Here is a 69,249-nt window from a genome sequence, read left to right as displayed (position 1 = left end):
TTTCTGTGTGAGAGAAAGGCTGTAAACGATTCAGTGTGTGAGTGTGAACTGAATCATGAACCGGTTTTTTTTAAAGCCGTTTGACCAAGAATGATCGGATCTGGCATTGCTAGCTCTGAATCTAAACATCTCATAAATTTCCAAAATATTATCAAGAAAAAATGATTGTCAGGTACGGCACTTTCAGAGAAGGATTTATCAACTATATTTAGGCAAACCTGTTGTTTTTATTTTAACCGTGCGGTGGCGCCATATACTCTTTAATCGACAAACGGAGGCCTGATGAATCAGTGCCCTTCACAATATCCATACTGACTGGCCTACTTCTCACGTCTGATATACATTACAGTGGATTTTTTGTGTGTAAATTTTGTATTGCCTTTATAATGTGTCACATCTTTTTTTTACAGTCACTGGTCAGTACAATACCCCCAGTTGTCTTCTTAACACTAAAATGATGTCTGTTGTGCACACAGTCCAAGAGACCATTAAATGGCTTTGGGAAAACAGATTTAGGCCTTTGTTAAAACACAAGTATTATGATAATACTGATGAAAGAACAGCTATGGCAGTGTCTGACCTGAGTTGACTTTCTCCTTAGAGTTGTTGTTATTCTAGCTGCCAATTCATCATTTATTAACATGTTTCTTTCTTGCCCCATGTGGCGGAGAGACAATGAAATATTGATTTCCTCTGGTTTAGGCTGGCAGTAAAGATAGAGTTCTCGTTTTTTATGTAAGCATTTTGGATTGTCATTTCTAAGACTCCCACTAGCCAACATTAATACAGGCAGTGAGGTGTTCAGCTTATGTTAAAGGGATATTCAACCAGAAATAAAAAATATGTCATTACTAACCCTCAAGTTGTTCCAAACCTATATGAGTTTTTTTGTTTTGCTGAACACAAAAGAAGATATTTTGAAGAATGTCGGCATTTAAACAGTTACGGTAGCCATTGACTTCCATATTATTTTAGTTTTTCCTACTATGGAAGTCAATGGAGCCCATCAACTGTCTGGTTACCAACATTCTTCAAAATATCTTTCTTTGTGTTCAGCAGAAGAAAGAAATTCATACAGGTTTGGAACAACTTGAGGGTGAGTAAATGATGACAGAATCTTTTTTTGTTTGTTTTTTGGATGAACTATCCCTTTAACATCTATTTTGAAAAAAAAAATGCTATGAGGAATCTTACATCTGCCTCCCACTATATGACCTTGGCAATTGTTTAACCTTACAGTTTCAAGCCAGCATTCTTTTTATTGCCTTTATGCATTCTTCTATCAAAAACACCAATCAGAAAATTCAACATAAAAAAATGCCTTGAATTATGCTATGATTAAGATTTTTACAAAACCAACATTATCTTATTATTCTGCAAAATGTAGGCATCGAAATGCACTGTCACTGTGAATGTGGTTATTGGTGTTACATTATGCGTTAAAGGAGAACACAACTTACGCAATACGGCAACAGAGAAAACTACATTTTAAGTTTCAGTTGTGTCACAAAGGCCCTACAGTTTGAAACAAAGCCCAAATTTAGTCATTATTTTTTTATAATAATTATATTTATATTATATATTATATATATATTTTCTTTGAAAGAAAAATGTCATGCCTTAAAAATAGCTTGAATTACACCCTTGCTTGATTCAGTATACAGAGTTTTATGAATATGTAAATTAGCCCCGCCTCCACTCACTAGCTTCACCAGCTCAGAGATTCACTCGTTTGCGATCACACGTTGACTTGATTGGTTACAAGTTTGTGCCGTCACAAACACCAGCGTCTTTTGGTTCACTGCAGTTTAAAGAGAAAATACTCAGCAATGGTGTTGACTTGTGAATTTGCACATGGTTTGTCTTAAAGCATATTAAAAACACCACATAGACATATAAACAACATTAAAAGCTTGATTAAAATAAAAATCATTGACCTTACCAATATAGTAGGCTACATAAAATGTCAACAATATTACCCACAATTATAAGGTTTAATCTAGACACTTAATCTAGGCATTATTTATGTGTACTGTACTTGCTTTTATCTCTATTTTTAACCAGTAATTCAAAATGTGTGTCCTTTTCCAGTTCTTAAATTGAATTGAAGAGAATCAGGCACCTGTAATCTGGGGCCAGTAGATTTCACAGCGCCATTAATAAATCAGCGTCTGGAATTCAGTGTCGTCTTTTTGCGTCATTGGCTCACAGTTACTGGGCTCGTTTGACAGGAGAACGGGCCACGAGTGGAGAGAAAGGAACTGGATAGCCAATACTATAGCCATCTCAAGTGCAGGAGGCCGGGATCAGATTCATCGGCACAACCGTAGCACGTTTTCGTGAAGCGAGTCTTTGTCGTTTCATTCAAAAGCCACCTCTGGCCAAACTTCACATTCAATTGACCTATGGCTAAGCCACGCCCCCAAACGCAATGAGCCAATCACACTGCGCATAGCTACCCCAATACACTCGGACATTCTCTGCTTCCTCGTCCATTGAAATGCATTGCAGTTAGTCAGATTTCATTCGTTTTTATATGTTTTTTCTTGTCATTTTAAGTTTAAAATGGTCAAACGGTGTGCATGGGGTACACGCAACTCCGACACTAGGTATCCCGAGAAGCTGGTCGACGGTGTGTATTTTTTACCCTTTCCCAAAGCCACATCTCAACCGAAATAAGTGTCTGGATTAAGTTATGCAGTAGACGACAACACCAACTAAATGTGGATTAATTAAACAAGGTTGTCTACATCTTTTCTAAGATAAGTCAACAAAGTATTTGAACTTTATCTTTAACATCTCTAAAGTAATGTTAGCCTAACATTAGAAAACGTTAACGTTAGCTTCTAGCTGCGTTGTACATCATGTCACTTAGCTTCATTAATGTATCTGTAAATAACCGAGATAACATGTATGTTAGCAATGTTGTGCTGAATGATTCATCTAAATACTGTTGCACCAAACTAACGGAGAGGTACTCTTGATAAAGATGGTAAAAAGGCTTGTCCTGGAAACGTATGCAACTTAGACCTGTACATATTTATTTTTGATCATGAAGCATTAATCACATATTGAAGCACAACATTGTAGACAACTTTCTACCAAAATATAATCTATGTAATCCTTCTGTCTCCAAAAATCATCAATTGCCTCCTGTGAAGTGTCTCCTACTGTGACAGCTGCCATAGCGCCATAGCGCCTGTCACTGAATGTTGACTGTTTGTCCGAGTGAGTGGAGGAGGCGTGGCTTAGCCATAGGTCAATTAGGCCCATTGAGAATGCTTTCAAGCACTTAACTGTTTACAAACTGCCCTGGGGCGGCACATGTAGCGGAACCAAGAGGGTAAAACTGAGTCACCGCGGGATAAATTGCCACTTCAGCCAAAATTGCGACCATTTGAAAAGGAAGCGAAGGGACGCACGCCCGCATACCTCGACTATTTACACATATTTCTCCACAATGAGGGTGACCAATGCGTGTCCAGGAAAGATTCAGGAATTTCAAATCAGGAAAGGGCTTTTATTGCAGGCTGAAGGGGGAATTAGCTGGTGAATGGGGAGGGCTAAGCTACGTACATCGTGTCCGCGGTCAGGCTCATGTCTTTGTTTTTATCGCTGCATGAGACTGGTGTGACCGGGCCGTGTTTACCTTGGAACTGTGTCAGAACTCACTCTCCGCTTGAAACCCTTCCTCTCGATTGCATCAGAGCTATGGGAACAACATTTTCAGAGCCCGTCTGATGTATTGGCTGCTGCTCTGAAGTTCTTAGTACAAACTATCAGGGACTCGTGTAATGTTGTGTAGGCCTACATGCATTTTACCAAGAACTGTATTTTTGTCAATATTCAGATATTGACCAAAATGCCACAAATAGAAACAGCTTTGTAGCATTTTATTAGTGTGTGTCTGGATGAATTAAAATGAAATAAGCCTGGTCTTTCTGGCATATTGAAAAACTTTAAATCACAACACCTTTGACTAATGTACATGGTTTGATTTTTGCTGTAGTCATCAGTTTATGGGCGAAAGGAAAGCTGTCAGCAGACATTTAGTGCTGATGAAATCGGCCCATAACACTAAACAATGTAGTGTTTGCTCACCTGTCAAATAACAGACCTAATCTCTGCAATATGTGTCAACATCAGCTGGCCACTTGTGATAAACAGGAAAATTTGTATATTTTCCTTTCTGGAAAATAAATATTTAGTGATATAAAAAAAAAATCTGAGGAACGCTAAATTGGAGTTTTGTATTAAAGTGTGTGAGTGAATGAGTGCAGATAAAATGGTGAAGGAAGAGGATTGGTAGTGAGGAAAACAAGGAGGGTTTTCCTGCAATATACCGGAGGTTGCCGTTTCAGAACCGCAGTCCTAGGACCGTTTTATGTACTAGCCCAGAGAGCAAATGACATCTGGCCCAGTTGTGGCCCACATCTCCCACATTCTTCTAGCCCACATACCGCATGGAATGACGGTAATATGACTCAACATGAGTGTGGCTGGCAATACCATGCATATCTGGGCCAGCTATGGCACATTTGGCTCAGTTCTGGCAGTGGCAAAGGTCACATGGGCCACATGTGGCCCACACACATCAAGCTACGCACTAAAACCGGCTTGGTGTGTGGGCTAGAAATGCTGCCAGAACTGAGCCATATGTGCCATAGTTGGCCCAGATGAGGTCCGGATAGGTATGCTATCTGGGAGCAGTTTATACTATTTCAGAGCATTTACTATTCAATTGACCCTTCGCTAAGCCCCACCTCCCTAGGTACTGTTGCTACGCCTGACAAGCTTTCGCGCCTGGCACGTCTATTACAATGTATATGCACCGGTGTCAGACATTCCCAATGAGATAATTAGTAATTTTTGGCGAACATGTGAAATATCTGAGAGAGCAAGACAAAAGAGACTGCAGTATGCATTCGAGGGATATATCCACGACATAATATGCAACCGATTAGAGAATAATTTTATAAAAATTGAAGCTAAAGCCTATAAGTTAAAGTCCCAGCGCAAGTAGCAATGGTCATACGCTGACCATTCTAATGGGAACCATACAAAGTGAGGAACAGCTATGTTCGTGCACAGCAGGGTAAGTGAAATGTGAAAATAATCTAATAATTATAAATCAAACAGGTTATCCATAAATCTTGTGGAATAACACTAACACCGGGAGAGCCGCGATCGGATTGGGTTAAAGTTACTCAGTCAGGGGTAGTAGCCCGTCGATTAACAAAATGCTGAAATATATTTCTAATTATGTCAGTGAGCCTCCGTCTTGTCTTTAATCATCTTATTTTACGTTAAAATATATGCATATGAATAAAGAATCGTCATTATTTCCAAGCAATAGGTGTTTTTGTTAATCCTGTCGACACTTAGTTGTGAATGGGGTCTCCCACACTCTTGATCCACGCTCATCATTTCTCCCCTTGGCTTTTAGATTTTCGAGAAGGAAAATTCCACTCCCCCGACCAAATTTAGGATACCGGGCATCAGATTTGCACAATCCATACGCACAACACTTTGGCATGTTTCCCTCGCTCGAAAGCTTGCCAGACCTAGTTACGGTTTCTAAGACACGATTGGGCAGTGGCGGTTTTCGGGCGTGGCTTAGCGAAGGGTCAATTGTGTATTTGTATTTATTTTTGGGAATGCTTTAGTTTATAGTATTGAGGAATGCTTGAAATGTGAGGTTGATAAGATTGTTGTATATTTTTTTTTATCTTTATAACTGCTGTATTTCAACGAACTTCCCACCAGTCTGTTTTTTAAGTTGAACTAACAGACTCAGATGTAGGGCATTATCCCAAATGGCCCACTTCATGTGCATTTTTTTGGTTTTGAGGAGTTACAATAGCTACGGTTTGTGCATGGCACAAGCATCCCATTTGCCACCGCTATGTGCCCTCGATGTGCACTTCTGGCGAGCCCAAACTGGTGAGCTTCACAGCAGACTTCTATCTGTCAGTCAAAGAGGTATTGCGTGATGAAAGTGTGGACTTGGAGGAAGACTGCAAAGGCTTAGGTCCTGTCCCAAATGGCACCCTAATCTCTTGTTGTCTTCCTCTGAGTGCACATACGCAATGTCGCTTTGACTGTCGAGTTGAAGACATGTAACGGCCACAAAGAGGGAAGCCATGAGCACTCTTTTGAAACTCAACATGACAAATAGGACACGCTATAGCAGGGGTCTCCCACCCTGCTCCTGGACACCTACCGTCCTGCAGTTCCAACCAAAGACCCGTGAACCAGCTAATCACATTGTTCAGAGATACTTGAAAATGACAATCAGGTGTATTAGAGCAGGGTTGGGATTGAAGTCAGCTGGAAGGTAGCTCTCCAAAAGCAGAGACCCCTGCCTTGCCGTCTTGTGGACTTCATGGACATATATATGCGACAGTACTTGTGGTCTTGCGGACTTACAATGGCACATGAAGTGTGCCATTTGGGACAGGGTCTAGCTGGGCTTCATCCAGCATGTATACAGGTTAACTCAGACTTCAAGTGTCCTTGGCATTGTGCAGCCTACAACTGACACACAATGTGAATTTAATCCTTCAAATATTTGACTACTTAGACGAGGGTGTCAAATCCTACTGAAGGGCCACTATACTGCAGAGCTTAGCTTTAATCTTAATTAAACACCAGAAGCAGCTGATGAAGGTCTTCGGGAATACTAGAAACTTCCACGCAGGTGTTTTTGGGGCACAGGTTGGAGCTTCTCTGCAGTAGATTGGCCCCCCAGGAGCAAGTTAATGTCCATCCTAAGGCCAAAGTATACTTTGTGTTCCACTCTGTTATGCGGACAGTGTGTCTGAATTTTTCAGCATCAGCTCAGTCTGTTGTCTGCGCAGATACATTTTTTTTGTCCTCAAATTTAAGAGGCCACTATAGTGCACATGCATCTTCTACTAGTCAACTTTCCGTAAGGTCAAATACTGTTGTAGCAACATATTCAAGAGAATATTGCTGAGCAAGTTAAACTTTTGACTGGTGTTTAGGTATACCTGAATAGCAACACTCTTTAGAACTACTTTTGAAGTTAACTTTATCTCTCCATTGAGTTCTCAGGGTTTGTTACTGCAACACGAACTTATGTAACTGGACCACACACTTGCAATGCATTGGACTAGCATTCATGTCCGCAGTCACGTACTTGGGTGTTTTTGATTTTAGTGTGAGTGTGAAATTTGTAACTGGTGAGTCGCTTGTGCTCTGTTATCTCCTAGGAGTTAATAGATGAACTGGACCGTCATGCTCATGGACAAATGGGAAAGAGTTGCGAATCGACCAGTACATTTACCTGGCTCAGATGTACAGTTTGATGAAGGATTGGAAGTAGCATTAGGTAATGCCATTGGCATGGTCTTGAACTTGATTCTGGCAGTTCCTGGGTGCCAGTGCAGTGCATTTGAGGTACAACATGAGAGAATGTGCAGTGGTCAAACGCAAGTAGTGCAGCATTGTTGAAGATACTCACAGGGAATGTAGCAGATACACGTGAAGAGGGAATAGAGCTTGTACAGAAGGTCAGAGGAACAGACTGTATCTCCTTACGCTGTGGAGTGTGAATTAGCATGTCTGAAACCTCTGAGACCATGAGACAGAGGGCATTAAGTATCATTGAGAAAGTGGAGTTCAGGGAATCTGCTGATATATTGGAGTCAATTCAAGCAGAGTAAAGTGAAAACAGGTAGAGTAGTGGAACATTCTTGTGAAGTTAGAAGCATTGGCAAAAATTAATGTTCGACAAGCATAAGCAAATGCGTAAAAAATAGCTTTAGTAAATAAATTTGGTTTACAATTCATATTAAAGAAAACCTCTGTTTACCTTTCTAATGACCTTTACCTGACAAATTGCTTGTGATGTTCCACATTGGTAAGTAGCCTTGAAAAAATGCAACTTAACAATAAATAATTGTAAATGTCATATAAATAATGCAAAATACAGTTTTATGGCAGGTAAATTTTAATCGGCAGGCAAAGAGCTAAACATGGTCCCTGGTAGGAGGAAGAGGAAGATCACACTGTGGTATTAGGAAGAACATATCAAGATAAACAGTAAGATAATGAGACTGTAGTGTGTTGTAAACAGAAGATTGAGTGTTGAAGGACGTGAGATGATGTAAGATGAAAGTTTCAGTATGAATGTTGAAATTACCAAGAAGGTTATGTTGGTGATTTTTTTTTTCCTGTAGTTCTCCTTTTTTTCAAAACTCTGTCAGAAAGTAAAGAATGGAGTTCCACAGCATTTTCTGTTTAATGAAAATGAACCCTGCACCATGGTTCATGGTGTAAGGCCTATCTATATTTTACAATATCTGTTAATTTAGGGGCAGTTTACACAACACCGTTTTCAACTAAATACTGAAACCTTGTTATGGGTTTTGGCTGTGAATTTGCATGACAATAGCATTTTGGGGGGGCTGAAAACGCAAACTCTTAAAAACAGGATTCAAAGTGCAAAAACTTTCTTTACAAAGTGATATCACCATCTACTGGCGTGTTCGCGGGAATTTCAATGTTGTCATTTGTATGCGAAAAACTTGAACCAAAAACTTTTCAGTTACATAGTTGATGTGAAAATTTACCCTAAGCTAGCTTCTGATAATAAACAGGGTAATTTATTTTGATTACTTTAATTATAACCAAGGAATTAAACTAGGCACATGGATCATATAAACATTTAACTAAAAAAACAATGAAAAAAAACAATGCAGAAACCAAAAGGTTTCCTCACAATATTACAAAATAATAATAATAAATAAATAAAAGTTGTAGTCAAAAACTAGTTAAATGTCAGAATTAAATGGTCAAAAGGCTACTATGCATGTAATGTAACATTTGTGTTTCTTTTTAAGCAGGTTTAAATATTTAAAATGACAGAATGGTCTAACTGAGCGCATAAGAAAATTACAGCAATATATTGCTATATTGAAGCATTCTTCAGAACATACACACATAAAATGAAGAATCTGAAAGCATTTCTCAAAATGTAGCTTTTTATTGAACAAGCAAAGCAGCATATTTACACAAATGTATCTGCATCGTACAAATGTTTCATCGGTTTTGGGTATCCATCCCAGTCACTTGCTAGCAATCCTAAAGTGCATTTCACAAGGCCAAATCTTGTTCTTTTTATATATATATATATATATCTTCACATTCTAGGCATTATTCATTTTACAATTAAGTGGTTAAATGCAAGTTACTGTTCTAAAACAAAAATTCGATTCCTTCTGCTATTAGATACTTCTCAACTGATTTTATTTTGCATCAATTTCAAACTATTGTTTATAACTGATCTATGGAATTGCGTAGTGCAATACAGGATTATGAATGTAGTAACACAATCTGTGCGCTGAGAGATAAAATTCCGCTTACACGCAAAAAATTCTGTACCACCAATGGTGATAGAAAATATCTGGTTCAGCGGAAACGGATTCAAAATAATCATCAAATCAAACTTTTATTTTTAAAAGTAGCGTTTACAAGTCAAACGCAAGTTTAACACTGCTTTGGTGTGCATGCATTAGTCAACACCGTAGCATATTAGTCATACAGATTTCATTCCCGCCACTGCTGAGCCTAGTTAGGCCAAATAGTTAGCATTGATTATCAGCGGTATGACCTGATGTTGCTTCATACAGTGTAGCACTACAAATGTGCTCAGAATACACTCTAACATAGAGCATGGACACAGTGACCATGAGTGCAGCAAGCCACACCACTGAACTGTCAAAGTCAATGCACAAGGGTAGAAAAACGACAGGGGTACGTAAATGTACCCCTTAAGAACTGTATAAAAGCCCCACTCGAGATGCCACTGCAACATATTTTGCTTGGTGGTAACACGAACAGGGGGAACGCTGGCTGAAATGAATTTAAATGAGAAATGAGATGAAGACCCCTCCACCTAGAGCTTCTGCAGATGCCGTAAAGGTCTGCCATACACAAGACCTGAAAAGTGCACTTGTAGTACATAAGGAAACGTCAGTGAAGAACAGTCACATACTTGCACGAGTTCAGGATCATTCGACTTCTCTCTCTTTTTTTTTAAGGCTTTTCAACCAAGAGCGATCAAAACTAGTCAAATTTGGCAGAGTGTCAAACTTTGGGATTAAGGAAGATGTGAAGAATGGAAAAATACAGGAATACTGTAATCTGTGGAAAGAATGCAAAATCAAACAGTCCAAACTGGTTCTGCATAAAAAAAAGCCAGTTCTTGTGAAAAGTTCATCTAAAAATGAAAGTTCTGTCATCATTCACTCACCCTTGACTCGTTTTACTCAATGTAATTCCAGCCAGTATGCAGTTCTTATTTACATGAAACAACAAAACTTTCAGAAGAGATTTTCGGCAAATAAAGTTTATAGGGATAGTTCACCCAAAATTGAAAATTCTGTCATCATCTGTACTCGTCCTCATGTCAATTCAAACCTTTATGACTTCCCTTCCTCTTTGGAACACAAAAGCTGATATTTTGAATTGTTTTCTTTTTGTCCATAAGTCAATGGCATATTACTTGGACCCCACTGACTTTCATTGTATGGGCAAAAACAGTTCAGAATATCTGCTGTCATAGGTCATACAAGTTTGGAATAGTTTTCCTTTTTAGGTGAACCATCCCTCTGAAATTTTCAGAAGACTTAGAATAGAGCGCAAGTTGAAAGGACCACCATTTCATGACATGTTTCTATAAACTCACTGCATGGAAAAGATAAACATGAAGCTTCTTCAAAAGTTCTCCGTTTGCGTTTCATGGAGAAAACAACAGCATACTAGTTTAGAGTAACATGGGGTTGAGCAAATGAAGAAAACACTTGTAAGTTGGGAAATAAATGAACACTTAAAATGTCCTCAGTGAACGGAGAAATCAACAGTCTAGGAAAAGCTATTCCCTTTAAAAAGAAGTTTCTTAGAGCGAAAACAAAAGTTCGATATAGAGCTGTCACTTTGGCTGAAAAGAGAACAGTGGAATAGTGTCTTCTTTCCAACATCTGGAGATGATAGTGGACGTTGGCAATGTGCATAGGGGGCTTCTGCAGTGAGAAGATCAGGAGAGAAGGAGAACTCCCCTGATAGGTGCTTTCGCTAGGAGTTTTGCAGGAGGCGTCTATAATGGGGCATGACCTCGTGCTCTGGGAGATGCAGGTTGAACTCTAGGGCCACCAGAACAGGGAACTCGAAGGCGATCAGCTCTCGACGGTTCACCCTAAACCTCTCCTCCAGTTTCTAGGGGGAAAGAGATCAGGGGTTCTCGTTATGTAATGGCATTCGTTACGCAACATGGAAACGTCCAAAAATGCATAGTAACAAGATTTAAAGATTGCTGATTTGTCTATTTTTAATCCCAAAGGTTGTTATAAGAGACAAACAAGCAAAGTCAAGGAATGTGGAGTAAACAACATCTGTTGAGTAGCTGTAGTTGCCAAGTAAAAGAGTCAATGGGCAAAGATAAACTCACATCAATCAGGTGTTTTACTTCGTGTTTCTTCAGGTCTCCTCCGATCTTGGCCGCGAGCAGGACGCAGGCACCGGAGCAGAGTTTGCGGTTCTGTTTGTTGAGTTTCCCTTGGAGCACCAGCTTCTCGAAGTAAACGAAGGCCATGGCCACCGTGGACTCCTCATAGCCGCACTCCTGAGCTAGTTTACGGATCTCTCGCTTCAGGCTTTAACACAAAACAAAAAGCCACATTCTCATCAGTACTCAAGTTACTCAGATGTTATGTGAGATTGTAAATACTTTTACAATACTTTAGAAACTTTGATACCTTAAAAGGCTTGTCTCTCGTTACTGTACAAAAGAATAGGTAATGAATCAAAAACTATTTGCTGTAACCCTTGATATCTCCCAAATCAGGGGTCTTCAACCCTGCTCCACATCCCTGTAGAGTTTAGCTTCAACTAGGGGTGTGCGATAATGTAAAAAAATTATGAAGATTAGACGATATTTAGAGTGTGTTATTGTGCTGGTACCTTAGCAGGTTTATTAAAGTTTTTTTTATTCTTCAGGTTCTGTGCGGTGGTTAGTTTGCAGCAGTGAAAAATAAAAGTTTAAACTGATTTTTACCTTTTATCTGCTTTTTTTGGACGATATATACAATTATTTTAGAATTGAAAAGATTCTTAAAAAGTGAAACTAAAACCACCAGTAGGTGGCGGCAAGTCACTGTTAATAAGCAAATCATTGAGTCATTAATTCAACAGATTTGTTCAAACGGCTGATCATTTCAGCAACAAAGCATTTAGGCTCGTTCGACTTCATGCAGCGCTGCGCAGACCGATCGACAGCTGACTTGACAATATCATGCTTGTTATATATTGTGTACGACTTGAGACAGCGCCGAGCGATTCGAGGGCAGCCGGAGGACTCAGCCAGCGCAGCTTCTCCAGAGCGGCTGCACGAGCTCTGATGACGACACAGCTGTTCCACGATTGGCAAAATCCACCGAATGACAACAATCACGTGTGTTTTGTGTTTATTCTTTCCTTCAGGAACCTTTTAGGAACCTTGAGTTCCACTAATGCTCATAAATAGTTTTTTTTTATGACAGTAAAAGCACTCTTTGTGCGATTGCCTAACTATAGCTATAGCCTAAGAGACAATACTGTATTAAAATGCAGTAAAAGGTGCCCTTGCATTGAGTAAATCACACAGTGCACTCTCAGGGGCCATTTACACGACACCATTTTCAACTAAAAACGCACAACTTTTTGTGTGTTTTGGCCATTCATTTACACAACAAGGTGGCGTTTTTTGGGTGGCTGAAAACGTAAACTTTTGAAAACGGTCTCTGTGTAAACTAGAGATGCGCGGTTGGCGGTTATAGCCGCGGACACCCGCGGATCGGGCGGATGACGTGACGAAACAAATGTTTTAATTAAATTCGGGCGGGTGGTGGGCGGTTTCTAGTCTCGTGCCTGTCATCAGCAGCGCCTTGTATCAGCGAATGGCGGGCGGGTGCGGTTTTGAAAGTTGGTCAAAAACGTTGGTGCGGATGGATGGCGGAGGGATGATGAGTTTTGTGATGTGTTTGCGGATTAAATAATAGCCCATCCGCGCATCTCTAGTGTAAACAACGAAAACGCGAATCTCTGAAGACGATGACATAATGCACATGCGTATTACCTGTTTAGTCTATAGTGTTTCATAGCCATCTATTGGCCTGGCAGCAGAATACAGAGTTTTTAGTCGTTTTCGTGGATGCGTGTGAATGGAGATTGTTTTGACAATAGTGCCGTCTGTACGCGGAAAACTGAAATCGTTGTCATGTAAACATTCCCTAAATGCGCACGCGCAGTAGTCTAACCTAAACTGAAAGGGCTACATCATGCAGTTGTTTGGTATTTGCAAAGTGAGGGACATATTCGACAATGTCAGATTGCACATCATTAAAACAACAATCACAATAGTATAGTAGACGATAGGGCTAGGCGATATGACCAAAATCTCATATCCTAATAATGATATACATCACGATATAGCACCTTTTCTGTAAATTCAATCAATTAATAGTTTATATATATTAACCAAGTGGAAAAGAGTAAATTTCTTTTCTACATTTCAAAGTATATACTCAAATTTACTTATTCATATGTGATTATTTTTTTCCCTTTATTTAGAACTTCTGGGCAAATGTTTAAGTAGTAAACCAAATGTAAACAACGTTATTTAATCGTTCTATTAAATATTTTAATTTGGCAGTCAACCAATCACAAATTCAAATAGTATGACTGTGCAAATGTGATATTGACGGAAAGCCTATCCAACGTGTGTATGAAATGCCCAGAATGTATTTTTGAAGTTGCAGCACAAAACACCCCACAGTTAATTTATTATACCGTAACCATTTGAAAATGTCATTTTTGGGGCCTGTTTTAAAAAGAGCTGTTTTGGTGTGTCCCACCTTAAATGTAAATGAGCTGCATATCCCTGCCCTGCCTTTGGATGAGGGCTTAACTTGCATACCTATGGCAATAAACAGTCTGTAGAAGCAGAATGGCTGAGAGTGAGTGAGAGACCCGCTGTTTTGAATGGCATTCAGCCGTACATGTTTGAACCGGAATCAGACCCAGATGATGAAGAGACTCCGGTGACGGAAACACAAATGAGAATGGACCAGGACGTCTCGGAATGGTTATTTGATACATTAATGTACTTATAGAGTTGTAATCGCGTCCCCTTTGCAATTATGGATGTGCAACACACACACAGATACACACAAACTGTGATAATGTTGGCGCAATTTTTTGAAACTACAAACACAAATACTGTGATAACGTTTGCTACGTACAAACGAAATTACATTTATGCGAGGGACCTGTTGCGTCATGCGTCAGGTTGGAAATAAACTTTGCAGGACATTAGGTCCCCAGAAGGAGATTTGAAGACCTCTGCCCCAATTCATCCTACACTTCAGCTTAGCAGCCCATCAAAAGCCCAAACAAAGAGATGTTTTATAAAACAACTATCTGCTTTGTTGAAGTTTTTCTAGCAGCAATTTTTGGACGTTGTGCATTCACACTTGCAGCACGTGTAAAATGATTTAGCCTTTCGTTTGGCTTACTTCCAACCTTTCCTGAACTCTGAAAAGAATTAAGACCCGTGTTAAGGATTACATCTTGATTGAATAACTGAATTATTTCATTTCCTCACTGCTTTCCAAGGATTATCAATGCAATGTTAGAAAATAAGATTTGGTAAAGTTCCAGATATTGTAGAATATGTAGAAATGATGTAATGTTTATGTGTTTATGTATTATGTATCCAGAAATGCATTGAGTTTTAAGTTTCATTCTACACCAAAGCACTGCTGAAATATAATTATTTAAATGCTAGCAGTCATAAAAACGAGAAAATGGATTTGAATGATTTAATCATTACTGGAAATATTTATTTATTTCCGGGGCAATTTTTTTTACAATATATGGCGTGAGATGTGTTTCACTAGGTGTGTTTTCATGAGCACCTTTAGTTTAATTCAATCCTGAATAATCCCAATTGATGATTTAGCCTAAGACATGTGATTAATCAGCATCTATAAGCAGCATCTTTGAAATATGCTTTATATTTTAAGCATTTGAATTGTCACGTTGTGCATGCAAAATTAGTAAACACGAATTTGCAGTCGCGTTCGGTAACCATACACAGACAAAGAAAGTACAAATAAATCAATGTAGACATAAATACACAGAAATAAATGTGGAAATAAATAAATGTGGGAAATACAATTATACATAGGGATGGGAATTGATAAGATTTTATCAATATCAATACCACTAACGATTCTGCTTATCGATCCGATTCTTTAACGATTCTCTTATCGATTCCTGATAGCACTGTGTGGGAAAAAGTAGTCTTTTTCGGGGGGGAAAACAAGTCGTTTTAATGCTTACACTTGACTAAGCAAACTGTACTTTTTATGTAATTTCTGTAATAAATGGAATCTTATTGTAAAGTGTTACCGATTAGTTATACACCGATTAAACGTCCCGTGAGTTCAGTGTTGGAAAGATCAGTTGTTTTAACCATTCATTAAAACGAATCGGTTCAAATGAGTCATTAGTTCGCGAATTGGACGTGTCATTATCGGACGTGTGCGCGTTGTGTGATTATCCCGCCAGTTGGGACATCCCACAAGATGTGTGTCATCACAGAAAACATTTCATCACTGGATCGTTTTTTTTTCGTTTATTTGAAGTGTGATTATGTCAGCTGAATGTGCGGAAGACTTTTCAGAGAAGATAAGGCAACGTATTTTAGCACAATTCACACCCAGCGGCAATTCAGGAAAAACAAATCTCCGAATGCTCCACATAAAACTTTAGTCTCCCTACCTTACCATCGTGTCGTTTATTTTGATTAATATGTGCGAGGGAGAGAGGAAGACAGCGCTTAGTTTTGAGACGGTGAAGCCTACTTTCGCCTTGCTCCGAAGAGAGAGAGAGTGCGTGCGCGCGACCGGGGCTCTCTCTCTCTCTCTCTCTCTGCTCGATCAGTTTAACATGCGCCCTGTCACAAGCGCAGCGGTTCATCTACATTACCAGAGAGAGACAATTTTACTCACTGATCAAATAAGACTTTGCAGGACAAAGATTATCTTTGGACGCGGTGCTATGGTGCTTGATAAAGGACAAAAGGGACAGTTGTGAGTTCACGGTCTGTACATACTATGGCTGACTCAGAGCAGGAGCATCGATAAGAGGACTCGTTAACGTCGAGGGCATACAATATCGATGGATCGTAAAATTTAGAACCGGTTCTCGAGTGGAACCGGTTTTCGATTCCCATCCCTAATTATACATAATTCAATTTTTTTTTTTTTTTCTTTGTGCATTTATTTATTATTTTGGCAGACATGGCATTCCATATTTTCAATTAACTAGTAAAAAAAAATTTTTTGATCAGTTCCTGATCTCATGCAATGGTGACACGGATTTCAACTCAGCGTCAAATAAAACATTCAAGTAATTTGTAATTTATGTCAAGGCAAATTGCCGATTATTGCCTTTCATTCACTTGTTGTTGGTGTTTGGTCGCAGTTTCATTCGCTGATCTTTCATGTCGGATACGACTGACCAATATTAGTTGGTCAGTACCCTACATCTCGATATACGTTTCCTAAACGTTTTATGTTAGTATAATTGTCCAACAGGTGAAAGTAACAGCTCAGTTCTCACGTTTTGATCTATCATTTGTGCACGTCATTGCAATACTTGCCTTTAAAGGTTCAGCAAGTACAGTAGGCTGCTTTACAAGCAATCATATGAATGGTTAGACTCCATACCTTCAATAATTCGACAACTTCCTTACCTTCTGATCTTGCTCAGTGTTAGACGGATGTGAGGGAACTTCTCCTTAAAAGTCTCATTCATGTCCTTCTTGAGATCGGAGGGTTTGACATACTCAATGACTGTGGTCTGTAAAGAAGTGTGGATATTCATTGAGAGAACACACACATCACATGGGTGAAAGACACAGTTTCCACTGGGTCATTGAAGCATTTGCCCAGTTTCAAAGCATGTGGTCTGGTTTTGTTCTATAAACAATTTGCAGATTCAAGATTAGGGGTTTTCTTGAGCCAGCTCAATCCTGCTCCGAGAGATACAGTTTAATGCTTATAATCATAACATCTATACTTTAGTGAATGTTTATTGTTGTATACACTTATGAGATGATGATAATGTAAATGTTCAGGGCTAAATACTTTGTTTATACATTCTTGCTGGAAACTTTCCTTCATAGAACAATAGCGATTGTTACGAGCATTGAATAACCAATAGAAGGAAGGGAAAGGCTGTCTCCTGGACTGTTGTTGAGTTCAAGTATGTGTCTACTATTAAATGCAAAAACACAAACAGAGCTGAATAGGAAATGAACGGAGTCTTCTGTTATGTAAACCTGATAAAAATCACCTTTAGCCGCTAGCTGATATTTGAAAAAATAAATTTAAAAAAACCGATGCCAAGCAAAAATAAAATAATGAAGACGAGCAATGGCATAGCCTGCAGTGAAACTGGTGCCCATATTCATATCCAGTGTTTGGAGGAAAATAATATTTTTCAAGGTCACCAGTCTGGAATTTCTGCTAAACAAAGTTACTAATTAACAGCGAAACTAGGGATTCAAGTTCACACTGCAAATGTGCCTGTAACGGTAACCAATAAAAGAGACACTAGAAGCATGAGCTGTATTTTTGAAGTACTCCATATGAAAGAAAAATCACACATGACATCTTTATATCTAAGATGTTTCTCCTAGAGAGGAGTGAGATTAACAGATTGAGATTTTTTTGTGAACTCCTGCTTCTCACTTTTATTTTTCTTGAGAAAAAGACCCGGGGAATCTCCTGTGTTTCTAGTTTCAGAAGTGATCTCAGCTGTCTCAAACTGAGCTCAGATCTGTTAAGATAAAGGCTGTGATCAAACATCAGACATATACTAAATGCAATTATTAAATGTTTTTCTGCATAATGGCTGGCTTGTTATCCCCCCCCCCCACTGTATAATAGTGTTTCTTTACATAAAAAAAGCTTTTTAGATTATCATCTATATTATTTTTATTTTAGGAAAGAGAATCATCTAGTGCTGTCAAATCTATTAAAAAATTAATTAAAATCGCATATTTTTCTGTAAATAATCGATTAATTGCACCTAACAAAGTTTTTTTTTAATATTGTAATTTCTGCATTAATAATTTTAACTCCAAATTAAAGGGTTAGTTCACCCAAAAATGAAAATTAAGTCATTAATTACTCACCCCCATGCTGTACCAACCCCGTAAGACCTTCGTTCATCTTCGGAACACAAATTAACATATTTTTGATTAAATCTGAGAGGTGGATCACTGCTACATAGGCTGCCAGAGGGAATGAAACTTGACGGCCCAGAAAGTCATTAAAGAACATGTTTAAATATTCCATGTGCCTACAGTGGCTCAACTATAAGTTTATCAAGCGACGAGACTACTTTTTTCCCAAAAAAAACCCCATAAATAACGACTTTATTCGAATATTCCTTTTCTTCCTTGTGGGCCTGAGACGAGAGTTCAAGAGATTTCCACGACGCATGCGCGAGAACTGAGAAGAGGACGTTCTTCTTCTAATACTTCTTGTTCAGTTCTCGCGCATGCGTCGTGGAAATCGCTTGAACTCTCGTCTCAGGCCCACAAGGAAGAAAAGGAATAGTCGAATAAAGTCGTTATTTATGTTTTTTTTTTTCGGAAAAAAAGTATTCTCGTCGCTTGATAAACTTATAGTTGAGCCACTGTAGTCACATGGAATATTTAAACATGTTCTTTAATGACTTTCTGGGCCGTCAAGTTTCATTCCCTCTGGCAGCCTATGTAGCAGTGATCCACCTCTCAGATTTAATCAAAAATATCTTCATTTGTGTTCCGAAGATGAACGAAGGTCTTACGGGGTTGGTACAGCATGGGGGTGAGTAATTAATGACTTAATTTTCATTTTTGGGTGAACTAACCCTTTAATGTAGAAACTTCAAACAATCTATAAATAAACCCATTATAATGAATCTCACATTTGCCTGTGCCCTTCAATATATCAGGGCTCAATGTTTTCTATTGGCCCAGTTAGACCAGTTAAGATTTTTATTTGCCCAGTCAAAATGCACAAAAATATATTGTTTTCGTTGTTTTTGACCCATGTAACCTTGTAAACAGTGCTTTAAGATTTTCAGGGAGGATATATTATACAGAAATTGAATGAAGTTATCAAACACTTCAGTCTTCACTGCATAAAATTAATAAATGAAATATAGATTAATCCGTATTAAAGCTACATAATTTATTCAGTCAAGAGCAGTGAGTGCGTTTTATCTTCTTTTTTGTTGTTGTTGTTCTTCTTTGATTATCCTTAAAGGAATAGAAATTCATACAGGTTTGAAACAACTTGAGAGTGAGTATGACCTAATTTTAAATTAAGTAAACTATTCCTTTAATGACAGACTGTTACGTGTGGGTTTTGCTGTGTCTTGTATATCACGTGATTCCTTGTTTGTCATGTGACCCTGCCATATGTCTTGTCTTTTGTTGTTGTTGCTCAGTGTCCACAGGTGTTCCTCGTTCATGTTTATTAGTCTCCCTAGGTGTTTCTTATTAACCACGCCCCCTTGTTATCTTGATTAGCTTGTTTGTCTGTGTATTTAAACCCCTGTGTTTCAGTTGTTGGCTGTCGGTTGTTGTTTTATGTTACTCCTGTCCTGTTCTGAGTTCCCTGGATTTCCTGTTTTTGTATTTGTTTAATTAAATGTGCTTGCAATTGGATTCACTCTCCGTTTCATTCCTGACTGGATGTAACAGAACAACCGACCCAAGATGAATCCAGCAGCCAGTCTCTTTCGCCTCAGCGAAGGTGACCGCCCTATTGGGAAATATGTGGAGGAGTTTTGTGGACTTTGTGATGGGGTGGACGTTGATGATAATGTCTTGAAAGACATGTTCCGTTATGGCCTTACGGACCTCCTAGAGTACCTTATGCCGGACAACACCCCTCAATGGACTTTAGAGCAGTACATTGATATTGCCCTTCGGATAAGCTCTGCGCTTCACGCCAGCCACGTCCAGCCAGAGACCGTCCAGCCAGAGACCGTCCAGCCAGAGACCGTCCAGCCAGAGCTTCACGTCAGCCACATCCAGCCAGAGCTTCACGTCAGCCGCGTCCAGCCAGAGCTTCACGTCAGCCACGTCCAGCCAGAGCTTCACGTCAGCCACGTCCAGCCAGAGCTTCACGTCAGCCACGTCCAGCCAGAGCTTCACGTCAGCCACGTCCAGCCAGAGCTTCACGTCAGCCACGTCCAGCCAGAGCTTCACGTCAGCCACGTCCAGCCAGAGCTTCACGTCAGCCACGTCCAGCCAGAGCTTCACGTCAGCCACGTCCAGCCAGAGCTTCACGTCAGCCACGTCCAGCAAGAGCTTCACGCCAGCCACGTCCAGCCAGAGACCGTCCAGCCAGAGCTTCACGTCAGCCGCGTCCAGCCAGAGCTTCACGTCAGCCGCGTCCAGCCAGAGCTTCACGTCAGCCGCGTCCAGCCAGAGCTTCACGTCAGCCGCGTCCAGCCAGAGCTTCACGTCAGCCACGTCCAGCCAGAGCTTCACGTCAGCCACGTCCAGCCAGAGCTTCACGTCAGCCACGTCCAGCCAGAGCTTCACGTCAGCCACGTCCAGCCAGAGCTTCACGTCAGCCACGTCCAGCCAGAGCTTCACGTCAACCACGTCAAGCCAGAGCCGAGGCCCTCTTCGCCGCTGGTCCTGCCCAGCGCTCAGTCCTCTTCGCCGCTGGTGCTGCCCAGCTCAAGGCCCTCTTCGCCGCTGGTCCTGCCCAGCTCAAGCCCCTCTTCGCCGCTGGTCCTGCCCAGCGCTCAGTCCTCTTCGCCGCTGGTCCTGCCCAGCTCAAGGCCCTCTTCGCCGCTGGTCCTGCCCAGCTCAAGACCCTCTTCGCCGCTGGCCCTGCCCAGCGCTCAGTCTTCTTCGCCGCTGGTCCTGCCCAGCGCTCAGTCCTCTTCGCCGCTGGTCCTGCCCAGCTCAAGGCCCTCTTCGCCGCTGGTCCTGCCCAGCTCAAGACCCTCTTCGCCGCTGGTCCTGCCCAGCTCAAGACCCTCTTCGCCACTGGCCCTGCCCAGCGCTCAGTCTTCTTCGCCGTTGGTCCTGCCCAGCGCTCAGTCCTCCTCGCCGCTGGTCCCGCCCAGCTCAGAGCCCTCGCCGCTGGTCCCGTCCAGCCCTGAGCTTTCTTCTACCGATCCAGAGACTGTTCTAGTCACGTCTGCCGATCCAGAGACTGTTCAAGTCACGTCTGCCGATCCAGAGACTGTTCAAGTCACGTCTGCCGATCCAGAGACTGTTCAAGTCACGTCTGCCGATCCAGAGACTGTTCAAGTCACGTCTGCCGATCCAGAGACTGTTCAAGTCACGTCTGCCGATCCAGAGACTGTTCAAGTCACGTCTGCCGATCCAGAGACTGTTCAAGTCACGTCTGCCGATCCAGAGACTGTTCAAGTCACGTCTGCCGATCCAGAGGCTGTTCAAGTCACGTCTGCCGATCCAGAGGCTGTTCAAGTCACGTCTGCCGATCCAGAGGCTGTTCAAGTCACGTCTGCCGATCCAGAGGCTGTTCAAGTCACGTCTGCCGATCCAGAGGCTGTTCAAGTCACGTCTGCCGATCCAGAGGCTGTTCAAGTCACGTCTGCCGATCCAGAGACTGTTCAAGTCACGTCTGCCGATCCAGAGACTGTTCAAGTCACGTCTGCCGATCCAGAGACTGTTCAAGTCACGTCTGCCGATCCAGAGACTGTTCAAGTCACGTCTGCCGATCCAGAGACTGTTCAAGTCACGTCTGCCGATCCAGAGACTGTTCAAGTCACGTCTGCCGATCCAGAGACTGTTCAAGTCACGTCTGCCGATCCAGAGACTGTTCAAGTCACGTCTGCCGATCCAGAGACTGTTCAAGTCACGCCTGAACCTGATCGCTCTATGTTTGTTTCTGTGTTTACGTCTCTCCTTGTGGCTGTTTCTGTTCTGGTGTCTGTTCCAGAACCGGAGCCAGTGTCTGTTCCCGAGCCATTCTGTGTGTTGTCTGTTCCCGAGCCCGTGTGTGTGTTGTCTGTTCCCGAGCCAGAGCCAGTGTGTGTGTTGTCTGTTCCCGAGCCAGAGCCAGTGTGTGTGTTGTCTGTTCCCGAGCCATTCTGTGTGTTGTCAGTTCCCGAGCCAGTGTGTGTGTTGTCCGTTCCCGAGCCAGTGTGTGTGTTGTCCGTTCCCGAGCCAGTGTGTGTGTTGTCTATTCCTGAGCACGAGCCAGTGTGTGTGTTGTCCGTTCCGGAGCCAGTGTGTGTGTTGTCTATTCCTGAGCACGAGCCAGTGTGTGTGTTGTCTGTTCCCGAGCCCGAGTGTGTGTTGTCTGTTCCCGAGCCCGAGTGTGTGTTGTCTGTTCCCGAGCCAGAGCCCGTGTGTGTGTTGTCTGTTCCCGAGCCAGAGCCAGTGTGTGTGTTGTCTGTTCCCGAGCCAGAGCCAGTGTGTGTTTTGTCTGTTCCCGAGCCAGAGCCAGTGTGTGTGTTGTCTGTTCCCGAGCCAGAGCCAGTGTGTGTGTTGTCTGTTCCCGAGCCAGAGCCAGTGTGTGTGTTGTCCGTTCCCGAGCCAGTGTGTGTGTTGTCTATTCCTGAGCACGAGCCAGTGTGTGTGTTGTCCGTTCCGGAGCCAGTGTGTGTGTTGTCTATTCCTGAGCACGAGCCACTGTGTGTGTTGTCTATTCCTGAGCACGAGCCACTGTGTGTGTTGTCTGTTCCCGAGCAAGTGTGTGTTGTCCGTTCCCGAGCCAGTGTGTGTGTTGTCCGTTCCCGAGCCAGTGTGTGTGTTGTCCATTCCCGAGCCAGTGTGTGTGTTGTCTATTCCCGAACCAGTGAGTGTGTTGTCTTTTCCCGAGCCAGAGTCTGTGTTGTCTGTTCCTGAGCCAGAGTCAGTGTGTGTGTTGTCTGCTGTTCCTGAGCCGGTGTCTTCTCCGCCCTGGCCGCCCGATGGACTGTCTTCTCCGCCCTGGCCGCCCGATGGACTGTCTTCTCCGCCCTGGCCGCCCGATGGACTGTCTTCTCCGCCCTGGCCGCCCGATGGACTGTCTTCGCCCTGGCCGCCCGATGGACTGTCTTCTCCGCCGTGGCCGTCCGAGGGCTCATCTCTGCCCTGGTCCCCTGCGCAACCTTCTCTGCCCTGGTCCCGTTCCCCTGTTAGGACTTGGCCCTCCTACCCTCCCCCAAGACCACCTCCGCTTCACCACCCTCCTGAACTTTAGTGTTTTTGTTTCAAGGGGCGTCGGGAGCCGCCCATAGGGGGGGGGCTATGTTACGTGTGGGTTTTGCTGTGTCTTGTATATCACGTGATTCCTTGTTTGTCATGTGACCCTGCCATATGTCTTGTCTTTTGTTGTTGTTGCTCAGTGTCCACAGGTGTTCCTCGTCCATGTTTATTAGTCTCCCTAGGCGTTTCTTATTAACCACGCCCCCTTGTTATCTTGTTTAGCTTGTTTGTCTGTGTATTTAAACCCCTGTGTTTCAGTTGTTGGCTGTCGGTTGTTGTTTTATGTTACTCCTGTCCTGTTCTGAGTTCCCTGGATTTCCTGTTTTTGTATTTGTTTAATTAAATGTGCTTGCAATTGGATTCACTCTCCGTTTCATTCCTGACTGGATGTAACACAGACAACAGCAGGTTTATTAGGCTTCTGTCACTTCAAAATCTGACACATCCCATTTTCTCAACTCTTTACATTCATTTAAGACTTGAACTTCATTTAACTCATTTAAGACTGTGCTTGTGAGGATACTCGACCAAACGGGCATTTTGGTATAATCTTATGTGTTTTTGTCCATTCAAGCACTGTCTGAAGCGGCTTTCTGTGCGCTCGAGTGTGTGTGTGTGTGTGTGTGTGTGTGTCACAGACAGGAGATTCACAGACGAGTACCGCAATGCATTATCTTTTGTGTCTTGATTTAAAAACTTGATTTGTGTCTTGTGTCAGTGAAGACAAATGATTTAAAAGCATTTGTATAAATAAGAGTGTGATCATATAATGTAACGCTAGCCAAAGGATGACAGAAAAAAACGAATGCTGAAATACTTTTAATGTGTTCAACTGAAAAAATTCAACGAATCTTGCATTGACGTGTTAATTTTGACAGCACTAACGTATGCGATTAATTATTTAACCAGCATGTGTTTTTTATATATATATATATATATATATTGTCTCACACACACAAACTTATATGTTAGATGCCATTAATCAATTTGACCGCGCTAGAATCATCATATATTGGGCCCTAGGCATCAAAACATTTTGGCTACAAAACAGCAATTTTCCACAAAATACATACAGACTTGGAAAAAATTACATATGAGTCGGTCAAGTTTTGCATTGGGCGACATAACTCACCATGTACGAGGGAAAGATAAGCACTCTTTTGTGCTTTCCACATGGCCATTGCGGGTCATCCAGAAGATTTGGGTCATAGTCCCTAAAATCTCCCAGTTCATTCCCTATGAGAAAAGAGAGGGCAAATAAACAGACTATACATATTCTGCGATTGACAACTTAGTTACGTAACCAATATATTTAGAACAGCAACATTTCTGATACACACTGAGACAAGCGTATGAACAGAGGACGACTATTTTGGTAGGGCACTCAATATGTTTTAATCAAGAGGTTCATGACCTTGCTCAAAAAAATAAATAACACATTATTAAACTAAGGTCTTACCAAAATGCTCATTAAACTGAACAAGCAGCCTCTTGTCAGGACATTTTAGGGAGATTGAGGGAAAATGAAAGGGCCATGACAAGCTGTTGGCACACGCACCTGTATCAAGGCTACTCTGGTTACTGTTGGCACGGGCCAGGCTGAGGCTGCGGTGGCTGGCATTGCGAGACTGAGAGAAAGACGACGTGGAGTCGATGGTGTTACGACGACCCAGGACATTGGTTGGATACAGGAACTGTGTGTATGACACTGTCTGCCAAGAGATTTACAGTATCAGTAATCTTAATGAATATATGATCAAAGATTAAGAATGTACACTAGCCACAAAAGAGGACATAAAATGAATATACAAGGAGAAGGGAAGATGAAAATAGTGTTCCTTTAATCACATACCTTAAATTTTTTTATTTCAAGATTGGGAAAATCTACGTAACTCTTGGCCCTCTAGCGGTTAAATGACAAAACTGCATGCATTTTGTGGAAGAACATTGTTTTGGTTGTGCTTCGGCTCTGCGTGACTGTGCGGATGAATATGGTTATCATACTGCTCATAAAACATATCCACTACTAGGCTAAAACGTTTTGTTTCCCTTAAGATTCGAGATTTAGCTGCTCCATCACAACCTTTCTCACTCGTTGTGACAACTAACCTATATTTCACTCTGACACCAAACACGCGTCAAAATAGCAACATTTCTCCATTTACGGATATGACCAGACACGTACGGGCAAGTGACGTATGTGCACACTTTCCCGCGAAAACCATCCCGACAGGTCTAAAATATAAACACTATTAATAGGCTTACCATAGTGGATCAGGGTAAGAAAAAAACGTGTAGCTTTAATAACACTTAACAAAAAAAAAACAAAAAAAATTCATTTGTACACTAACCTTGCCATCTGCACCCAATTCAACCCCCTCCAGGCCGATCACCATCTCCTTGGCACTTATGCCACCCGAGGGGTGTCGCTGGCGCCCGCTTTCTGCCTTCACATCCCTGCTGGGGCAGGAGAACAGCTCAGAGCCCCTCATGCACACACACATCAGGCTGTACAGGCAAACCTGCTCGACTACATCTGCCACAATAACTGCACGGGTGGATTCTTGGTATTTGAAAATGTAAATGTTGGCATTAAGAGGATGAAAGAAAACTATATAGTGTAAGTGTTGTTTTTAAACCAAATTCTGTACACTTTTACTAAACAATGTTTATTCTATTATCATTTTATACACTTCTACTATTAACAATCATTTTGATAAATGTTATTATAAAACATTATTTACTGAATTAAATTAATCATATAATCAAATAGTGGCACAACAACAAAACAAATCAAGTAAAAAATAATTTGCATTGCATTATTGTTTCATGCCCCAAGGATCAAGATGAATGGATGAATGGATAATACATATTTATAAATGTATACATATTTGTTTGTCAGGGTCCAGGACTAATAAAAAAAATTATTATTAAAATTATTATTATTATTATTATTATAAGCCATTGACATGACAGGGAGAAATTGGGATTCTTTTTTTTTTTTTGGCAAAACGAACAGGAATATAAGCTGTTCGTATTATTATTATTTTTTAAAAGCCTGTTCTTAAAAAAAGCGGTAAAGTCAAGGGTGAGGTCTTTGTAAAGCATGCCTAAGCTTGTTGGTCAAGCTCTCTTTTATGATCATCACAGCCGTGTTAAACTCAGGATATTATCAACTAAAACCCTAAATAAAGACATTACTTGAAATAAAATAAACTATACAAAACACTTAAACATTATTTTATTTCAGCTAGTTTCCAAGGCAAAATTTCTCATAAAAAAAAACAAAAAACTATGACACATTTTTTTAAAAAAACGACAAAATTACTAAAACTTTAACAACAATTTAAATGAAATAAAAATGTAATTCAAACCATTAACAAAAACTACAATACTAAATCAATGCTATTAAAATAACTGCAGGAGGGTTCATTCAAACTCTTTAGTGATCAGTTACCTATAAATAGCTAAAGGCCTCAAAGGACAAAAACAACAAGCAAGTGTCTAGAAAACTGTTAGTAGCACCCGGAAGACACAGTTATGGACTAACTGTCACTTTGAAGTCATTCAACAAGTTTTTCCCATTTATGAAGCTTAATTATCGAAATAAATTCTACTAACATCATGACTTGAAGATTTGATTATTATCTGACATGTGATGACATGAAGCAGAAACATTACGGTATCTAGCGCATCTGTAAACAATGTTGACATTGTGTCAACGCATAAAGTATAACTAAAGAAGAGAAACAAAACTCAAGAGAAAGACCAACTTACCAGGTGTACTGGCCAAATAAACCAAAAAATACTGCAGAAGAACTCATTTATTCATGTGCAGACTTAGAAACAAAGTCGAATTAGTAGATGACAGGCAGAACTCGGCGTTAGCACAGTATTTGTGAGATGTTTAGTGATGCATCAATAAACTCAGATCCCGTGAGGATACAGACTGCAGTTATAGGTAATAGGAGCCCTTCAAACAGCTCAGTCAATGGAAAAGCATTAGGCAAGAACTAATATGAACAGGTGCCCTTGAGAGTTTTTGAATAAATAATTAAAGACCAAACCAGATTTTCAGGAGGAGTCCATGGCAACCTCTAGATCCACAATGTATAAGAAACACTCTTGGCCATCCCATAACCAAATGATCAGTTCACCTGACTCGTTCCTTCAGCTTGCTGACATAACCTTGTGTGTGTTTTAGTTTAACATTCAATCAGGAATACAGGAGGATCTATCGCTCCTGATCCAAGGACAACATGTCCACTTTACTGCCTATCCGCCACGCCAAAACATCAATGGACTAAATCTGAATCTAGCAATTCATCATATTGACAGCATCACTGGGAGGTTTTCAGTTATATAACACTATATACATGGGGGTCCAAATGTATGAGACTACATTGAAAACAAAGAAGCATTCTGCATTTCTAGGTCAAATCAATCAAGTGTGCTTACATTCTCATCAAAATCTCAAGATAAATGACAATTGACCATGTTGACCCTGGGTGAATGTCAGATTTCTTTTCTTCCATCAAGTGTTTGAGTTAATGTTTGCTCTTATTGCCATTAAAACAAATGAGGGACTAACCAAACGTCATCTTGGTATTAATGTTCCTTTTTAATTAAACTTTTCTATGAAATTGTTATGCCAATAATACACTTTAGTGTATGTATTATAGTGCAAACTAATGCATTTTCAATAGAGCTCTGAGACTTTTGCAAGAGACTGAATGTATCCATATATACCATACATTATAAGACACTGAGGCTTTTATCTCTATTAGGCTTTTATCAATTGTCCGCTGTACATCAATAAAAGCAAGTGTAGCCATAAAAAGAAGGTTTGAAAGGATTTAATGCTGCCCTTCGCCCAGTTTCAAATACACTGTTTCACAAAGTCTCATTGTATCTTTTAAAATCATTAATCTTAAAAGGTTTCTTTCGTAATTAATAGAATCATGATGAAAAGTGCAACATCTAGCCGTTCAGTCATTATTCATTATTGATCAAATAAAAGTATGTGAATAAAATGCAGGACTTGGTCATATCAACACCATCCCCCACAGAGCCTAATCTCAGATAGTAATAAATCCAATGACTGCGATGCCCTCAAGTTACTAGAAAACAACTCTTGAACTGTTCAATTCTTCAATTTTTACTCAGGTTCAGAGAAAATCAAATAGGCGTACACTCTATAAAGCATAAACTGTGTAGTTATTAGCATCACCAAATGTGAGTGCAAAAGTAACTGTTTTCAAACAGGTTTCCCGAACACTCCTCCACCTTCTATTGGTCAGTCAAACAGGAAGTCCCTCTTCAAATTTACACCATTGGCTGAGCTGTGCTGGATTAGTCAGGATACTCAAACAAACAGATTAACACACCACCACAGAGCTTTTCTCAGGGAAATAAACCTAGAAATGGCTTACTGAGTTGTTTCTGCATTTCATTACAGCAATAAATTACACACTTCAGCTTAAAACAATGTGAAAGCAGGCAATGCCAAGATGTAGGTGAGAAAAACAACCCATTAGAAGTTAAATATCAAAGCAGATGGCAAGATTTATTAAACCTTAAATCAGCTGAAAAGCGGCAGATTCAGGATGCTGTTCTTAAAAAAAAAAATTTTTAAAAAGCGGTAAAGTCAAGGGTGAGGTATAATTGTAAAGCATGCCTAAGCTTGTTGGTCGATCTCTCTGAATTAAAATTACACACCTACTAACAAAAATCTGGACAACTATGAAATACTGATACAAACGATCTGTGCATAGAGTCTAAAAACTACTGAATAATGAGAACACTGCATGAAGAAAAAAACATGGAAAAATTTATGAAAAAAATAAAAACTTGAGGTACACTTTCAGCGTGCATATTTTAAGAGAATAAAGAAGGATGCTACACGTTTAATTGTGGACCCATTCTTAATGGCCAGGGGAAAAAATTATCAAAATGAGAGGATGGGAAAAGTGAAGGGATAAAAAAAGGTTGATGGTGAATAGAAGATTTGCATGCTGAAGAATACATACCCTGTTTGGCTACAATCTCGATAGGGCAGGACAGAAAAAACACTATAGAAGGATCTTCTGCCACTGATAAGGACTATCCTATAAAGACAAAATGATACATAAACTAATGTATATGAACTCTTGTCAATATAGAGGTCAGGACCACAGGCAAAGATAGGGAGAATCACAGCAAATAAATTATATTTAATAGTATGTCATACATTACGTAGGAATGTGTATGAAAGAATACGCAACAAAGAGAAGAGAAAGAAAACAAAAAGAAAGTCAAACACTCTTTGAAGTAAACTAAAACCTTACTGAGAAATCACTGATTATATTTTCAAACAAACAGGATTTAAGAATGGAATATTCTGCCAAGGCTTTCAAGTTCTTATATTTCCCTCAGAAGTTCATGAACTGCTAATAACTGATCTGAAGCACAAAATAAACGAAATAATGGATCAAAGCTCAGCTGAAAAAAATATTTTTTTTTTCACTCTCTCACACATCAAGCACTGCAGTTAACTTTACGGAAGAAAGGTCAAAGACTGCAAGTGTGTGGATTTGATAGATATTCTCAAAAGCCTTAAGGAAAAACAATGCTGGTCACAACCTCTTGTTTTACAACACACCCATTCACATTCAAATTCAGATAAAAGAGAGCATCTGGCAAACACTAAGCACAAATAATAATAATAAAATACCCACTAATAACATGCCTAAAATGTTTGGGTTTCAGAGAATGTCTGAATCTTAAAATACCAGAGGGTGGGTCTCTCTCTCTCACACACACACACACACACACACAGACACACACACCGAACGTGATTTCACCAAGTACAATATGTTCCTGGAGCAACATCTATGTTGATCCTGGAACGACATTTCAGATTTGAGGATTTATGTCAAGTTTAGGCTTACAACCAGGGTCAGGTGCTTCTACATCAGTGTTATTCACCATCATTTCCTTCTGATTTTAGGGATAACTTATTGGTAGTCATATAGGGTTAGGACTACATTTTCAGACAAGAATGTTGTTCCGGAATCAACTAAATATGTTGACCCAGGAACATGTATAACTTGAAGAAATCACTGTGACCCAAATCACACGACTTTGTTAAATTGGAAGAAATATGATGTTTGCATACATAATGTCCATGAGTATGCTGGAAAATTCCATCAAAATAATTTTGTAATACAATCTGAGAGATCTCTGGATAAATTCAGGGGGAGTCTTTCTCTCAAACACTTGGTGCGTGTGGGTGCTGCTCTTGGCGAAATGTCTGTGTGTGGGCTGTTGGGTAGATGTAAGAATACCTTCCATTGCGCATATCATGTTGTCTTATGTTTTTGATGAAGTGGACCTTCTTGAAACTCTTTGGTCGGGGTGAACCGGATAAAGTTCGGCATCTAGATGAAACAAAGCAGCATCAACACTGTGCATGAAAAGAAAAAGTCAATGATCCTCTTATGGCAATATATAGGCTACTATAGCAAATGTTTAACTATATTATCACCCAGCTCTTTATACAAAGTTGGATTTATAAGTATGTCCAACTCAATCTGCTTACGAACAGTTTATTCACGATATGGGCGATACATAATACATGGCATATCAAAAACTGCTCCATTACTTGTATCATTATACAATATTATCACCCATCTCTAATCTACTAAATGTGTACCTAAGGCATGAAGATATTAATATATTCTAAATATTAACAATCATTTTCTGTAAAGCTGCTTTAAAACAATTTATATTGTGAAAAGCACTATATAAATAAATTAGACTTGACTTATGACCTTTTTCTTACACTAACTGTTATTGTACATCGTTCTTTTTTTCCCTCTTAATTTATTTTTGTGCAATGTTTCAAAATCATGTTGGACAGCACTAAAATCACTTTTAAAAATAAAGAGATTTATCTAATGTTAACTGATGGAATAATTAGATGGGTAACCCTAGCAATAATTAACCACAATTTGGCAGAATCAAACAATTACCATGTCAAGTCTCAAGCTGTTGAGAAGTTTCTGCACATTAATGGTCCTACTGTTAATACCTGCGTAGAGGGGCGTTCTCCTCAATATCCTCAAGAGTCTCCAGTGAAGAACGCTGGGATATTAGTCTCCGCCTGCAAGTTAACAACAACGGTGAGATTTTGTTCTGCTCCATTCATTAAAATCACAGCCATGAACGTAAACTTATACTAATAACTTCACATTTTCAGAAACTCCTTGAATGACATAAAGGTAAGCACATTTTGCTTCTTTTGATGGAGTGGGAATAGGGAATGTCTCGAACCAGTGATATACCAAATGTCAAAAATGTTGGAGTTTTAATGTCAGACTTATGCCCGGTACACATTGTACGATTTTTGATTTCTGTGGTCGTGGCTCCTATGACCCACGTCTATTGACTAGCCAATAAAAATGCAGCATGAAATGGCGTATTGATCAACGTGACATGGATCTAAAACTTAACTACTTACCTCAAGCTCCATTTGCAAAATTGACATATCAAGTTGGCCTCTTTTCCCTAGCCATGTCCCCGTATATATTCTCCTCTTTTGCTTCCTCCTCTTTTTTTCAGCGCACATAAAAAACACAATTGCCAAAGTGTGATTCATCTTGCTCCATTTGTTTACCACTAGCGCAGGCTGATGACGTTTTATTCTTCGATACTAACTTCTGTTGTAGCCTACGATTCAATAGGTGTCATCATCGAACAGTCTACACACATGTTGTATCCAAGTTTATTAGATCCATGTCGTACAACAGTGTGATTGGTAATGATCTTATAGGATTGTCGTAATCAGTATCAGGCATTACATGTGCCATGATTACACCTACACACTCAATTCATCAATTCATTACAGTTGTTGCCACACAATAGGCTCATGTACAAAAATAGCACAGCTTTTGAGTCAAACATATAACCAACTTACGAATTAGCACATTGCCAGACAAAGATTAGTTGAGAACAACATTAGAGCATTACTTCAAATCCAGGTTAAAGTTTCCCCATCAATACCAAACCTTTTGTGTTTGACTTTTTTTCCTGATGTAACATGAGATCACACACAGAATGTTCCAGAAACAAGCCCCTGTAAGAGGATAAGTCACAGCTCCTGCATAGATTTCAGTTACATTTTTTACATAACACATTCCTTCTTACAGGCTGAGGTAATAAGGAACATATATTAGTCTGCTGATAAGGTACAACACACCAGGGAGATTGAGAAAATGCCTAAAGCAACACTTGTCTCTATTTCAAGACATTATCATAAGTTGTTTTTTTACACACTCTGATTTCCTTTCCTGCCAAAAGAGCTCTGAATTCAGACCAATAACAGACACATGATAAGAGTGTGACTACTGCGAAAGTACACTGCATGTAGAGTTCATTCAACTCTTTCTATTAACTTCCACATTTAAATTTAACGCATCCTTGCTTAATAAAAGTAATTTCTTCTTTTATAAAATCATACTGACTGAAGTCAAAGAAAAAATGCAAAAGGTTTGCGAAAATATTGCTCCATTGTTGAGAACATTTTAATTCTTGGACTCTGACATTGGCATCTGTTGACCTGACAATCTCAGAGAAATACAATTCGATGTATAACCGATTTTTTCCACACCATCAAAATTCTTCTTATAGCCTACGTTTCGAATTCATCAAACACTCCATCAGATCTTCCTCTAGTAGGCAGTAAGCGTCCTGAGACTTCCATGCACTTGTTCTCCTCGTAGATGGGAAATTCCTAGTTCTCAATAGGAACTTTTAACCGTATGAGTTACATCAGCCCCGACTTCAGAATCCATTTTGGCTGCACACAGTGCAATAAATGTAGTGAAACAGCAGTACTTTATTGTTCATTAGCACTTTTTTTGTCTTTGTCCCAAGGTGCGTTCACACTTGTAGTTTGATTTGCTTGGTTCATTTGGTCTTGTCCGCTTAGCGTTCATATTGGCATTTTAACACCGAACTTAAAGATACCAAGCCTAAAGGCATAGGAATGTTCACAACTTGATTGGTCAGCTTTTATTTCGTGAGGCAATATCAAGACTAAGAAAATAACAGATGCTTGAGCATTCTGTCCTTTTTAGAGCATCTTGTGACATCATATCCTGTTTTTGGTTAGTTTGCATGTCTTTGGTCCATGTTGCGTTCATATTTCAATCGAACCGCACCAGAGTTGGTTTTGAAGCTTGATCCGCTTGTTTGGTGGCACCAGGGTTCGGATGGCAGCGTTCACACTTATTCAAATGAACCGCACTAACAGAGCAATAACACCAGGGTTTGTTTTATTCAAATCAAACAAGGCAAGTGTGAACACACCCTGAAACTCAGTTTTGCACACAGTACTATCCAACCTCTATTTGTGGACATGATACTTCAGAATTATCTGTGCAAAATACTGCTTTTTTTATGTGTTTGTATTCTGAAAAAGCAAGCACAACAAAGGTTTGCCTGAATGAGTCCATCTTAGTTTTCCGACCTGTTTACAGGAATGTGGTCAACTCATATCATTCCCAGCACCGACATCACTCTTCCGAGGTAAATGGAAAGCAGCATTAGTGTCACCCCGGGCAATGACGGTTACATGTGGAATAATCAGTCTGTGATTGGCGTTCATCAGAGAATAAGGCAAAAGGTGCATCAATACATCTGTAAGGTGAGCCTTGACTATCACAAGATGTTTATGCCTCTCACAGTGTGTTCGTAGAGAGCAACTGAACGAGGCCACTTCACCAGCAGTACTTGCCTTGTACAATAACACCAGAGAGCAGCAAATCCAGCACAGGCTGCCCACAACACCACCTCAAACTTACTCCACATGGCGATCTAAATAAACTTTCACTCCAGTGTATCTCAACCACTGTCAGTTTGGTCACATTCCCAAGGAAACACAACATCCCCCTAAAAAGCAATGCTTCAAGGTATGCAAGGTCTGTTGTTGTGTCCCAAAAAGTGTTCAAAACAACAGCACTTCACGCTGCTTTCTCAGCATTGCTGCAAGGGTGCACTATCATAGTGTCTACAGTACGTGCGTCGCATTTCACATATTTCACAACTATTCTTCGCTGTTTTGTAGTATATGTAGTGTGAATAATGTGTTCTGAAAAACAGTGAGGCGTAGTGCACTATAAGAATCGCAAATGCTTCAGTGTAATAAAAAATCATTCCTTCTTTTGAAGGAATGATCTTTTCAGTTATCTTTCTGAGATAGTCGAAGTTAGTAAACTGTTGGCATGTTAAAAGCTAGTTACCTCAAAAACACATTTGGTAGATCACAGACTAAAGTTCATGCCCCTTTCAAATTCTCAATTTCAAAAGATGTTGAGACTTTGATCTTATAGGAGTAAATAAAAAACAGGGCTGTTCTGTTTGATTATGCCTAACAGCATTAGAATGGTAAGAAAACAACACTCAGACCAAACTAAACTACTTCAGTCAAAACATCAATACACAACACGACTAATGTTTATGAAAGGCTTGTCAATCTACAAGGCTATAACAAAGACTTTTACTTAGTTTATACCAGGCAATTACAACAAGCCTCATCCAATCATAGTTAGATGATGTTCAAGTCATGTCGAAAAGATTGTATTTACAAGTTGAATGCCATCATATGTCGAAGAGCTGCACGATTAACGTAAAAACCTTTTTTTTTTTTTAAAGCAATCTCTATCCAAACAACCATGTGATCTCATTCCTAAATGACAATTGCAGCTGACCCAGAGAAAGCAGTTAGCCTATTGACGAATGAAACAGCTTCACAGTCTTTTTAACCACACACAATATCGTTATTTCTGTATTAAGTTACAAATATTCAAATTAAAACGGAAGTATTGGAAAAAAAGTTTAGATTTTGAAAATAAACCCTGATGTCTATGGAAGCGATCAAAATAGAGTTTATGCGAAGATAAGGTTTTTCAAGTTTTTTTTTTGCACCTTGGAACCTATTTCAAGGTTTACGTTCTCCAGCCGCCAGGCACTGTTGTTGTGCGGATGAGCGGGCCGGAGCATGTTAAGGGTTTTCTGTTGGAACGGTGTCGTGTTAGCGGCGCCTAAGTTAATAACTATTGATCTTTGCAACGGAAGTGAATCAATAAAAACTAACTTTAGCTGGACATTAACTTTATTCTAGAGCTGCTGTAAAGCCAAAACAATCTCTGTTACTGTAATTTCCTATTATCACTGTAAAGCTGCTTCGAAACAATCTATATGGTTAAAAGTGCTATATAAATGAAGGTGACTTGACGACACCACTGTTAAAAATGTATTTGTCACTGAATTCATTATTCATTCAAGAGCTTCGTTCAGAAACGCTGATTCTTCCAGTAATGAAACAAGTGAAGTATTTATGAGTGAGCCATTGAATCATTCACTCAAACCGATTTTTTTAAATAATTCATTACAATTAATTAAACATATTGAATAGACTGCTAAATAGAGTTTGTCAGAACCTCTAGTAAATTAATTTTATATATCCAGAATCGTGCAGCTCTGTAATGACGTAAATACGTGTGGGAAGCTCGGGATTGTCTTTGAGCCCCGGTCTTTACAAGTTGGAATTCAATACAAATACATTTATATATTTAGAAGTGACATTGTTAGGCTTATTATTTTCAACAAAATAAGCTAATTGCCAGCACAAAATACATTGTAATATAACAATATAATATATATAAATTAAAAACAAAGCAAAACACACCTGATGCACATTCTTAATTTTCTAGAAGTAGAGTTTAATAACCTTGCTGTACTTTTGAGTAAATTAAGAGAATGTACACCACCACACTGCTCCGACACAAGTGACTTGAAAACCCATCATTTATTTCTGCCACATCTGCTTGCCATTATTACACAACAGCATTTCCTTGAACTCAATCTTTAAAATAACACCATTCATTGTTTTAAGTGCAGGATTTAATCCTGTAAAAGTCCTTTGTTCCTGAAAATTCTCAGGAAAAAAGCAATGCAACAAGCCACGACAGCACGTTTTTTTTTTTAATCATGTCTTGGCGAACATTTGCCTGGATGCAATTTCCACCACATCCACTACTGGTTTTACAGTTTGGTTTACAACTTTATTCTAACTCCATTTATTTCATTGGAAAAAAAAATGTCAGCATAATCTTTCAGCAATGCCAGCTAACCACACAATAGAAAGGAAAAGGACACGGTCAATCCAAACCATGGCCTGTTTCAATGGTTATGGAACACATCCAATAATGAGTCTGGAAGAAATGTCAATGTTTGGTTAAGAATAAGTTAAGTGCAATGCTTAAAAGATTTCGCAATATGTGGAAAAAGAAAAAAACAAAGATCTTTAGGACAAAGTAGATCATTCCGTGTGCTCTAAAATAAATTCATAGTATATTCCTGAATATTAGTTTCTGTGCTGTAACTAACTTTTACTGTAAAACAAAAACTGACTTCATAGTGAACAAAAGTATAAAATGATATAACAATAGTTACTGGAGCCTGTGTTAAATTAGTCTTTTAAACTGAGCATAGTTTTTTTTCTATTTGCTGTTGAAGAGAAGTATGAAGAAGTATGTTGCTTGTTTTGTAATGTTCATTTTATTTTTATCTAAAATTATGTCTGTTGATTTCTCCAAGTCCTGTAACAAACTGTTCTGTAACACTGTTACACTATATGGGACAAAAATAATTCAAAGTAAATTAAGCCTACGTTTCCATTCAAAGGCTATAATGAATACTAATCCCTATAATAGAAAGACAACAATTTTACACTTATTTTCACAACACTGTAATTTTCTTTTCCATTTTTTTTGGAAAATCTTTACAATAAGGTTCATTAGTTAACATTAATGTATAAACTAACATGAACTAACAATGATCAATGCATTTGTTACAGTATTTATTAATCTTTGCTAATGTTAGTTAATATAAAATACATTGGTTCATTGTTTGTTCATGTTAGTCCACAGTGCATTAACTAAATGTTAACAAATACAACTTTTGATTTTAATTACGTATTAGTAAATGTTGAAATGAATATTAACTAAGATTAATAAATGCTGAAGAAGTATTGTTCATGTTAACTAAGGTAGTTAACTAATGTTAACTAATGAACCTTATTGTAAAGTGTTACCGTTTTTTTCTTCAGTAAGACTTGTCCTGCCTTGATTTCCCAGTAAAACTACGAAGACAGAATTATTGTAAAATTACTGCTAATCCCTTGCAAATTTTTGGAGTGCTATACTTGGTTGTCTTGGAGAACTGTTGCAATCGTGAAGCAAGATTTAGTTGGCACAAGAAAGACACAGGCCGTTTACACAGACGTATAGCTACCCAATAGAGCGCAAGAATTACGTAACACCACACTCTTCACACAGTGAGACCTGAACGGGTTGCAATAATGCTTTTGTCTGGGCCGCCCAATCAAGGCAGACCGTCTGGTAGCTTAGACAGAAGGCCCTGAAGAACAGGATTCATATAGGGTGTGTGCGCCTACATGTTGTTTCTCGGAGGCATGTGCCAGCACATGAGAGACACGACTGCTCTGCACAGTCTCTCTTCACAGGCTGCTCTTGGCAGTGCATCTAAAGGTTTCGGTCTTCCTGGCGGAAAGTGGCAGCCCATGCAGGAGGGGGTCTGGGAGAGGAAGTGGAGGTCAGAGGCAGGGAGTGGAGGGAGGAAGAGGGGGAACGGAGTCAGGGCAGAGACTGGGCATCCTGCCTGGAACCAGTGTTTGTTTCCAGCAGCTGCCCATTAAGAACAAGTCCCACACTGTTTAAAGCTCAAGTATGTAATTGTTAAAATACTTTCTCCTATCTGAGCTTAATATGAGACGACGACTATACAAGGTAAAAAAAAGAAAGAAAAATATCTGTGAAATTTACGGTAAAGAGAAAAAAAGCTGTAGTTGCCAGTACTTTAACGTTAAAATACAGTAAAAGTGAAAAGTGTAAACATGGTCAGATCAAGAAATGAGTTAGTTGAACTAATGTTGAACAAGGGGATTGTTTCAGGAAACCTGTTTGAAAACAATCATAGTTTTTACAAATTTTTTTTGGTAGCTCAAAAATTACACACTTCACCTTTAAGAAAAAGTACACACATTTGTGTGAATTATTGAAATCAGCAGGTGAGTGTGAAAACACAACTGTGCTCATAACAAATACGGCTTACTTTAAATATCGCAACTTCATCTTGAAGCTAAATGACAAAAGTTGCATATCAGTTGTCCTGCCATTTTCTTTAAGTAATATTTCAAAGTAAAAATTATAAATTATAACAACAGCAATTCAATTAAAGGACAAGGTTACAGATTTTGAGCAAATAATGGCTTACACGGTTCATCAAAGACAGCTATCTTATGGCCTCAAAAAACAGAATATAACACGTAATGTGGATTACTTTTATGATACTTTTATTTTTGTTGTTTTTACAGTATGAATAATCTCTAAATTCTTCTAAATAGCACATGTTCTCAGTTAAAACGTCTAAATATGTTCTAAAACTTATTTAAAAATTATTTAAATTTTTGGGTGAACCATACCTTTAGAGATACACTATGTAAATGTCTTTGTAAAAAAAAAAAATTGGTAACACTTTATTTTACAGTATCTTGTTACACATTACATGCATTTACTTTAGTAATAACTATAAATTATGAATTACATGCAACTAACCCTAAACAAATCCTTACCCTATGAACTTCATTAATATTACTATGTACTTAAATGTATAATTACACTGTAATACTGACACCTTAAATTAAAGTGTAACCTAGATTGTATATAATGAGCGAGTACATTATAAATCCATCTTTCAAACTGTGTTTTGTCTTATCCTGAATAACTACGGTACACCTATAATAAGTGTTTATATTCGGACTATTTAAACGGAGAGAAGTAGCTCCGGCTACAGTGTTTTTCTAGAAGACACGTGGCAGTCTTGTTTATTAACTGCTAGTGCGCCAAAAGTTTCATAAGTGTACCTTTAAGAAGTTTTTCAATCTGATCTGACCTTTAAACATTTTACTGATGAACCCTAGACAGAAAAATTCAGACATATTAAATTTGTTTGGAGTAAAACCAGTTCATGTAGATGTTAGGTCATGAAGTGCATTTTGACTCACCTTGCACAACTAAACCAACACGAGACACATAATCATTAAATGAAGCAAGAATTAGGTTTCAGGTCAGTTCAGTGACACAGTGAAGCTCTAAAACAGTTACTGTCCTGAGAATATAGTTGTGCATTGAATCAAATTTTTGTAATATGTTGTAGGTCCACTTTCCTATATAAACAACAAATCCTACCTATATTCTCACAAACCTTCCCTGCAGTCTCTCTGACTCAATAACAAAACAACTGAACAAAGGACGCCCAACTTGCAAAGCATGGCCTCTAGAGTCTCAGATTACAGCATGTTGATATATTCAGATTAAAGCACACAAAGCAGGTGCAGAAGCTGTGTGTGTGTGAGTTGCATGCTAGAAAGAGAAAGTAAGCGATCCTTTAACGTGAACGTTAATGAGTGTAGATTTGGCTGTGCTTTGCATGCCTCTGAAGCAACAGTTAAAGCAAAAGACACCAACACTGTCGGGGCTGTTTGGCTGAGATTGAAATGTTGTGGTTATGCTGGTTGGAACTGAAAGCAATGTGCCCTGCAGACACTTTGGTGTCACCACCTGCTCATCTCTGATTAGACACACTTGTCACTATGACCATGCTAAATATATGATCCCGGGACTTTAAAGATACTGGCTGCTGTGTGTTTTTCTTCAATGAGGGCATTTCCAAGAGAAACATTAGGGATCTTCACATTTTAATAGTTCAGAATCAGAATATGAGGATTATTACTGCTACTACTGCTTTTAGAGGGCCATTAGAAATAAAATTAACCAGATAAACCACAGCTGATTAACTAAAAGTAATTGAATCTGTATTGAAAGATATATTTTAAATTCTTGTTTAAATGTTTTGGTCCCATTGCAAAAGAGCTGAAGTGAAAAATTCACCCATGTCATCAGCTGTATCCACAGAAAGAATGAAGGTCACTTAGGATATTAATGAAGGACGTACTGTAGTAAAGTCTGAATGGAGTTTATTGATTGATTAATTTTTTTTCAGGGACTGCGTTTAATGTGTCTAATGGGGCCATTAGTTCAATAGCAACTAATCTCCTATTTCAATAAAGTCTAGGTAATCCCCCACCTGCACAGCTTTTATAATGTGCATTCCTCTAAGAATATACCTGTATCCCACTGTGACACACTTCTGCAATTAAACACACAATCAGTACATTGTATCAAACAATTATTATTTTTGAATAAGTACATAGTAGCTAAAGACACCTGATATAAATTGGGACCAACTACACAGGTGTACATTTGATGTACTCTATTGTCTAGATTGATAAAGTTTGAAAACTATAGACCGTAACTGTTTTTTTTTTTTTTACATTACAGTATAATATTGCAATGCAAGTACAAATGTTAGAACTTTGCAGGTCTATCACCATTTTATATTATTATTATAGAATTGTGTTTTTCACCAAAAACTATTTAGACACTCTATTTAGCCACACTTACAAACGCTATCATATTCAATATATTAAAGGGATAGTTCACCCAAGAATTCATGTCATGAAATCTCATTAATTACACTCTCAAGTCGTTACAAACCTGTAAGACTTTCATTCATCTTCCTAACACAAATGAAGATCTTTTTGGATTAAATCTGAGAGCTTTCCATCCCTCCATTGACAGCTACGCAACTACCACTTTAATTCTTGAAAAAGTTCATAAAGAGATCGTAAAACTAATCCATATGAATTGAGTGGTTTAGTCCAAATTTTCTGAAGAGGCACAATTACTTTATATAATGAACAGATTGAATTTGTTTAAGCTCAAATGTACTGCATAACACAAGAATGAATGACATTGGTTCTTGCGGAACCTCAAATGTGCAGCGTAACATGAGAATGAACTTCATTGGTTCTTGTTGAAGCTCAAATGTGCAACTTAACAAGAATGAACCTCATTGGTTCTCGCAGAAGCTCAAACATGCTGAGTAACACGAGAATAAACCTCATTGGTTCTTGATGAATCTTAAACGTGCTGCTTAACACGAGAATAAACCTCATTGGTTCTTGCTGAAGCTCGAACGTGCTGCGTAACACGAGAATGAACCTCATTGGTTCTTACTGCAGCTCAAACGTGCTGCATAACACGGGAATGAACCTCATTGGTTCTTGAAGCTCAAACGTGCTGCGTAACACGAGAATGAACCTCATTGGTTCTTACTGAAGCTCAAACGTGCTGCTTAACACGAGAATGAACCTCAATGGTTCTTGATGAATCTCAAACGTGCTGCTTAACACGAGAATGAACCTCATTGGTTCTTGATGAATCTCAAACGTGCCGCGTAACATGGGAATGAACCTCATTGGTTCTTGAAGCTCAAACGTGCTGCGTAACACGAGAATAAACCTCACTGGTTCTTGATTGAAGCTCAAACGTGCTGCGTAACACGAGAATGAACCTCACTGGTTCTTGATTGAAGCTCAAACGTGCTGCGTAACACGAGAATGATCCACATTGGTTCTTGATGAAGCTCAAACGTGCTGCTTAACACGAGAATGAACCTCACTGGTTCTTGATTGAAGCTCAAACGTGCTGCGTAACACGAGAATGATCCACATTGGTTCTTGATGAAGCTCAAACGTGCTGCGTAACACGAGAATGATCCACATTGGTTCTTGATGAAGCTCAAACGTGCTGCTTAACACGAGAATGAACCTCATTGGTTCTTGATGAATCTTAAACGTGCTGCGTGACACGAGAATGAACCTCATTGGTTCTTACTGAAGCTCAAACGTGCTGCATAACACGGGAATGAACCTCATTGGTTCTTGAAGCTCAAACGTGCTGCGTAACACGAGAATGAACCTCATTGGTACTTGATGAATCTCAAACGTGCTGCATAACACGGGAATGAACCTCATTGGTTCTTGAAGCTCAAACGTGCTGCGTAACACGAAAATGAACCTCATTGGTTCTTGATGAATCTCAAACGTGCTGCTTAACACGAGAATGAACCTCATAGGTACTTGATGAATCTCAAACGTGCAGCGTAACATGGGAATGAACCTCATTGGTTCTTGATGAAGCTCAAACGTGCTGCTTAACACGAGAATGAACCTCATTGGTTCTTGATGAATCTTAAACGTGCTGCTTAACACGAGAATGAACCTCATTGGTTCTTGATGAATCTCAAACGTGCCGCGTAACATGGGAATGAACCTCATTGGTTCTTGAAGCTCAAACGTGCTGCGTAACACGAGAATGATCCACATTGGTTCTTGATGAAGCTCAAACGTGCTGCTTAACACGAGAATGAACCTCATTGGTTCTTGATGAATCTTAAACGTGCTGCGTGACACGAGAATGAACCTCATTGGTTCTTGATGAAGCTCAAACGTGCTGCGTAACACGAGAATGAACCTCATTGGTTCTTGATGAATCTTAAACGTGCTGCTTAACACGAGAATGAACCTCATTGGTTTTTGATGAATCTCAAACGTGCTGCTTAACACGAGAATGAACCTCATTGGTTCTTGATGAATCTCAAACGTGCTGCGTAACACGGGAATGAACCTCATTGGTTCTTGAAACTCAAACGTGCTGCATAACACAAGGATAAACTTCATTGGTTCTTGGTGAAGCTCAAACGTGTTGCGTAACATGAGAATGAACCTCATTGGTTCTCGATGAAGCTCAACAAGCTGCGTAACACGAGAATGAACCTAATTGGTTGTCACACGTCAAGTGAACATGACTGAGCTTCTGTTTATCACAACTGATGTGTGAGTTGAATTTTAGGTCTAAATTGAATCTGCTCATCGTCATCATATAAAGCTATCAAGTTTCTACAGAAAATTTGGATTACACCACTCAACTTATAGCTATGGATTAGTTTCACAATCTCTTTATGAACTTTTTGAAGAGCCATAGTCGCCTTTTTAAAGCACCTCAATGGAGGGACAGAAAGCTCTCAGATTTCATCAAAACGTTTTTCATTTGTTTTCGGAAGATGAGCGAAAGTCTAACGGGTTTGGAACGAGATGAGGGTAATGTCAGAATTTTAATTTTTGGGAATTTCCCTTTTAATATTAAACTGCTTACATTTATTTTAAAGAAAGATGGTAGCCTACTCTCTTGTTTTTCACACAAGCAAAAAGTTAAAACAATAGGTATACTGATCACAAAAAGTCGACAGACATTTTGTGGTAGTCAGACGTTAGTGGAACATGTTTATATTTTATTTATGTGAGGACCTACACCTGTGTGAACTTGAGGACATCAATTGGTTAAAACAAAGTATCTGTAAAAAATGACTAAAAAGTGACGTCAGCACAAATACCACTTCGTTTCATAACAGAATATTTATGCACAACAATATCAAAGCATTCCTACAAGTGAGTTCAGTAAAATGGATTAGATTAGTATATCTGCAAGTACTGAAAATGAACAACTTGCATGTTAATCACTGCTGTAATTTAATGTCCGCATCTCAATGCATAAGTTTAACGTTACCTGGATCTCTGCAGCTCCAGAGCAGAATTGGCAATCTGCCCTCCATCTAGACAGCCGTAGTTCTGGCTGGACTGCCTGGAGTAGGACAAGGGCAGGATTCCCTGAGTGTACGTCTGGAGTCTACCTCTCGTTGCCGGTGGGACAGCTGAGAAAGGGGAGCTGAACACGGCCTGGAGCACCTGAGCACCGCACACATCCCCCTCCGCACCCGCACCGCACGCTGGAGGAGGAGGAGGAGCACCAGAGGCCGGGATCCCAGCCATGAAACCAGCAGCTCGGCCACTGGTGAGAGCCTGGTTCGCTGCCTCGGCCAATGCCTGCTGGCCCACTGCAGAAACCAGGCTCTGTCTAGTCCTTGAGCTGTCCTCGTCCTCGGTCTGACTCTCCCCGTCATCCTGCACTGGTCGTCCGTCCAGAGAGATGTTGCTGAGGAATGAGAGTGCAGCTTGTCTCCGCCGTGGATCTATCGCTCGCTTCCGTGTGTGCTCCAAACTGGAGGGCTTCATCTGCAGCGCACTCGCCATTACGCGTGGGATAATGCGTGTTTGTCAACGGAGAGGGTTCATGGTGAATGCTTGGATGTGGGGTGAAATTGGTGGTCAAAACGCCATGGCGTTGGCTTTTAAGTGCCTGCTGTGCTGTGTTTTACTGTGTGTGTGTGTGTGTGTGTGTGTACACACAAAAGCTGGGTCACGTGTGTGCAGTATTGTGGCAGCAGGAGCGTTTGTCTGACCAATAGGGCTTCATTAGAGCGAGGTAGTGTACCAAAACGTTGTGAGTCGCCTATCTAGACAGCATACTTAGCGCTTTCGGATCGGAATTCAGTTCAAAATTATAGACAGCAGTCGTTTAGCCGAACGTATTCTGAGCACGACCACTATGCTAAAAAATGTTGCCTAAGTGAGTCGGCTCACTACATTTTGAAACACAGCCTGCGTGTTTTCCCCCATGCCTTCATTTTTTTGCTCCGCCCTTTTGGGCTACTTGGACAGGACCTTAAAAAATAAAAATGACAGTAAATATTTCAGGCACAAAAGTAGCGCGATATCTTGATGGCCTTTAAATGTCGATATTGTGCGTTTAAATAGCCAAACATTTCAATTCACCCTTCAAATGTGTTCGTGTGAGGATTCTAGTTCATGGACCAAAACAACGGGCATAAGACCTGCTCCATTATTAAAACTTGTATAGCTAATATTGAATTTTTACTTAGGTATGCTTTACATAATTATTATCATTATAATCTGCTATAAAAATAAGTTTAAGTTTATAGCTGTGAAGTACTATTTTTACTCTCTTGCGTTCGAGTAATGATGTGTGTGTATTTAAAATTAGTCTAACGTTCTACGTTATGTAGCCTACTGAATGATTTTGATACTTGATTTTATCTCCTTTTTTTCTACTACTTTTCTCTTCATTTTATTTTATTGATTAATTGTATTGTACTGTAAAGCACTAAGGATCAACTACGGTTGTGTTAAACTTGTCCTCTAAAAATAAAACTTGACTTGACTTTTAGCTAGAGCTGATCAGCTGGACACTTCATCTGCCTATTTGGAAAAATAAAAGTAGGCTACACTTTAGCATACTTTTAACTTATAACGCAAATAATATACTTCAACAGAATGTGCAAACTGAATATAATATTGTTTTGAACATTGAGCTGCTTGTTAGCTACAATTGAATGAAATGCTATTGTATAAATTCACATGAAAAGTAATTAGCTGGGATTTCCCCCACTTAAGTGTACCTGGATATGTATTTATGTTCTGATATATACTAAAATATACTTTGTCATTACACATGTATGATGATGAAATGGCAATTTAGTACATTTCAAATATATTGACTTTAAGTGTAATATAAAACATCACACTACTGTTAAAATTAGAACTAAATACTAACATTTAGTATGTTAGGCAAGACATCATAAGAGTAGAATTTAAAAAACATAAGAGTAAAAATCATAAGAGCATTTAATTTGGCATAATGCACTGTTTAAAAAATGTACTGAAGTGTGTTAATAAAAATGTCATGAAGGTCTAGGCTACACTCTTTAAGTACTCTTAAGTGGCCTTTATTTTATTAATATTTATGATCTTGCAAAACAGGCTTTAAAAAGTTTTTATATTTTAAGATTTGAAGTAGGCTAGACTTATAAATGCATCAATACAACTAAGTAGGCTACACTTCTTTTTCACAAGTGCAAGCTATTAAAATCTGTAGACCAGGGATGTCCAAACTCGAGGGCCACTGTCCTGCACAGTTAAGCTCCAACTCCAGTATTTTATTTCTCTTCGACACAAATGAACTACCTAAACTTCACATGATGGCACAATTTATATCAAGAACAAACTTTTACTGACTGACTTCTGCACTGAAAGACAGTTTGATAGCAGTTATTTGCAACGTCCCAGCGACATCTAGTGTTTGTCAAGTTAAATGTCCTTTCAACTGCTCATTAAAGGGATAGTTCACCCAAATATTATAATTCTGTCATCATTTACTCACCCTCAAGTTGTTCCAAACCTTATGAATTTCTTTCTTCTGCTAAACACAAAATAAGATTTGAAGAATGTCGGTAACCAGACAGTTGCTTGGACCCCATTGACTTCCATAGTTTAGTTGTTGTTGTTGTTTTTACATACTAATTCCATACCATGCTAATCATGCAATTACAGGCAGCAACTCAGTGCTTATGTCCGAAATCGCATACTTCCCTACTATATTCTTCTAGTAGGAGAAAAACAGTAGCTATGTGACAAAAGAAGTATGTCTGAATTCACAGTGCTCATAAAAGAGTTGGCAAAAAGTACCCAGACGACCTACTTCATCCAGTGAGATTCTGTGAATATAATGAAGGCTACATTAATATCCCAAGAGGCGACAGGATAAGATTTATGAATGGCAGTGAAGTGACATAACTGACACAGGTAGTTCACATGATAATGACAACATGGCGAATGTAGTGTGTACAGATTACATTCAATACACACAATCATAGCCTACTAGAACATACTTTTTTAGTTGTGGTGAAGTAATTACTTATTCAAAATAAGTACAGTAGCCTACCACTCATGAGAGTATGCGATTTCGGGTTCAGCCGTGATCAGGATGATCTGTTGAAGGTTAAAATTGAGCATCAGAATGGGGAAGAAAGGTGATTTAAGTGGCTGAACGTGGCATGGTTGTTGGTGTCGGACAGGCTGGTCTGAGTATTTCAGAAATGATGTAGCCTAGTAGGCCTACAGGGATTTTCACACACACACATCTACAGCCATGATCAGAATTAATGGCACCCCTGGTAAATATGATCAAAACTGGCCGTAAAAAATAAATCTGCATCGTTTATCCTTTTGATCTTTCATTCAAAAAATTGCCAAAAATCGTACCTTTCATTGAAGTAAAAGAATTGAAATTGGGGTCGAAATCACATTATGAAAGAAATGTTTGTCTCCAAAACACGTTGGCCACAATTATTGGAACCCTTTTATTAAATACTTTTTGCAATCTCCTTTTTTTAAGATAACAGCTCTGAGTTTTCTCCTATAATGTCTGATGAGTTTGGAGAACACCTGACAGGAGATCAGAGAACATTCCTCAATACAGAATCTTTCCAGATCCTGTAGATTCCCAGATCCATGTTGGTGCTTCTCCTCTTCAGTTCACTCATCTCATCAGGTCAGGGAACTGGGACGGTCATGGCAGAAGCTTCATTTTGTGCTCTGTAACACATTTTTGTGTTGATTTTGATATTTGTTTTGGATCGTTGTCCAGATAGAAGATCCAACCACGGCCCATTATAAGATTTCCAGCAGAGGCAGTCAGGTTTTGATTTTTTATCTGTTGGTATTTGATAGAATCCACGATGCCATGTATCTGAACAAGAAGTCCAGGACCTCCAGCAGAAAAATAGGCCCACAACATTAAAGATCCAACGGTATATTAAATTGTATACATGGGGTACTTTTTATCCTTGTGTACACCAAACCCATCTAGCGTGTTTGCTGCCAAAAAGCTCTTTTTTTAGTTTCATCTGACCACAGAACCCTGTGCCGTTTAAAGTCCCAGTCATTCTGGGAAAGAATGAAAAAAAAACATTTCTTTCATAATGTGATTTCCCCCCCATTTTCAATTCTTTTACTTCAATGAAAGGTTAGATTTTTGGCAATTTTTTGAATGAAAGATCAAAAGGATAAACGATGCAGATTTATTTTTTACAGCCAGTTTTGATCATATTTACCAGGGGTGCCATTAATTCTGACCATGACTGTATAGGGTTTACAGTGAATGGTAAAGAGAAAATATCCAGTGAGCAGCAGTTCTGTGGGTTGAAATGCCTTCATCTGAGCATCTCTGAACGAACAACACGTCCATATTTGTTGTTTGTATTTGTGTATATATATATATATATATAATTATTTTTTTTTTATAGTGTATTAGGTTGCACCTATGCGGACGTTTTTGCTTGTTCAGTTATAGCTATTGGATGGGTTATTACTCTGTTCTGATCATTTCTTGCGGTCTTCATTGGGTGGCGCCAGAGTGTCTTCTAAGCGCTCCTGAAAGGATTTATTTCTCCTTGGAAATGCTGTGAGACAAATTCCAGTGATGAAATGAATGAGGGAGGTGATATAAACCAGTGATGAAATATTTGAAATTCAAGTTAATTTGCCGTTTGTAACAGATACTCTGGAATTCTTACTCAATCACTTCTCTAGCTCGCAGGAGGACATATTGGAGGAAATGAGGTGAAAAGAGTGTAGTGCAATTTGGGAATACTGCGTTTTTTGTGTTATGACAGCTCCATCTAAAACAACAACATTGGGTAACTCTTTTATTTTAAAGTGTCCTTGTTACAGCACATTACATACTGTAGTAATAACTATAAAATATGCATAATTGCATGCAACTAACCCTAAACCAAACCTTAACCCTAACCCTATGGTAAGTACATGTAGTTAATTAATATTACTCAGTACTTAAATATATAATTACACTGTAACAATGACACCTTATTTTTAAAGTGTATTTGTTGCAGTCTGGTTATACATTTATGTAGTAATATTAAGTAACTATATGTACTTACTATAGGGTTAGGGTTTGATCTGGTTCAGGGTTAGTTGCGTGTAGTTATACAAGTGTTTGTATATTCAAAGTGTTACCAAATAAAATGTAACCCAAAAAAATTTTATTAAACAGTTTTATGAGCTCATATTAATTGGGAGACTACATGGAATAGGATTCATAAATAATTTCTCAGTCATCAACATAGTGTGGGCCCAGATCTTAGCCACATCTGGTACATGTGGATCCAACGCGTACCAGATGTGGGCCGGATCTGGGCCGACACTATGTTAATGTCTGGGTTGTCTTACCGCACAAAGACACACATTTGACCCTAAATTCTTGATGTCAGAACACAAAAGTTCATGTCCATGTTACTACTCATGTGTATATTGTTATGTGTGTGTATATACTGTGTGTGTGTGTGTATATATATATATATATATATATATATATATAGAGAGAGAGAGAGAGAGAGAGAGAGAGAGATTACCACAGACAACAGACAAGATAAACAAAAGGCAATAAATGAGACCTTTGCAATAATATGAAGAAAATATATATATATATTTGTCAAAAAATCTGACAAAGAACAATATTGACATATTGCCATTTAAATTGCTAAACAAATTGTTTCTATAATTTTCCACTCTGCTAATTTGGCCAAATCAATGGAGATATTGTAATGAGATTGTTGCAAATGTGGAGCACATAGTGCTCAGTATCGGTGTGTGGTCTCTGTCGTCTGCTCAGAATTCTTCCCACTGATAACCTTCCTCGGTCAGAAGCACTCAGGTCAATGACATTATTCTAACATGCTGAGTTAACCATGTTATGGTAATGACAGATACTCAAGCGAAGAAATACATAAGCTGCAGAAGCCTTCTAGTAACGTTTTCCTGGCCGGAATCAGCCACGGTTTACAAGGGGACAAGAAAAATTGGAAAGACTATTGTGTTAGACAGATCAGCATTAAACATCAATAAAACAAGACCCAGGCTACTTTCACTTTCCACTCTTAATTTGACAGATCCTCAATTGGTTGTACATTCCGCGCTGTTTTATTACTTCCTCAGTCTCATAATGCACCAAAATAACACAACTTTTCACAGCGTGTTTTGAGGCTACGCTGTCACGGGCAACAATAAAGTAACTCTCAGCCAGGTTAATCTTATCCCTAAATCAGTGGAGCAGAGCTCAGACCTCAGACTCTCTGTCCCTATGTGTGAAATGCAGCACTTCCTGTGTTTGTGTGGGGCTTCCTCCTCCTCAAGTGATTTTGGCACCTCATTGTGAGTCATGATGCACACGCTGTAGACACTGCTTGATTCACGCTGATTGGATGAGAAAGACGTTAAGGGAACAAATGTTTTGTTGATAGTTTTGGAATATGAAGCTGGAATAACTAGTGGAACTGAAAGTGAAAGTGATTTATCAGAACTATGAGTGTGTCTGCTCTTATCAGAGAGGTTCGGGGAGTAAACTGTGACTCATGTGATGCGACTATGGTTTATTATTCAAACGTAAAGTTGGAAATGTGGGTAACTCTTACCTTATCTACAATAAGGTTTCGTTTGTTAACATTAGTAGATTACTTACAAATTGTAATCCATCCAAAACATGAGGACAATTGGTGTTAGTAATGTAATCCATTACGTTACACGTTTTAGGCCATGTAATCTGATTACTTTTAACTCGTTTATCACATTGATTTGAATAGAATAATCGTGTTGCATTTAATATGCAAAGAGAATTTTTTTTTTTTAATTTTTTGTTATCAACATGAAGTTCATTAAACATTACTGTGTCATGGTTTCTCAAACTGGGTTTTTTGTAGGAACTGCAGGTGGTTTACAAAAGGATGGAAAGCTTATAATTAATCAAATAAAAAATAAATATAATAATATTTAAAAATAAAAACAATAAAAATAAAATTTTTACTTAAAGACTTTACTTGTTTATTATGTGTGGCCTCTCAATTTTTCATATAGCTGCCTATAGTGGCTGTACTTATGTTCCACAAAACTGGAAGACTTTCTGAACCTATAGGAAGGAAATTTTAAAAGACAAAGGATAATTAGGGAGAATCATCGAATTGTGAATACTTTACTGCTATTTTGTGAATATTTAGTAATCATGTCATAAATAAAAAAGTAAATAGTCTAATTACGAGTTTTTTTAAAATGTAATGTAATCTAATTACAAGTATTTCATTTTAGGAATCTGATTACGTAATCCAGATTACATATAATAGTTACTTTCCAGTACATTAGTTAACATGAACTAATAATGAAAAATACTTCCAAAGCATTTATTATAATAGTTAATGTTCATTTCTTAAATTTTTATTTCATTATTAAGATCAAGAATTGTATCTGCTAATATTATTGGTAACACTTTACAATAAGGTCCTTAATTTTAGTTAATGCATTAACTAATAATGAGCAATACATTTGTTACAGTATTTATTCATCTTTATATTTTCAGTAATTAATAAAAAAAATACAGCTCAGGTCAATGAAATAATATTAACAGATGGAACTTTTGATTTTATTAATGTATTTGTAATTGTTCCAATTAGCTAAGATTAACTAACGTTAAATGGAACCTTATTGTAAAGTGGGTTACACTTTATTTAAAGGTGTCTGTTACAGTGTAATTATACATTTAAGTACTGAGTAATAATAACTACATGTATTTAGTGTTAGGATTAGGGTTTGGTTTAGTTGCATGTATAATTATGCATAATGCGTATTTACTACAGTAACTACATGTAGCGTGTAACAAGGAACTATGGAATAAAGTGTTACACTTTATTTTGGCTAACACTTTATTTTACAGTGTCCTTGTTACATATGTTACATGTACTTACCATAGTAATAACAGTAAATTATGCATAAATACATGTAATTAACCCTTAACCAAAACCTTATCCTACCCTAACCCTATAGTAATTACATCCTGTAAATTATTATTACTCTGTACTTAAATACATAATTACATTGTAACATTGACACCTTAAAATAAACTGTAATCTTATTTAAGGTGTTCTTGTAACAGCGTAATTATACATTTAAGTACAGAGTAATACTAATTAACTACAAGTATTTAGGGTTAGGATAAGGGTTTGATTTAGGGTTAGTTGCTTGTATAATTATGCATAATTTGTAGTTACTGCAGTAATGTAACATGTATCGCTAAGGACACTATAAAATAAAGTGTTACTGTATGTGTTATCATATTGTTTAATGGACCTGAGCTGATACAAACTAACAATGAACAGTTATATTTTAATTCAAAGATTAATATACTGTAACAGATCTATCATCCATTGTTAGTTAATGTTAGGTAAGGCATTAACTAACATTAACTAATGGCACTGGTTACACTTTATTTTAAGGTGTCATTGTTACAGTGTAATTATACATTTATGTAATATTAATTAACTACATGTACTTACTATAGGGTTAGGATCGGGTTTGGTTTAGGGTTAGTTGCATGTAGTTTTGCATAATTTATAGTCATTTCTAAATGTAACATGCACTCTCAGAAAAAAGGTACAAAAGCTGTCACTGGGACAGTACCCTTCAAAAGGGTTCTAATACGTACCATTTAGGTACTAATATGTACACTTTTGGTACCAATATGTACCTTTGAGGGACCAATATGCACTCTAGGTACAAAGGTGTACCTTTTGAAAAGGTCCAGCCTCAGTGACAGCTTTTGCACCTTTTTTCTGAAAGTGTGTGTAACAAGGACATTGTAAAATAAAGTGTTACCATGGGACCTGATTCGTTACCTAAAGTGTTACCAAAATTTGCTTTTGGGTGTGACTAAAATAATTAGGAGCCACGTAACGTCCGTCAGTTTTGTTGGAAATGTATGGAAGTTACCAAATTAGGTGGAGATTTATATAGTTTCAGGAGCCAAATCGGAGTGACGGATTGCTGCTTCTGCCCCAACGTCACACAGTCTGACGCTGAGTGTTCTTGTTGTTGCTTCTCTGTGGTCAAGAGGGCAGAGGTTGAGATGAGCGGTCAGACCGCAGGATTGATGAGCGAGAACTGTGAGGAAGTCCATCTCCAGCCCACCCGTGGGCCACAGCAGCCCCACATCAAACGCAGCAGCTCCACTGTGATGTATGAAGGTCCAGCGAGGGATTTATCTCAAGGGAGGATGAAAGGAGGAGCGGAGGCGTCTGCCAAACAAAGGCTCATGGGGGCCAACCGTACGGGTCAGGCCTGGCCTTCAAACTGGAGAGATTTATATCAGCCCACTTCAGCTGAAGACACAATTTTGGGTTGATGGATACCAAATATTGGAAAAATATTGATAACACTTGAAGAACATGTGTACAAATACTCTTTCCAGACAAATTCAAATAATAAATGGGTCAATGATGTTTAGGCACATGAAAAAAAAAAATACAGTTCATAGATACAGCAACTAAAAAAGGAAATGATGAGAGGAGGCCTGCAGACACACATGGCTGCTTGTCAAGGTTAGAAATTGTCTTGAAATGTGGATTAATTTGACTTTTTGTCTTAAAAACTTTGAAAAGTATGTTTACAGACATTTATGAAAATAATAATTAATGTGTGTACACTTAATTAGGTAAATCATGACAGTCATGTAATTAAAGAGATTTTTTTCTTTTGACAATGGTATACATTTTTCCCCCCAAAACTAGACAAATGCGTTGCCACGCACGCACGCACGCAAGCACACACACACACGTTCCTGGCACAAGTCTGAATTCCTCCGAAATTAGATCAGATAATTAAAAAAAAAAAAATTCTTACTGACAAGTTTGTCCTTAAGGTTCATATCTTACTTTAAAATATATTTTAATTAAGTTTTGGAAGTACTTTTATTTGATTATAAAGCCCCCTACAGAAAATAGTCTAAATCAGAGTGTGTGTAACAGCAAGCAAAACTTCACAGCTTGAGGGGTTTGTGCAACAAAAGCTTTTGGAATTTAATAATTCCATATTAGCCATATTTTTTTTAACAATTGCTAAGATACGTTTCTTGAAACCTTCACCCATTTTCTCACAACATTAAACACAAATCCAAATTTTCACACTAAACTCAAAACCCTTGACTCTTCTGGCAAACTCAAACAATCGCTTCAAAACCATTTCACTTGTACTCAGAATCAAACAATGCTTTCAGGGCATACACACATCAGTCAATAATATAAGCACAACAGATCATTCATTAGACACTACATCAAAACATAAAAAAATTAAAAACAAATCATCACAGAAAAATATTCTACACAGTAAACAATTTTTGCAATTACATAAAAAAGTATAGTAATTGCATCTGAGTAAGGCGAATATATTGTATACTGTATGCACTGCAAGTATTCAGAACACTGAATGTTGAATAGTAGGCCTATTGAATGTCTGTATTATTCAGCACTTGAATACTGTAAAAATACTGCAGTCCAACTGCAAACGCCTCTAAATGAAAAGCATGTTACGGTAGACTCAAATACTGTCAGTTGTGCATCTGCAAAATCAAGGTCAATGAGAGTTTGATTCTGCTTTAGCATCATGTCTTCATGTTGGGTCCGGCCGGAGGACTTTGTCCACAGACGAAGGGGAAAACTTTCTCTGACACATCCAGCCCTGACAACACTGTCCACACCTTGCTCATCCTCTTCCTCCTCTCCCTCTCAGATTGTCTACTTCTATTGTTCATATCATCATTCAGTGCACTCTGAACTGGCTCATATTTCATACAGTTGGTTTATCACATCATTAGAAATTAGTGTGAACAATTTTGAATCGTTGTGTGAACAATGACAACTGTGCTGTAGTTGCGTTTAACTTTTTGACTCTTGTGTTTAGTGTTTTGCAACACAAGTGCATCACAGTGTGATGTGTGTTTTAGTAAGTGAGAATGTGTTTGCAAAAAGAGTGAATGAGATTTGCAAACAGTGTCTTAACTACCTGAACTCGTTGAAGGTTTTGCAGAAATAGTGTTTTATTCTACAAATTGGTTTAGGCTATTGAGAATTTGGAGTTTAGATAAAATATACACAATTTATCAGAACAAATTAAATAATTATACATTTCCCCATGATGTAAGTTATTAGTCTAATGATCAGGTTGTGGCCTCTTGAAATGATGGTGACCAAGGCACGTCATAAAGCTGTCAGATGAGCGCTGACCAAATTAACACACCATCACTCTTGCGCACAACTAGAACAATTTAGTCATTATGGGACGGCATTTTTGAAAATGGTTTGAATCTGTATTTATTTGCTCTTCTCTTGTATGGAGGAGTGCAGGCCTGTGATAACATACTTTACTGTTCAGCTCAAAATGAAAACATTCATTTGTATTTATTTGAAGAGAATGAGCAGGACAGGGTTTGGTGGGAGACACTGAAATTGGCAGTTGTTCCAAAAGCTAGTGAGGTGCCTGGTTGCCTACTTAGGCAATTGTCTTCTAAGGCAGTATCCTTACCATCAAGCGACCTCAAAGAGAGGCTGCAAAGAAGTGTGTGGAAAGTTTAGAGAAAAACAAGATTAAAAATAATAAATTAGTAAGTAAGTGATAAAAGATTGATATAAATGTTGTTAATAATTACTTACAGAAAGCACAAAAAGCTTTTCTGTCAGGTTGTTGTGTTGTAACGCTAAGTATAATGGTAGATAGTTTAGGTCAGCCGGAACCGGGAACACTTAAATCCTGATGTACTCGTTACATCATAAGAAGAATGCCGTCTACGCTAATATTATTCTTTCTGTTTATCCCGAGGTTTACCGCAGTCCGCCGGATCCAAGCCGTATCCAGATCTGATGAAGGACCTGCGCCACACACACACACACACAAACACACACACACCAGATCTGATGAAGGACCTGCGCCTGGACATGTCGACAACGCAGTCCTGAAGAGTCTCTAGTCTCTTCCCTATGAAGGCCTCATTTTAACTCTGTTCAGATAAAACGGTGTCGGGATAATTCCAGTTCACATGGCTACGTGGAAGCGATAAATAATTCTGTATTATAATTTTTTAAGGCCAGACAAATAGTTTCTTGGGGTCAATTTGTAAAGAAAGACTATACGCCTGGGCACATATATATTCAAACGTGCATACTTATAGACTAAACACGTAATATGCAAGTGCACGCCGTCAGCGTTTTCACCAGTTCACGTTTTTGAAGTTTGCGCAGAGATAACCTTTTTTCAAGCATTTTCAAGGCTTGCACACTGGAATCTATTTTAGGGTTTGTGTTCTCGAGCCGCCAGGCACTGTTGTTGTGCGGATGAGCGGGCCAGAGCATGTTAAGGGTTTTCTTTTAGAACGGTGTCGTGTTAGCAGCCCCTAAGTTAATAACTAATGATCTTTGCAACGGAAGGGAATCAATCAAAACTAACTTTAGCTGGACAATAACTTTATTCTAGAGCTGCTGTAAAGCCAAAACAAGCTCTGTTACTGTAATTTCCTATTATCAATGTAAAGCTGCTTTGAAACAATCTATATTGTTAAAAGCGCTATATAAATGAAGGTGACTTGACTTGACTTGTATTACAACCCTGTGAGATCCACCAATCAGAGACGTTCCAGAATCTCAATCGGTTGTTTTGATTGGTTAAAATTATTGGTGATTATTTTGTGTTTTTCTGTGTAACTCTCTGGTGGTAGTTCTGCTTATAGGCAGGCTAAGAACCTATTGTGAGAATTATCTAAATCTAGATTCGATGAGGAGGTCGGTTATGTACTAATCAAATGGTCATTGATTCCACTCCAAAGGAAGCACAGGACAATAGATTAAAGTTTGGATGTAGTTCTTATTCAAATTATTTTCCTTATTTTCTTATTCAAAAATTCAATATTTAGTTCAGTTCACACGGCATTAGTACCATTGATGTTAACAAATCAGTCACAACTTTTGAAATCTCATGAAACAAGAACAAAAGGGAAAATCTTCCAGAGAAAAATGAATTACCCTTGAGTGCACTCAAATATTTTAACTGTCCAACCACCCCTTCAATACTTAGCGTCCATATCAACCCAATGGAACCGTTGCAGCGCTGTTAGTTGAGGCAGTGGACCAGGGTACCAGGCACCAGGACGAACAAAGAGGAATCCAGCTTCAGTGGAAAGAACACCAGGGATCCGGGACCAGAAGAAGCCTCAGAAAAACCAGTCTACACAAAAATGTGCAGAAAATTAACTAATGTTCAACTAAATATCCCTTTTCCATCTTTTCATCATTTAAAAGTCCATATGTTCAATAATACAACTTAAAATAAAAATCAATAAAATGGAATTGGACATACAGAAGTGCAGTATAGCATAGTAACTCAAAATTTACATACTTGACTCAAAACAAAAATATTTCCTTTCAAAATGCATTTTTCAGTGTGCCAAAATTAGAATATACAACAAAAATGTACCTGTTAGGTAACATCCACTGCTATTGTAGATAGCCAGACTGTTTTTTTTTAATCCACTGTAATCCACTGTAACGTTGAAATGTACACCTTTTTAGTAATTTCACCATTTTAGCTTCAAGCTAATCAACACAAAATGATCGTTTTCACTCACCGAGATAACTTAGTTTTACAACAGGTGTCGTCTAATTTTCAATGTAGTTCAACCTCGAGGATATATTTTGTTTTCTAAATCAATTTCATCAATTTTAAGACGATGATAAGACAATCTCAATCTTAATATTTATTTCTGCACTGGCTCCCGTTTTTCCAGGCTTTTTTTTTTAAAGACAACGCGAATGCCAGAAAACAGCAGAAGAAGAACGTTTCATTGTGCACTGCCACCTAGTGGCGAACTAGATATTGCACTTTACTCTAGTTTAAGTGTTTATATTAAAGGTCATTTCAGGACTTATTGGGGGCTAAATTGACAGGGTTACACCCTCCCCCTCTAGACCACATGAGTCCCTGCATGTGTGTTAAATCTGACAAGGTATCTGACGGTCAGGAATTATGTCTTGGAGTTTCCCAAAAAACTGACTAAGGGCAAGGATTAGGGGTTTCCCTAGCTCTTCATAGGTGAACTTGGGTGGGGGATGTATTTCTCTGTGTGAACGTCTGGGCTCACCTTGTTCTTCCCCACAAGTAACTTCTGAGTGCCCTTTAGGGGTTACAGGGAACATGTTCTGAGCATTGTCCGTGTCGTGAGCTGGTGTCGGGTCTGTAACCACTGTGCTTTGCAATATTTCATTTTCTGGGATGTCTATGATGACATGGTCACTTTGGGTTGGGGACTGATGGACAGCTGTATTTGTGTCAAGAGGCGCAACTGAGTGATCAGGAATTGGTGGGGGCTCTGGCAATTTGAACTTAGGAGCCATGGGGTTCAGAGAAGACTGAGAGCCACTGACGGGGATAACTTCGAACTCTTGCACATAGGGTCCCCATGTGGTGAACTGTGGAAGTTCATTCACATAGTAGCCATCATCCTCTTCTTCTCTGTCTGAATATTCACATTCCATCTCTTGGTTTTGTCTACTCCTCAAGCACATTTGAGTTTGTTTTCTTTGGTGTGGAACTGAATCAGGAGTAAACTCAACTGGCAGAAATCCACATGGGAAAAGTAAGTCCCTGTGAAGTGTACGCCGAGGGCCATTTCCTGTTTCTGGCTTGACTACATACACAGGACCACCGTCAATCCGTTTCACAACGATGTGGATGGGCCTTTCCCATTTATCGGCTAACTTGTGTTTGCCACGGACGTTGACATTCTTCACCAAGACACGGTCCCCTTCTTCTAATTCAGCAGTTTTCACTTTGGCATCAAATCTGTGCTTATTTCTTTTTTTCCAGACTTTTTGGAGTTCTCTGCAGCCAGTGCATAGCTTTCTTTGAGTCTCTGGCGCAAATTTTGGACATATTCTGAGTGAGTTGTATGAGTCTCAGTTGGGGGTTTCAGGCCAAGTATGAGGTCAACTGGCAGAGTCGGCTGCCAGCCGAACATCCGCTCATACGGTGAGTAACCTGTTGCATCATTCCTGGTGCAGTTGTATGCATGTACAACAGGCTTCACAAAGTCTCGCCAGTGATGTTTGTCTTTCTCGTCAAGGGTACCGAGCATGCTGATAAGGGTCCTGTTAAAGCGCTCCACAGGATTTCCCTGAGGATGGTATGGGGTGGTGCGCACTTTCTCAGCCCCTATCAGTGAACACAGCTCCTTGATTGTGTGGGATTCAAAGTCGCGTCCCTGATCACTATGAAGGCGACTAGGGAACCCATAGTAGACCAGGAAGTTTACCCAGAGAGCTTTAGCAACAGTTCTGGCCTTTTGGTCTTTTGTTGGCACAGCTACTGCGAAGCGGGTGAAATGGTCAGTGATGACTAGTATGTTTCTGATGTCACGGTTGTCGGGTTCAAGTAGGGCTGGGCGATATGGCCAAAAAATCATATCTCGGTATTTTTTGGTTAAAGCGATATACGATATATATCTCGGTACTTTCTACGTTTTTCTATTTGGATAAAGAAAATCTGTATTTTTTTTTTTTTTTTAATTTAACATCCTGCTCAATGATATCCAAACAATGTTGATATTGAAGGATATGGAAACAAATATAGTGAATGTAATGTAGGCTATGCAATATATTATGTGCAAAAAGGTGGTTAAAATCAAATTACATTGTAACATTACAAACTAAAACAAATATAATTCTTTTGTTTTTAAAATGACTAAAGGCTAAACTAAAAATGAAAATAAAAACAAAAGCACAAACTAATTATATTAGCCTGCATTTGATTAGGCTACCCCATTGTAATGGTCACTTTCATAAAAATATACTTGTAGGTTTAAAATTCCACATATGGCACATTTATTGTCTCCAACAACAAATATTTTAGCAATAGCCTTATGTATATTTTAGTCAGAATTATTGCACTACTATTCTATTGTGCTCGTCTGTTTGGCGCGCATGCGCGCGGCGGCGCTCATTAACGGAAGCTTGAATTTTAGCGGAGATTCACTTGCAGAAGCTCGTCCTCTCCTGACAGTGAAATGGACATATTTGTTTGATTTTCTAACATTTACAGATGGAGAATATACCTGTGAAATGTAAGTTAAGCACTGAGGAAAGCACCACGTCTCAAACGCATAAACAGCGCAAGTAACGTTATTTATCTGTCAGTCAGCAACAGTTTCTGTCAGAGCATCTGACAGGGCAAGCTGCTTTAAACTTGTTAACTATATCTTACCAGTTATTTTGAAGCGCTTAATATAACCTTGTGTCATGTTTAGGACAAATTGTAGGCTACCATGTACTTTCACTGAAGGAGTTCAAACTGCGTCCTCCGCTATTTTTCAGATGTGCTCGTAACAAACTACTGTATCGATATAAACGGTATTGCCTCATTCCATATCGTGGGGATAAAAAATATCGATATATTGTACAAACTCGATATACCGCCCAGTCGTAGGTTCAAGGGACAAGTAGTCCATGCAAACAAGCTCTAACGGGTGAGTTGTTTTAATATTCACCATGGGTGCTGCTCTTTGTGGCGGAGTTTTTCTTCTGAAACAACGTTCGCATGTGTGACACTTCCTCTCAACCGATTCTTTCATTTTAGGCCAATAACATCTGGCACGAGCAAAATTGAACACACGGTCTGGCCCTAGGTGACCAACCTCATCATGAAAGCCTTTGAGAGCTCTTTCTCTGCATTCCTTGGGTAAGACAAGCTGATGAATTTTGTTTCCTCTGTCAAAACACTTCCTGTAAAGGATATCATCAATGAGCTCAAGCTTATCCCACTCCCGAAGGAGCAACTTGACTTCAGGTGACTCAGCTTTTACAGATTTGTAGTGGGGCTTTTGTCTTTTTTTGACCAAGGTGATGACTTTCTCAATTGATGGATCATTTCTTTGTGCTTCATGCCAGTTTTCTTTTGTCATGCCAGGTACAGTGTCTTGTCCAGTATCAGTGAAAAGATCAGGTAAGGAGGAAGCATCAACATCAAGGGACTCAGCAAGGACAGGTAAGTGCATGATTACTGGATGGCGTTGACATACAGCTGAGACTGCATCAGATGGAATCTCCCCCTCTATAAGGCGTTTTGTCATTGAGTTGATCCGTCCTTTTTCCTGCAGGTACTCATGATCCTCTTGAGGAGCTGCTTGAGGTCTCCTTGACATACCGTCCGCATCACCATTAGCACGTCCAGCTCGATATTTGATGTTGAATCTGAAGGTTGAGAGGGCGGTAGCCAGCGGTGTCCGGCTGCGTTGAGCTTTGCGGGTTAAAGGACGATGTCATGTTTTCAACCAGTGTTCTGAAAGAGGACTCACACTCAGGCGTCCATTCTGAGCCAAAGGGTGCTCTGGGGCTTATACCAGTGTTGGGTCTCAGTGTTTTATAAACTTTACCCCTATTTTTAGGTGAATAATACCCAGCGGTGAGAGCGTTGAGAGGCCTGGCGATTTTTGAGTAGCCCTCCACAATATTATGTAATACTCTGAAAATCCGAGGAAGCGTTTCAGTTCTTCTCTGTTTCCAGGATTTTTTTTCAATCTTTCAGAGCGGACACTTTATCTGGGTCTGTGTTAACTCCTTGAGCGTCAACAATATGGCCCTGGTATTTCACAGAGGACTTGAAAAACTGACACTTCCCTGGGGATAGTTTTAGGCCATAGCTTTTGAGACGATGAAGCACCTTCAGGAGCCTTGCCTCGTGCTCTTCTAGAGTCTGGGAGAAGACAATGACATCGTCTAAAAACACCAAAACCTCGCTCAGATGTGGGTCACCAACACACTTTTCCATAAGGCGTTGAAAGGTGATAGGTGCGTTGGTGACACCTTACGGCATACGATTGAATTTGTAGAAATCTAATGGACATGTGAACGCAATTTTGTGTTTATCTTCTTCCACCATTTCAACCTGGTAATAACCAGACTTTAGATCCATCACCGAGAACCACCTTTCTCCACTCAGGGCAGAAAACGTCTCCTCGATGTTAGGAAGAGCATAAGCATCCTTAATAGTGCGGCTGTTAAGCTTCCTATAGTCGATGCATAGTCTGATCTTCCCATTTTTCTTTTTCACGACAACCACTGGGGATGCAAAGGGACTCTCGGATTCCCTTATTATACCAGCATCCAGAAGCTCTCTAAGGTGTTGTCTGACAGCTTCTCGATCGCTGGGGTGTATCGGCCTGGATCTTTCTTTGAAGGGCGTCTCGTCCTTCAGACGGATGGTATGTTTCACGGCGATGGTATGGCCAAATGACAACTCATGCGCAAAAACCTCAGGGATGGAGTTCAGTTTTTCTCGAATGCGTGTCTTCCACTTCTCTGGCATTGGGGAGTCATCCAGATTGAATGAATGGTTGCCATTTGATGTTTGTGAATCGACTTGTGCAGAGGAGGTCATGGGCATTACACTTTGAACTGCAAACACTTCACCAATAACACACTTTGGAGGTAGGGTGACAGCATGATCTGTGGTGTTGCTGAGGACTACAGGGATCTTGTTTGAAGCTCTTGTGTTTATGTTTATTAGTGCACACTGAATGAACAACCCACCCGGCCGGAAGGAAGCTTCAGGAGGTTCAACGACAAATGCCACATTGGAATTGGCTTTTCCGACTCTAACATACCCAAAAAGATACATTTTGTGTCTTGCCGGAATAGTAATGGGCTTTTCTCCGTGCAATTTCACTAGACAAGCTTTAGCTTCAATTTCGCGTACCCGGGCCACATGTTGGAGTAGTAGTGCAAAACTGTCTGATCTTCTGAGAAACTTGGATTTGTCGTAACTTATTCCACGTTGGTACAACTTGAGCAAAACATTTGTGCCAATTAAGACAGGAACCTTGCTATTGAACTGGTTTTCAGGGACAATGAGTGCTAAAACATACATTTGCTCTTATGTTCCAGTAACATTCTCAGGGAAGGTTAAGTGTACTTCCACGTACCCCAGGTAAGGCACTGCTTGACCTCCAGCCCCTTCGACCTCGAGAAGATTGTGTATCGACTGAACAGGTAAGTTTGACATGTACTTAGAATGAAAAGTCTCCGAAATGTTTGTTACTTGGGATCCAGTGTCGAGAATGGCATCACATTTCATGTCTCCAACAGAGATGTTCGAAGTACAACGAGGTCCCACAAGTCCAGGTGGTAATTTGCAGCCAGAAGAACTACTATGTTCAGAAGAGCACTCATTGTGAGTCATTGCTATTGGACATTCTTTGTCCTCAGCTCCTGGTCGCCCCAAGGCAGGAGCCTCTAGAAGTTTAAAGATGTTTTGTTGGCTGCCTGCTTGGCCCAGAATTTGCTTCGTTTTTCTTTGAGCTCTGCATTCTTTTTCCAAACGAGGCCCGGATTGGGGTCAAAAGTGCACTTTGTAGCAATGTGGCCATCACCCCAACATTTAAAACAGAACCAGGGCTTAAGTGGTGTCGGAGATTGGGGGTTTGAGTCTCTATTGGAAACTTGCGCGAGTAAACTTTCAGTTTTAGCAGTCAGTTCACTTTGGGCTGGACGGCTCTGCACTCCCTCATACCTTTCTCCTTTCTTTCCTTGCTGTATTAGCTTTGCAACCTGCATCCTCAACTCTACAACTTCCTTTTCTAGTTTAGAATGTCTTGTGTTTCTTTGTTGTAGTGGGGGCAGCTTCAAGTTCGAATACTGGCATGCTCATAACTGACTGAACATGTACAGCGGCCTTCGTGCTTCCAAGGTGTTTTTTTCATGCGATCCATCTTTGCTGCTCTCCTATCCTCCTCCGTTCTCAAAAGCAACAACAATTCTGGGAATGAGGGGGGATTGGGTTTCCTGTGTTCGAGCTGCAGGCCAATGATCCGACTCTGGTCCCAGCATCCCCTACAGAACTGCCGGAGTAAGTACTTGTCAGACTCTGCAGCTGAAACTCCCCCTCTGGTTACGGCTTTGGTGAGGAGAGTCTGGAGATGGCCCAAATAGACAGAGGGTTTTTCACCTGAGTTTTGGTTGGAGCCCAGGAAGGTAGAAAATAGCTCCTCTCCATCTTCAACCACTCCAAATGCTGACTCAAGCTGGGTGAGGTAAGCTTGAGGGGTTGCATCCGTCCCAAGCGGCTTAACAATGTCCGCTGCTGGGCTGAGGAGGCTCTCCAATATTCTCCTTACTTTCTGTAAATCAGAGACAGACACATCCTTAAGAAGTAGGTCTACCTGAGTACACCAGGAATCATAATCAACTTCTCCATTTGGTTTTGGCAGCCGCCCCGAGAATGTACGGATTCTGCTTTGACTGTAGCTAGACGGTGTGGAGTCACTGCGAATGAAATGTTCAACAATAACTTTTTGGACATGAGGTGGGTTAACTGTGCCTTCATCAAGAAATGGACTCCTTGTAGCAGTAGTTGGGATGTTGCGGGTGACTGGATCAATTGGATTAGCAATATCATTGTTGGTTTGCATATCACCCTCTGCACTGCTACCATTTGTGGAGACAGCACCAGGATTTTCAGAGGGCTGTGGCTGAGTATCTGGGCTTTGCGGAGGGGCAAGTTCTGTCTGGGGCTGGACATTCTGCCGTTCACTTTGAAGTACTTCCCAAAAGCCAGCTTTACTAATTTCAGCAAGAGCTTTAAATTCAGTTAAACATTTCTGAGCGTGTTCTCGTCCTAGTTCTTCTTGGCAAAGCTCACGGACTGTCTTGACACACCAGGTAACTGCTGGATCATTGGGACTGGGCAGGCTACCTAGTTGTACTGGGTCGAGTCTAGATATTGTTCGCTCTGCTGTGTATTCAATGAGTGCACGGCCTCGGGGTTGTTCTGGGTGGTTGGGAACTCTGACTACTTTCTTAATGTCCCCGTTAATTTGAAAGAACTCTGTAATGTCATGATCAGAATAGGCTTCGTCTATGCCTGTAACATAGACAACTAGGCCCATGCACATTAAACTGATTGCAAAGATCCATCTTGCAGTAAACGCAATCTTAGTGTACTTCAGCTTAGGGTGGAGTCTATTTTACACACTGTACCAACCTCCTGGCTGGCTCGCCACGACTGTAACCCTCTGTTGGTAGTTCTGCTTATAGGCAGGCTAAGAATCTATTGTGAGAGTTATCTAAATCTACAGGTCCTTCTAAAAAAATTAGCATACTGTGTTCATTATTTTCCATAATGTAATGATAAAAATTAAACTTTCATATATTTTAGATTCATTGCACACCAACTGAAATATTTCAGGTCTTTTATTGTTTTAATATTGATGATTTTGGCATACAGCTCATGAAAACCCCAAATCTAAAAAAAATAGCATATTTCATCTGACCAATAAAATAAGTGTTCTTAAATACAAAAAAAAAGTCAACCTGAAAATAATTATGTTCAGTTAGGCACTCAATGCTTGGTCGGGAATCCTTTTGCAGAAATGACTGCTTCAATGTGGCGTGGCATGGAGGCAATCAGCCTGTGGCACTGCTGAGGTGTTATGGAGGCCCAGGATGCTTCGATAGCGGCCTTAAGCTCATCCAGAGTGTTGGGTCTTGCATCTCTCAACTTTCTCTTCACAATATCCCACAGATTCTCTATGGGGTTCAGGTCAGGAGAGTTGGCAGGCCAATTGAGCACAGTAATACCATGGTCAGTAAACCATTTACCAGTGGTTTTGGCACTGTGAGCAGGTGCCAGGTTGTGCTGAAAAATGAAATCTTCATCTCCATAAAGCTTTACAGCAGATGGAAGCATGAAGTGCTCCAAAATCTCCTGATAGCTAGCTGCATTGACCCTATCCTTGATAAAACACAGTGGACCAACACCAGCAGCTGACATGGCACCCCAGACCATCACTGACTGTGGGTACTTGACACTGGACTTCAGGCATTTTGGCATTTCCTTCTCCCCAGTCTCCCTCCAGACTCTGGCACCTTGATTTCCGAATGACATGCAAAATTTGCTTTCATCCGAAAAAAGTACTTTGGACCACTGAGCAACAGTCCAGTGCTTCTTCTCTGTAGCCCAGGTCAGGCGCTTCTGCCGCTGTTTCTGGTTCAAAAGTGGCTTGACCTGGGGAATGCGGCACCTGTAGCCCATTTCCTGCATACGCCTGTGCACGGTGGCTCTGGATGTTTCTACTCCAGACTCAGTCCACTGCTTCTGCAGGTCCCCCAAGGTCTGGAATCGGTCCTTCTCCACAATCTTCCTCAGGGTCCGGTCACCTCTTCTCGTTGTGCAGCGTTTTTTGCCACACTTTTTCCTTCCCACAGACTTCCCACTGAGGTGCCTTGATACAGCACTCTGGGAACAGCCTATTTGTTGAGAAATTTCTTTCTGTGTCTTACCCTCTTGCTTGAGGGTGTCAATGATGGCCTTCTGGACAGCAGTCAGGTCGGCAGTCTTACCCATGATTGCGGTTTTGAGTAATGAAACAGGCTGGGAGTTTTTAAAAGCCTCAGGAATCTTTTGCAGGTGTTTAGAGTTAATTAGTTGATTCAGATGATTAGGTTAATAGCTCGTTTTGAGACCCTTTTCATGATATGCTAATTTTTTGAGATAGGAATCATCAGTATTAAAACAATAAAAGACCTGAAATATTTCAGTTAGTGTGCAATGAATCTAAAATATATGAAAGTTTAATTTTTATCATTACATTATGTAAAATAACAAACTTTATCACAATATGCTAATTTTTTTAGAAGGACCTGTAGATTCGATGAGGAGGTTGGTTACGTACTAATCAAATGGTCAAAAGACCCATAGATTCCACTCCAAAGGAAGCACAGGACAATAGATTAAAGTTTGGATGTAGTTCTTATTCAAAATATTTTCCTTATTTTCTTATTCAAAAATTCAATATTTAGTTCAGTTCACACGGCATTAGTACCATTGATGTTAACAAATCAGTCACAACTTTTGAGATCTCATGAAACAAAAACAAAAGGGAAAATCTTCCAGAGAAAAATGAATTACCCTTGAGTGCACTCAAATATATTCACTGTCCAACCACCCCTTCAATACTTAGCGTCCATATCAACCCAATGGAACCGTTGCAGCGCTGTTAGTTGAGGCAGTGGACCAGGGTACCAGGCACCAGGACGAACAAAGAGGAATCCAGCTTCAGTGGAAAGAACACCAGGGATCCGGGACCAGAAGAAGCCTCAGAAAAACCAGTCTACACAAAATGGGCAGAAAATTAACTAATGTTCAACTAAATGTCCCTTTTCCATCTTTTCATCATTTAAAAGTCTATATGTTCAATAATACAACTTAAAATAAAAATCAATAAAATGGAATTGGACAAACAAAAGTGCAGTAACGTTATAGCATAGTAACTCATAATTGACATGTGACTCAAAACAAAATTATTTCCTTTCAAAATGCATTTTTCATTGTACCAAAATTAGAATATACAACAAAAATGTACCTGTTAGGTAACATCCACTGCTATTGTAGATAGCCAGACTGTTTTTAAATCCACTGTAACGTTGAAATGTACACCTTTTTAGTCATTTCACCATTTTAGCTTCAAGCTAATCAACACAAAATGATCGTTTTCACTCACCGAGATAACTTTGTTTTACAACAGGTGTCGTCTAATTTTCAATGTAGTTCAACCTCGAGGATATATTTTGTTTTCTAAATCAATTTCATTAATTTTAAGACGATGATAAGACAATCTCAATCTTAATATTTAATTCTGCTCTGGCTCCCGTTTTTCCAGGCTTTTTTTCAAAGACAACGCGAATGCCAGAAAACAGCAGAAGAAGACGTTTCATAGTGCACTGCCACCTAGTGGCGAACTAGATATTGCACTTTACTCTAGTTTAAGTGTTTATATTAAAAGTCATATCAGGACTTATTGGGGCTACAGGGTTACATGTGGGTTGCTCGACCATTCGGCGCCTATGATCCATGGCATCTAAAATATTGAAAACCCCTTTGTACATGTGTGGTTCCACAAGCCCCTTCACATGCTCCATTACAGTTTTTTACGCTTGCTATGACAGATTTTTCAATACTTTTAACAATTTTCCAAAACTCGTAACACAGTTAGCACTACATCCGTCTGTGTAAGCTATACTATTAACACATTTCTTGTTGCTTTAACACAAAATGCATACAATTAACAAAAAAATTAAATGCTTGAACTTCTTTTACACACAAGCTCAAACAAGACCAAAACAATGGATTTTTACTGGCAAATTTACCAATGCTTTAACACTGTATGTCAGAACAGATAACACCATGTCCTAAACCTAACCCAGGCTAAAGTCAAGTAAACAGCTGTTTATATTGTGAATTGAAACACAAATATATCCCTTGTATTTTATTCTATTGTTACTGAGAAACAGCTGATTGAATTATGCAAATATGGGACAATGTGGCATTTCACAATTCCAGTACAGTCACAGCCTGGTTTGATCCCATCAGAGGATGATGTCCTTTTTCCTTGCCCATTACAGTAATCCCCTTTCCCTTTCTTAGCCTGGAAGTTTATGACCATCGTCCACAGGACCAAATGTCCCTCCTGGATGCAATGGATGCTGCATGCCAAGACATCCCAGCTGAACACTGCCAGGGAAATTTGATAAGGAATGCCAAATTATTCTTCCCAAGAAGCCTTGCCAGAGAAGTGTGTTATGTGGATGAGAACATGTGACCAAATGGAGAAAACCGGGATGATTAGAAAATGGCTTTTTCTGATTGTATATTTTGTATTTTCATATACAGTAATACTGTAAATGGCAGTTATTGCATATTTTTGTTATCTTGCAGAAATGTCCTGTTGCAAATAAAGCCTTTACTGCACCAATTCTGTCTCTGTCTTCTTTTTGTCATAAAACGTACATTCTATACTACTACTCTGAGATGGGTCATTCATTTTTCAGTATTGAATTTCTACAGCAAAGGAAACAAAATGCACACATTTGCTAAACCCAAACAAAACAAAACTGTAGAGAGGCTTCAAAAGAAACTGCAGTGCAAAACAATCTATAAAGAATACAATATACTGTCTGTTGTATAAGGGCAGACCTGACATACTGTATATAAAATAACGCAGTTTATGTAATTCCATCTCATGTTAGTGCTTTTATGACATTGTGCTATGATTGACTAAATGTCCCTGTTGGAAGAGATCATGTGTTAGTTTTTTGGTAGACAGAGTGTATTGTTGCTAGTGTATTATTGCTTTTTGAAAATTAGTGTTGGAGTTTAGTTTACAATGTGTGATTTTGAACATGAAATTAACTGTTTTGCCAATTGTGTGTTGGAGGTTTGTTGGTGTGTTAAGAGTTTAGCAAATTTGTTAAACGTATTGAAAGAACTGTCATAGCGATTGTAAAAAACT

General features: G+C 39.2%; 1 protein-coding gene across 2 annotated transcripts; it reads right to left on the bottom strand.

Annotated features, from left to right (window-relative positions):
• Window positions 1-8,990: 8,990 nt before the first annotated feature.
• On the bottom strand, window positions 8,991-44,582 carry cables1 (Cdk5 and Abl enzyme substrate 1). Of its 2 annotated transcripts, XM_077198509.1 has the most exons (10): window positions 43,903-44,582; window positions 31,380-31,451; window positions 30,634-30,726; window positions 29,338-29,415; window positions 25,660-25,765; window positions 24,867-25,020; window positions 24,441-24,544; window positions 16,823-16,929; window positions 11,474-11,678; window positions 8,991-11,241 (listed from the first exon to the last, which is right to left on the bottom strand). In XM_077198509.1, the coding sequence occupies exons 1-10, from the start codon at window positions 44,424-44,426 to the stop codon at window positions 11,101-11,103; spliced, it is 1,584 nt and encodes a 527-aa protein (XP_077054624.1). In that variant the 5' UTR covers window positions 44,427-44,582; the 3' UTR covers window positions 8,991-11,100. The 2 variants fall into 2 exon arrangements, with proteins under 2 accessions (XP_077054624.1, XP_077054715.1); XM_077198600.1 differs by lacking the exon at window positions 29,338-29,415 and having other exon boundaries at window positions 43,903-44,559.
• Window positions 44,583-69,249: the final 24,667 nt, after the last annotated feature.

Source organism: Siphateles boraxobius, unplaced genomic scaffold (genome assembly GCF_051911475.1).
Source record: "Siphateles boraxobius isolate OS27281-9 unplaced genomic scaffold, OSU_SipBor_1 1, whole genome shotgun sequence".
NCBI lineage: Eukaryota > Metazoa > Chordata > Actinopteri > Cypriniformes > Leuciscidae > Siphateles > Siphateles boraxobius.
The sequence above is the reverse complement of the archived record's forward strand: the minus strand, read 5'-3'. Positions and strand labels throughout refer to the sequence as shown.

What these genes read in the sequence shown, in the direction of transcription:
- cables1 (XM_077198509.1), bottom strand. Translation starts at nt 44,426, where the DNA reads ATGGCGAGTGCGCTGCAGATGAAGCCCTCCAGTTTGGAGCACACACGG. An exon ending in CATGATATGCGCAATGGAAG is followed by an intron (nt 29,416 to 30,633) that starts GTATTCTTACAT and finishes TTGTCTTTATAG; the next exon opens with GATAGTCCTTATCAGTGGCA. An exon ending in TTATCTTTCCCTCGTACATG is followed by an intron (nt 16,930 to 24,440) that starts GTGAGTTATGTC and finishes ACTTCTTTACAG; the next exon opens with ACCACAGTCATTGAGTATGT.